This window comes from Pistacia vera, unplaced genomic scaffold (assembly GCF_008641045.1).
Source record: "Pistacia vera cultivar Batoury unplaced genomic scaffold, PisVer_v2 Contig174, whole genome shotgun sequence".
Classification (NCBI taxonomy): Eukaryota; Viridiplantae; Streptophyta; class Magnoliopsida; order Sapindales; family Anacardiaceae; genus Pistacia; species Pistacia vera.
Window position 1 is genome coordinate 1,488,530 of NW_022195833.1, and position 72,089 is coordinate 1,560,618.

Consider the following 72,089-nt stretch of genomic DNA (forward strand, 5'->3'; position numbering starts at 1 on the left):
TGAAATGAGAAAGCTTTTATTAACTCTTCTCTCAACTTGTGTTGTGTACGAATACAAGAAGAGGGGTTGTATTTATAGGTGAGTAATGCTAGATGTACAAACAAATCTTACGAAGATTTGTGTACAAACTAATGTAGCAGAAAATGAATGGAAAAGTGAAAATATGATGGGTTTAACTTTTTGTATTCACTCTTCCATTCACTTTTTGCCACATCAGTTTGTACACAAATCTTTGTAAGATTTGTTTGTACATCTAGCATTATTGATTTATAGGCACTCATGATCGACCAACCTCCCCAATATCCAATAAGAGGACGCGAAAGAATAAAGCATGTGTTAATCACTCATGTTGACACTATTAGGAAACGATCATACATGGCAGCGGAAAACAAAAAATTTATTTACATCATAGATCGTTCCTTAGAACCAAGATCAGAGCACAAATTTACAGTTTATACATAATTCTAGAATCTACAGAATTTCAGTTTAGAGTTTAAGAAATCATACGCACGTTTGGAGGCTCCTCCAACTTGTCTCTGAACGTATTTCGCTACCGACCCAAGAGTAGAATCGAACCAATGTAGTTCACACGAAGATAACCCCAAGGAACTAAGAAGGGATTTGCTAGATCCTCTTTAGTCTTCAAGAACCAAGAAGAAATCAAGCAAACTTTGATTTTAAGCAAAAATGCAAACTGGCTTGGGAGAGAAAAAGGGGGCTGGAATGTTTTACTAAATGATTGAAAAATATGTTCTCACTTTTTCAAAAAAAAATCTGCACTTATATAGTGCACATAATGCCCTATTCCCTCATGGAATAGGCTTCGACACCAACCCAAACAGGCCCCTATGTCCAAACGGCCCCATTTAGATATTTTAATAATTATTATTGTCATTTCAATTCAATTCAATTAATATATATATATATATATNCACACGAAGATAACCCTAAGGAACTAAAGAGGGATTTGCTAGATCCTCTTTAGCCTTAAGAACCAAGAACAAATCAAGAAAATTTTGTTTCAAGCAAAAAGGCAATCTGGCGTGGGAGAGAAAAGGGGGTTGGAGGTTTTTCTTTCTAATGAAATGAAATTAATTAAATAATTTCACAAAGTGTTGCACTTCTATAGTGCACATTATGTCCTATTCCATCATGGAATGGGCTTGGGCACCAAACCAAACCACCCCTATGTCTAAACAGCCCCGTTTAGATATTTTAATTATTATTATTATATCAATTAAATTCAATTAATATATATATCTTATATATATTAACATTTAATAATAACAATAATTCATTTAAATATATGCGAACACGTATTTAAATGTAATTTCACTTATTTAATTTTATTAACAAATTAAATAAAGGCTACGACCTCAGCAAATTTAATTGCACTGTGAAATTACCAAAATACCCTTTTGCCCAAAAAGACGAAAATGCCCTTCTTGTAAATTGGCTCTTAAATTATCTTCTATGTGTGTGACCCGAGACTCCTCATCATACCGGTAGTGTGTAGTATCACGATTAACACCAATTAATCGTCTCACAACACACGGACCAAGATTAGCCCCTAGTAAGGCATCATGGCTACCTGATAGATTCGGATTCAGCGAAGCAGCTACCTATCAACGATATGGTTAACGTACAATCCGATCCTTTCATCATCAGTTATCTCGACGAGACCGAGGCATAGAAATAGTGTCAACCTCGGTTACTCTTGATATGTATGTATTCAGTTACTGGACCAATGACCTGAATAATAATCTGGATAGAGCAACAACTCAATCTCACTGTGGCCACAGTTTTAGTGTCATTGTCATTTACTGAATTGCATCGTGAGATAACCTCTCCCGTACCTGGGAGTGATGAATCATTTGTCTATCTACCATAGTCTTGATATACTCCTTAATGCAGCCAATCACTACCGTATTGACAGCTCTGAATAGAACTGTGTTAGGCTAGTGTCAAACTACACCAATCAGTGCACAAGGCGCTCCGATGATCTCAAGTCTAAGGATCACATGCACCACCATTCGTTAGAGGATTTGTTCCATAGACACTGGGGTTACCATCCATATGGAATCCTCTGGTGGGTCAGTCCAGTGAACTTGCCTACAACAAGCACCCATGTGTTGCACCAGGTTGTCACCAAACAACATTGACAAGTGAGATCAGTCATTGCCTTTCGACAGGGTCGTTCAACATTATGATAGTTGTAATGACTCTCTTTCTAGCTAGTATACTCGTAAAATAACAGTAAAAACTCATTAAATATATATAAGGAAATACATAAACGAGTATCAAAGTATTGGCCCGTATTTAATTTTCTTTATAAACAAAACTTTACATAATACAAATAAATCTCAAAATATTAACTTGGCAGTTTTGCCCAACTCTTTTCGCTGCGTGATGATCCAAGTGACCGTATTTCACCTGTTACCTGCAAAAACATTGAAAACAATGGGGTGAGCACTAATTGCTCAATAAGTAAACTCGCTATGTTACCTTTCTCTTTCCTTTGCTTAACTTTTGAATTTATTTCCTTACTTCATATTTCCCTATTCTTCTCTATTCTTTCTCTACTCTTACTCTATTTTTATCTCTGTTCTTTCTCTGTTTTTCCCTTTGTACTTTCTCTGTTCTAATTTCTCACTACTCAGATAATGGGCATGATATTATGCATAAATAAAATGCAAATGCACAATTGTATAAAAGGTGCATTTTCTTTTCTGTTTTTCATTCTTCTCGGTTCTTATTCTATTTTTCTTTCTATTCTTTCTCAATCTTTTCTTTTCTTTTCTTTCTTATTCTTTTCTCTTCCCTCTTATTCTTTTCCCCTCTTTTCTTTTCTTATTATTTTCTTATTCTTTTGCTGATCGGACTCGGTTGAGGCATGGATTTGGAACCTTGGCCGTGTGAGTGTATTCTTCTTTCTTGGGTACAACCCTCATCCACATGCACTCTTACGGACTATACCAATTCTTCTTTCTTCTTCTTAGGCCGCTCACTAAAGGCAGCGTGCATGTGGGGAAAATTCTTGTCACTCACGGTTCTCCATTGCAACAACCTTTTCTTCTTTTTATCTTTTTACACTTCTTTAACTAAAATTCAGATTTGGAACTTTTTAATATTCTCATTTCTTTCTATTTAATCTTTAACATTCTTTAGTGCTTTTTTCATGCTCTTATGAATATGTATGCATGTAGATGGTTTCATGCTTATACTTTTTTCTAAATTCACATGTTTAAATGCAATTATGCAATATGGAATGCAAACATGTCATTCTCTACCATCTACAAACTCATCTCAATATAACACATAATCATACTCATATAAACACTTCTCTTTGACATTTCATCAAACAACTTATGTGCACAAAGTAACTCTAATTTGGCTAGATTTCTATCTCTTTTCTAAGCCACCAAAATTTGGGACTCAAACCTCCATATTCAACATCAAATCTGCCAAATAGGCACTCCAAAATTTCCACTCCAACTCTTCCAAATTTCATCCAACATTCATCAACACCAATATCCAAACAACAATACTCATGGATAAGTTATAATCATCATTCAACACCAAATCCATCAACAATTTCTACATATAAGACATATGTGTACATAAAGAAATTCTCTACACCATAACTTAAATCATACTTAGGGTAAGACTTACTTACCTATAAAAGAGCAATCCAACACTTTGAAAACCTTGTTTAATCCAACTCCCTTTTCTCTTAAATCCTATGAACATAAATCATCAAAATTCAACACTTTAAAAATTAAAACTCACTTCTTAGCAAGGATCTTACCTAAAGATGCTTGGAATTGAAAATCCCTCAAAAGTACTCCAAAAAAACCAAAATCTATGAATTTCTTTTGAAAAAGAAGTGAAGAAATTGAGAGGATTTGGAGGAGAAGGTGCGTGAAATGGGTTGAAGAGTGGCTAGGGTTTCACTCTTCACTCCTTGATATAACATAAAATTATATATAGTTTCCCATTTTGCCCTTGCACTTTTTTTAAAATTCCATCTATGTCCCTTAGTCAATTACTATAATGCCCTCATATTTATTGCATTCTCCATGAAATTCTATCTCTTTTCACTCCCCACTTTTTCAACTAATTTTGAGTGAAAAGACCACTTTACCCTTAATGCAAGTTTAAGGCATTTTCTTCACATTTTCTCAAAATAACTTTAACAAAAATCAACTAAGGGTATAAGAGCATAAATTAAATTACATGTCTCCATGTGAGCGTTACAATAGTCTTACCATATTATATGTGGCCTTACTTCAGAATAATACTAGGGCTATGGACGTTTCTAGAATGGCCACCATATGTGCTCATAGGGTTCTCACTATCAAGATTTGAAGCACTTGATACCTTCGTCACGGTTCTACCATTCTAAAGACATATATCAATATATACAATAATGATTTACGCGATATAGAATAAAATGCCTTTTTTATTTATCAATGAACATTATTACAAAGAGTCAATTCTATAATAATTGATTGGCTCTAGGGCATCTACTCTAACAGACACATATTCATAATAACATGTGAAATGTGGTGGATAAGCCACCGTTTATAACTCGCCTTAGATTTTCACCACTTTCAAATAATTACACTTAACCTTACTTAAGAAAAACTCAGTGGGATAAAAATCTAAGTAAGGAAACACATTTCTATGATGAATTGTAAAGTGGTGTTAGACGTGCTTAATACTGTCTTATTAACAACCTTGCTAGAAAAACCAAATGAGACAAAACCTGGTCAAGGGAAAAAGAGTAAAATGCAAATGTGTACATTACAATAATCCTTTCCAAACTCCCCCTAATCGATGCTTCCCCTAGTCAATGCTCCCCTTTTGTAATGACAAAATTAACTTAGTTGCTTACTGAGTCATCGCATACTAATGTCAAACACTAACTTCTCAAATGTTGATGTTGGTAAGGTCTTAGTGAATAAATCTACAAGATCATCACTAGAGTGTATTTGCTTGACATCAGTCTCTCGACTCTACTAGAGTTTGATTATAAAAAGACTTCGATGAAATATGCTTAGTTTTGTCTCCTTTGATATATCATCCTTTACTTGAGGAATACATAATGCATTGTCTTCATTTATAATTGCAGAAGTATCTGAGGTACATGGTAAATTGTATGTACTCTGGATATGATGGATGACAAATCTTATACACGGTCTCGATTGACTTCATGAAGTGCAAGAATCTCAGAATGATTGAAAGAAGTCGAAACCAATGTTTGTTTTGTAGAGCGCCATGATATTGTTGTGTCATTGTAAGTAAAAATATATCTCATCTACGAGTGGGTCTTATAGGGATTAGAAAGGTACCCGGCATCTGCATAGCCAACTAATTTAGGATCATGAGCAGATTTCTTTAGATACAATCATCCCAAGTCTTTTGTTCCACTTAGGTAATAAAAGATATGTTTGACCTCATTCCAATGTTGGCGAGTTGGTGCATAACTAAATCTTGCCAACAGATTTGCTGCAAATGATATATTCAGTCTCATACATTGTACCAACTATGGTAGTGCACCAATTGCGTTCAGATATGGTACTTCAAGACCAAGTATCTCTTCGTCATCTTAGGACGAAATGGATCCTTCTTGGGATCAAGAGACCTAACCATCATAAGGGTACTCAAGAGGTGAGCCTTATCTATATTAAAGCGTTTTATGATTTGTTTAGTATAATTTGAATGATGGATCAGTATTTTATTTGGCATCCCAGAGATATTGAATCAGTTTATAAATATTTTGTAAGTTTGGTCTTATTATACCACCACTACAGGAGAAGGTTTGATAAGTATATTATTACAACAAGAGCATATCTTGAGCTTTAGGGAGAATATATCCTTTTAATGGTCATTCCATTCTTTTATAGGATCAACAAATCCTATATCCTAAGAAATTCAGCTCCCATAATTCATTTAAGGTGGTAGAAATAAATTAAGGATTTTACTTATCCTACAAGGATAAGTAATTTTCTTTCCTAAATCCGCATCTTCTGGATGCATGTCATAGGATGCTTTTTGGCATCCAAAAACAATAATAAAATGGGATAATTATAAAGGATCGATAAATTCATAAAAAGTAAATAATAACGATAAATTGTGTACTAAAGAAAAATAAAAGAAAGCAATAATTGTGTATAAAAGAATAATAAATCAGTAAATAGAGTAAGAACTTTAGATTCTAATATAAAGCTTTGAAACTTAGAACTTCCAGTTCTAAATTTTAAGTACTTTTGACTTCAGGCATTTTATTATTATCATTTGTAAACTTCAGGTTTGCAATTATATAAGATCCGAACTTCAGGTTCTAAAGTTTGGAAAATTAATTCTTGTTAGTTAAACTTTAGTGTTTAGGACTCCAGGTTCTAAATCCATATATTGAAAATACAACACGGAACTTCAAGTTTTGACATTTAGAACTTCAGATTCTAAAGTAAAGTTATAAATTTAAATTTACAGCTTCAGGTTTATGATTGGGAACTTATTCTTAGAACTCTAGGTTCATTTACCATTTCTATATACAAGCTTCTGGTTGCCATAATGTTTTGGTATCTCCAATAATATAATGCAATAAAAAAAATATAAATACGTAACGCAATTAATACATTAGTGACAACATTACCAATATGTATAAAGAAATAAAGTCAATTGCTTAGTTAGGAAACAATTATTACAAATATAGTATTGTTAGGAACTAACAATATTTTCTTATATGAAAGATCCATTTTATGGAAACCATAGAACATATTCATAACGGTAGTTTTATCATATAATATATAATAAATGAAGTGGAGAAAATAATTATTGTCATGTGTTTGTAAGGATAATGAATCAAATGGAATCTAAATGTTATGCTCATGGTACAATGTAATTTATGCATTGTTGATGGGTGGCATGTTGTTTTTTGATGAAGCTGCTGCGCCTTGTTGGTCTTCTATTATATGTTTTAATCATATATGTTCTATAGTTGAATTACTAATTGCTTGATTATTAGAGCTCATCATTTGATGGTTTTGCTACTAGACTATAGTCAAATATTAGATATTAGATGGATTGTTTTGGTAGTTAGTACTACTTAAGTGTATCTAGTTGTTGCTAGTTTCTGTTTTGCTTTACTGGGGAGCTGAGATGAGTTCCGTTGTTGAGGGCTATCACTTTTACTCCTTTGTATGGAATTTTTATTGAGTTGAAGAGTAGTTGCGATGCATTATGTAGCTGAGATGTGTGCTCATGAAGAGTAGTTTGTTGGTCTATTTCATTCCATATGTTTTTATTTGCATGCATTTTCAGCAATTCATGTATATATACTGAATTTATCTACTTTTAATCTTTTATAGTTCATGGGGAAACAAATATACACAGATGCGAGATCGATGAACTTAGAGGAAAATAGGTGATGTAAGTATCAAACTTTTTTTAATTATTGATGTTTCAGTGATGTCAGAGGCCAATGAGGGCAAAAAATATGTATCAAACTTTTAATTATTGAATTTATCTACTTTTATCTTTTATAGTTGTTTTTGCAATATTTTAAAACTTATATTGTTGTTCAATTTTGTTTAATCAGAGCAATAGTTATATATGTACCATTCAATAAATTAATTGACATGTTGTTGAATGTCTAAATTTATTGTTGAATTGTGATAATTGTTGTTGGAAGGATAAATATTATGAATAATTTCGTTGCACTATTTCATAATTTAATTGGTAATAATTAGGAAAATAAACTAATTACAAAAAAATAAAATAATAATAAAATAAAATTAACAAAAAAATTCTTGACAGTTTAAGACTATCAAATTTGGTTAAAATTCGAAAAATAAAACCAAATCCTTGACAGCTCGAAAACTGTCAAGGATTTGGTTAAAGTTCAGCTAAATCCTTGACAGTTTTCAAACTATCAAGGATCTCTCAAGAGATCCTTGATAGTTTGAAAACTGTCAAGACCCTTTCTTGACAAGGGCTATAATGACAGTTCAAAAACTGTCAAGGAACCATCAAAGTTTTTCTTGTAGTGTGAGTGTGTCGTGCTGATGATGTATTATAATTTTAGTAGTGTGATTGCATAAAAAAAAAATGAAGGACTGACAAGTAAAAGAGCATAATAAAAGGGACTGACATGAGAAATCTTTTATAACTCTTCTCTCAAATTTTGTTGTGTACAAATACAAGGAGAAGGGCAGTATTTATGGCATTCATGACTGGCCAACCTCCCCAAGAGCAAGCCAAAGAGTAAAGCATGCGTTAATTACACATATTGACACATCAAATAACATGTGGAAAGCCACCATTTATAACGTATGTGGCATCAGAAATATTTAGTCAAGATTTTCATTATCGTAGAGTTTTACGAACTATTTACCATAGATCTTAAATTTAATTATTTAAAAAGTTTTTGTTAATTATAGAGATTTTAAAGTGGCTGAATGATATTTTCCCACCCAAAGTTTTACGAACGTACATTTTAACAACCATGAACTTTGAAGAAAACATCTTCCCACCCATTGTCAATCTTCATCAATGGAATGTGTTACCTAACAGAGATAAAACTACAATAAGACTATAATACTCTATACTATTTGACTTTATAATTTTTAACGAGGCTAAATAAAATTTTCCCACCAAAACTCTAGTTTGGTTTATAATAAATTTAGGATTAGTAAATTAAAAAAGAATAAAAATAAAGTCAATTATTCAAATAAAAAATTTGAAAAAAAAATTATAAAAATTTAATAAAAAACAAAGCAATTGGCCAAAATCGCACCCAATGATTCTAGCCAAATCACACTTGGTTGAATGCGGTTAAGGCCGAATCGCAATTGGCTGGATGCAATTTAGATTGAATCACACTTGGCCAAATGCGATTTAGGCTGAACCACACTTGCTCGAATGCGATTCAAGCCGAATCGCACAAAGCTAGTTGTGATTCAAGCCGAATCGCATCAAACCAATAGCGATTCAGGCTGAATTGCACCTAGGCGGGTGCGATTCAAGTCAAATTGAACCTGTCGGGTGCGATTCCAACTGATTTCTTTTTTCAAATTTTCATAATTTTTTTCTTTTTTTTTAACTTATTTTTTGGGGGGGAGGAGATTATAATTTCATGAAATATATACAATTTTAATGAAATATTATTTTATAGTTTTAGAAATATTTAATTGACATATATTATTGTAACTTTTAAAAATAATATATACAATTTTAAATTTATTTAGAAAACACACATACTTTAAAAGTGAAATCTCCATTGTAATTATAGAAAACTAAGATAGGGGTTTTAAAAAGCTAATTCCTAAGTTGGTGAAGGTAATTGTTATGTGTTTATAATTTAGGCGTGTAAGTGACATTAATCCTGTAATATATACTGTGCAAAATGACAAGAATGCCCTTTCACCGTTAAAACTAACGTCTGAATTTTAACGATGGGTGGGAAAATGTTTTATTTTTCAAAGTTTAGGGGTGAGAAAATGTATATTCGCCAAACTTTAGGTGGAAAAATGTCATTTCTAAAGATGATGAAGAAAAAATGGGTTACGCTCCTGGAGGAGAAATGGGGTAACAGAGTAGGCCATAAGTTTTTGTATAATTATATTGAATGCAGCCGAGTTTGAAAACAATTGCGTTTGTGATTATATTTTACTTATTCAAGCAAACAGAAACGTGCATTCATCTATTATTTCTGTAACTTGTGAATTCATTAATCATTATCGGAATAGATGACATCTTTGTTTGTTTATTTACATTCTACCAACATTACTTATATTTCACTGCTATGGTCCTACCTTTCAGCTCCACTAGTCCCCAATTTTTCAATTCTCTCCAGGTTAATTAGACTGCTGGCCATTGTTTTAAAACCCAATCCGTTGTTAGACCCAAAAAAGTGACTAGGTCACAAGTTGACCGGTCCAATCGGTTGGACCGGTGACGCTAACAACAAAAATATTTTTTAAAAAATTACAAATTAGTCTTATAAATTTTAGTATATTAAAAATACCCCTAAAAATTTACAAATTAGTCAATAAAATTATAATTTATTTCAAAAATTCCCAACAATAAATTAGTCCCTAAAGTTTTGAAATATTGCAAAAAAAAACCCCTAAAATTACAATTAATTCTTACAAATTTGATACATATCAATAACCCCCCTAAAACCTAGGGGTGTTCGGTTCCGAGTACCCTGCACTTGTTGAAGGAACCGGAACCGGAACTAGAACCGACGGTTCCTTGAAATTTGGAACCAGAACCGGAACCGACGGTTCCGGTTCCTAGGTACCCAGAACCAGAACCTGTAACAACGGTTCCGGTTCCGGTTCTGGTTCTGGGTACCTTGTAAAATTCATGACCCCCCAAAACTTTTTAAAATGATAAAAAAACCCTTAAAAACTTACAAATACCCCCCCACCTGGCACTTGTTAACAAAAATAAAAGTACAATTATAAATTCAAAATTACAAACTCTATTACTTTGTAAAGGTAGATTCTCGAAAGTCAAACTAACTTACTTTAAATGTTATTAAATATAAATATAAATGTAAATGTATTCACATTACTTTTTCTACAAAAGTTTTTATTAACCCCCCTAATCTTTAATTTTATTTTATATTAGTCTCGGTTCCTAGTTCCGGTTCCAGTTCCTAACTATAGAAACCAAAACCGGAACCGCACAGTAACGGTTCCAAATTTTTGGAACCGGAACCTACCCATTGACGACTGATTCTAGGTAGGAACCGAAACCAAACCCAAGGTACCCGTCGATTTCGGTTCCAACCGGTTCTTTTGAACACCCCTACTAAAACCTGAATCAGAGAGGATGTCAAGCCCCAATCAGGCCGGTTCAACAGGCCGATCCACTCCGGGTTTCAAAACAAAGCTGCTAGCCAATATTTCGTTATTAATTTAAATGAGGATAAATATAAAATTTTACGTTTTGTTTTTTTCTCTCTCTCTCTCTCTTGTATGAAATTTCTAATTTTCAAATAAAAGTTTTTGTTTGTCGGTAGTAATCCAAATTCCATCAAACAAGATAATTTTTATTTAATTTAATTTTTGAAAATAAAAGTCATTGTTCTTGTTAATTATCAAGATTTTATCGAGCAAAAAAATTGTTTTCAATTTAATATTGCCGTCATTTGCATTAATGTTCAACTCACATATAGACTTTTAAGAGAAAGAAAGCTTAGTGCAATGACCTCTTATCTGTGTCACCACCAATTGTTCGTTGCCACCGACTTCAAAATTCAAATTTCCATCCAAAACCGCTTTCCCTTCTTACATAATCGCATCATGAACTGCCAACTCAAAGAACTGGAACTCCAACACTACGCGAAGTTCTATGCTGCTTGTGTTTCAACGGGCATTAGGTCTCGTGCGGCCTAAAATAATTTATCCAAAGAGCTGCATTAGTCAAATCTACCGGTGGTGGTGATTGCAACTGTTGCTACTTGAACGGGTGGTGGTATCATAAACTTCCTATAGATCGAGGGAGCAAAATTTTCTACTTTTAACAATTGTCTACTCAGAAACAAAATTTGAAAAACTTCGTACACCCAAAATAGATATTAAGACTACCTAATTATTTTTCCAGATCTTGTTATGTACCAGTCCAACCAGGTATGTGTGCAGTGATGAAACTGGAGACACCCAAGTGTTTAAATGAAACCTTAATAACATAGACATCAGCATACAGCTAGATGCCCTCCACTCAAGCCTCAAGCCCCATGCATCAAGCCTGTCTTTCCTCGGCAAAACCATAATTGCCAGGACCAAGGCACCCCACCAAAAACAACAATGTCTCCAGAAGATTCTTCAGGGATCACAATGGAGAAATTAACAAACCAGGATTCTATTAGCACTAGAAAATCTCATCTTATCAGAGGTATTTCCTCTATGCTGGAGACCTAGCTTGATCACATGAGTGATTGCCATAGTCATAGTTTTTTTCCTAAATATGTTGGTTATGCAAGAAGGGAAAAGAAAATAAGGATAGTTGTGGATGAATTTATACTACTGAAATATCCAGCTCGTTCTATAACAGAAAGCATAGTTCCTTCCTCTTTTGGCACTCTGATTTCTCTGTTTTCAATAAGAGGTCAAGGGACAGACCCAGGATCATATTACATCTTTGTTAGGGGAGTTTTAATGGCCTTCGATACACTCAGAGGAACTAACAATCATCATAGCAACAAGCTTTGATAGCAAAATTATGGCCTAATTTCCCTCAAATATGGCCTGCTTCAACCAAGGNGATAAAAAAACCCTTAAAAACTTACAAATACCCCCCCACCTGGCACTTGTTAACAAAAATAAAAGTACAATTATAAATTCAAAATTACAAACTCTATTACTTTGTAAAGGTAGATTCTCGAAAGTCAAACTAACTTACTTTAAATGTTATTAAATATAAATATAAATGTAAATGTATTCACATTACTTTTTCTACAAAAGTTTTTATTAACCCCCCTAATCTTTAATTTTATTTTATATTAGTCTCGGTTCCTAGTTCCGGTTCCAGTTCCTAACTATAGAAACCAAAACCGGAACCGCACAGTAACGGTTCCAAATTTTTGGAACCGGAACCTACCCATTGACGACTGATTCTAGGTAGGAACCGAAACCAAACCCAAGGTACCCGTCGATTTCGGTTCCAACCGGTTCTTTTGAACACCCCTACTAAAACCTGAATCAGAGAGGATGTCAAGCCCCAATCAGGCCGGTTCAACAGGCCGATCCACTCCGGGTTTCAAAACAAAGCTGCTAGCCAATATTTCGTTATTAATTTAAATGAGGATAAATATAAAATTTTACGTTTTGTTTTTTTCTCTCTCTCTCTCTCTTGTATGAAATTTCTAATTTTCAAATAAAAGTTTTTGTTTGTCGGTAGTAATCCAAATTCCATCAAACAAGATAATTTTTATTTAATTTAATTTTTGAAAATAAAAGTCATTGTTCTTGTTAATTATCAAGATTTTATCGAGCAAAAAAATTGTTTTCAATTTAATATTGCCGTCATTTGCATTAATGTTCAACTCACATATAGACTTTTAAGAGAAAGAAAGCTTAGTGCAATGACCTCTTATCTGTGTCACCACCAATTGTTCGTTGCCACCGACTTCAAAATTCAAATTTCCATCCAAAACCGCTTTCCCTTCTTACATAATCGCATCATGAACTGCCAACTCAAAGAACTGGAACTCCAACACTACGCGAAGTTCTATGCTGCTTGTGTTTCAACGGGCATTAGGTCTCGTGCGGCCTAAAATAATTTATCCAAAGAGCTGCATTAGTCAAATCTACCGGTGGTGGTGATTGCAACTGTTGCTACTTGAACGGGTGGTGGTATCATAAACTTCCTATAGATCGAGGGAGCAAAATTTTCTACTTTTAACAATTGTCTACTCAGAAACAAAATTTGAAAAACTTCGTACACCCAAAATAGATATTAAGACTACCTAATTATTTTTCCAGATCTTGTTATGTACCAGTCCAACCAGGTATGTGTGCAGTGATGAAACTGGAGACACCCAAGTGTTTAAATGAAACCTTAATAACATAGACATCAGCATACAGCTAGATGCCCTCCACTCAAGCCTCAAGCCCCATGCATCAAGCCTGTCTTTCCTCGGCAAAACCATAATTGCCAGGACCAAGGCACCCCACCAAAAACAACAATGTCTCCAGAAGATTCTTCAGGGATCACAATGGAGAAATTAACAAACCAGGATTCTATTAGTACTAGAAAATCTCATCTTATCAGAGGCATTTCCTCTATGTTGGAGACCTAGCTTGATCACATGAGTGATTGCCATAATCATAGTTTTTTTCCTAAATATGTTGGTTATGCAAGAAGGGAAAAGAAAATAAGGATAGTTGTGGATGAATTTATACTACTGAAATATACAGCTCGTTCTATAACAGAAAGCATAGTTCCTTCCTCTTTTGGCACTCTGATTTCTCTGTTTTCAATAAGAGGTCAAGGGACAGACCCAGGATCATATTACATCTTTGTTAGGGGAGTTTTAATGGCCTTCGATACACTCAGAGGAACTAACAATCATGATAGCAACAAGCTTTGATAGCAAAATTATGGCCTAATTTCCCTCAAATATGGCCTGCTTCAACCAAGGATTTCACTGATACGGGTAAGAGCCTGGCAAATCAAAGTTCTTTGAATTTTAAGACCCTAGTGACAAAGAGAAAAACAACCTTTATTCAACTATTTAGACTTTTGTGGTAATTTGGTCCATCCAGTGTATCCTGATTATCATTCTCACCTCAAAGTTATGTACTGGTCTAGGAATGAAAATTCGAAATTCATGCTCATGTGATAACATAACGGATCAAACAACAGTGGTTTCCTAATTTAAAGACATAATTCCAAAATTAAGTTGCTTCTCATATAACAAAACTGGTAACACATGGACTAGATACATTCAAATTAAGATAACAAGTACAGACCCTACATGACTAATATATATATATATATATGGGTGGAATTTACCAGTCACACTTCATTCAATCTGGTTTCTTTAAATTCAAGCAATTATCCACTGCTTGGCTGAACAACTCTTGCACCTGTTTCAATTCCTTCTCTGTTACCAAGGAAATTATGGAGATTGTTAGTTCTTCCAATCGAAAATAATCCAGCACCTAGGAAATAAAAAATTAAGGGGGCACGGATAAACCAAGAAAAGAAAGATTAAAAAAGACATAGATACCACAGATCATCTATTATAGTCAGCCAGAGAATAGTTAAGAACATTAATATCCAAAGAAAAGGCATAGATATCACATATTATCTAGTACAGTCAGCAGCAGATTTGTTATGCAAACAATGTTCAATGGAAATTATATTATATTTATGAATAATTTTCCCAATTATACAACCAGGTCTTTTACAGTTCTCAAAAGCAACCCAGATACATAATTGACCACAACATCTTACGTCCTGAGATCTGACCCTCAATGCGTGGAGATATAGTGTAGAGTTCTACCATTCATAATTGTTAGTCCATTTTCATAATGCCTATTATATCTGAGTTTCACAGTCACAATTATGTTGTTGGCCTTTATATATAGAAGTAAGTTTGAAAAAAAAAAAAAAAATTGTCCTCAAAAGGAGGAAAAAACAGCCTAACATTCTAACAAATCATGGCATCAATTTGTAAAGCAAAAAGGTTTGAGAGTTCACCAGCAGCTTCTAGTTGCCTCTGCAACTCTTGACCCACAGCATCATTCTCGGACTGCAATTGAATTTACCAGAAAAAATAAAAAGTTACACCATCTGTGAAACATATAAATAATAAATTTGAGAAATCTGAATCCCTAAACTCCATAGCCTATACCTGGAGTTCTGCAATCCTTTTCAATTGAGCTTCTTCACCACCCTCAGCTAATGGAAGAGCTGCCACCAATGCATCAAACTGCAGTAGAAATACAATATGTTGAACTGCTCATCAATTAACTTTCTAGTAAGCAGAATACTTCTTAATCAATGAATCTTATATTGTGATCGACAGAAAAAATAGGGAGGTTGATGACCAAAAAACTAATATTTGAACGGGCCAATTATCAATGACAAACCAGAAAAGTTTCAACCATAACTCCAAGCCTAACAATAACAATTTCAATGCATTGCCAAAATTTTATTCTATAGGAAAGACAAGTCAGATGAAATTTTTATAATATTCTGCCTATTCTATATAAGTGAATGTTTGGTACTGCTCTTCAGACTTTAGTCAACAACAAACATTCATTGATCTAAAGAAAATAAATCCTAGACAATCTGCCTGTCCTGGTGGATCAACATATTATATGGGTTTGTCTCTGACAATCAGAACCTCCAACAGCCTATTAGTAAAATGGTGATTGCAAAAAAGTGCACACGCAATACTAGATGAGAAGAGAACTCAAGTTTTAGCAATAATTCAAATAAAGTACTCTATTCAAGTCAACACGAACCTGCTTAGCTGCTTTTACAAGAGCAGCACTCATGAGCTTGGGTTGCTCCAGAAAACTTGCCGCGTCCTCTGGAGGATTCGTAGCTGGTGGTTCTGGGTAGTTTGGAGAGAGCCTAACAGGAGGAGCATCCCTTTGCAGGGTCCCAAAGGTATTAAAGGCAATGCCCGCAATTTGATTCACTTGTTCTTGTAACTGTGAAATGATGTCCATCCTGCAAAAGTTAACACTTAAATTGTCAAGGTTCATACTCTCACAGATAACCTATTAAGAAAACAACTTTCACCTAAAAAGGAAAACGCCTCATTCTCCACCAATTAAACCAAAATATAACTTCTTAGCTGATATTGATTCATAAATAAGCCAAAAACAATTGCCGGCTAATCTATTACAAATTAGAAATATCAATCAGAAAAATAGACTGACTTAATTGAGCTGAATTTCACAATGCGATTTCTCAAAAACAATAACCGAAAAGCCACAAGAAAACTTATGAAGATTTACACTTTTAATTTTCTTATTATTTAATCAGGAAACAAACAAAAATAAAGAGAACTTGAAGAAATATTAAAATGGGTAAGAGTACCTAAAATGGGTCGAGAAAATTCTGGAAAGCAGAAAGGTGAGCACTCTACTTTGCAATTGATTGTGAGCTAAACCAAGAAAAAAGTACGGGTAAGGATTTGGATTCTCGGTTGTGGATTAGAGATGTACTGGGCGGTTCTTAACTGGAATCCTGTAATTAAACATAAAATATTTCCAATAAAGAAACAAATACACTCACCAATTATAATTGATATTAAAAAATATAATACAAAAATTAAAACAAAACTCCAGAGAAGAAAAAAAAAAAACTGAATATTCAAAACAACAAACCCAAAACTCAAACCGAAATAAAATTTTTGCACTCTAAGCAATAAAATCAAAATACACAGAGACAATCACAAAATACAATTGAAATTGAAATTAAAAAATAAAAAAGCACAAAGGGACTTCCATAATTAATCAAAACACGGTCTCATCTATTTCAGATTCAGCTTGCTTTTTAGAAGAAAAATATGGTCTTGAGGTTGTGAACCGAAAATGAAGACAAACCAAACACAAGATAACCCATAGGTAACAAAAAATACAATGTGAAACGAGATTTCTGAACTTAAAATAAACACAAGTAACCCATAATTAAAAAAAAAAAAAGTACAATGTTAATTGAAATTTTCAATTATTTATATACTTTCCCATTACCACATGCAAAATCCAAATTCATCTCTTCCCCGCACCTCCAAATGCAAGGCTTTTAATGAACAACACACAATTCCAATATACAATCCAGAAGCTTTATAAAAGAAAATAAAGAAAATAAACAGCACCTACCACTTCGCTTGGATCAGAAAGTTTATAAGTCATCGGAAAAAGAGATTGAGGAGTGACTGGGTCTTTTCGACGACGAAGATCGGAAAGGAGTTGAGGGCTTTCGGCTAGTCGACAATAGGGATCGGAGAGGAGTGACAAGTTCGGAAAAGAAGTAAAGGACTTCACTCCTAAACAAGGACTTTAAATTAATATTTATTTTTTTTTTTTTATATTTATATACCTAATGACAAACATACCCTCGACCTCGATTATGATTAAAGATGAATGCCGAAATTTTTTCGAAAATTCAAACCCTTGGCCAAATAAACATTATTTGAGCCTTCCAGGATGATACAGTTTAGATTAATAATTTAGAAGTACATATAACATATCTCACCTCAAGATACACAAGAGTTAAACTTTAAAAGAAATTAAGCAACCATTTTATTCGTAGATGTTTGATTTTGATACCAACCACTCGCACATATAAATTGTTAAATTGTTCTTAAGAATTATACGTAAATGATTGAGATAATCAAATGCAAAAACTAAATAATAAATGAGAGATGGTTTTTAAAGTGGTTCGGATGTTTAAAACGAATCATACGTCTACTTTTCTATTATATATGAGAGATTACAAAATATTACGTATAGCGAGCAGAGGTACAATAACTTAATAGTTAGAGAGAATATCAAGTCAATCTCTTTTTCATAAATTGTCTTTGCTCTAAAAATAAATATTACAATCAAAATAAGGTTTTTAGATCAGAATCCCAGAAATGAAAAGGGGAGTCCTCTATTTATAGTAGAGGAATTTAAGGTAATGATTACAAATCTACAAGTGAGAGGTGTTGTGTAAGTCCTTCCTTACCTCCCATTGACTGATAACTTAGGAAATATCATCAAATTATCTAGGGCTTGGCAAGTGTGCAGTCCTCTATCACTTATAGACAAAACATGAATCTGCCAAATTGATGACAGTTATATTCTTCCTATCATGGATCGACATGGTAGCTTCTAGACGGTGCAAAACTTTCATGAACTTTGATTGGTGCTTGTTGATGTAGACCAACGTCAGCCTTGATTTTTTTGGCATAACATTATTGAATTAAAATATTCACACACACACACACACACACACACACACATATATATATATATATATGAACAAATTTTAATATAATTTTTAATTATTATTTGTCTTTTGTCTTTTGTCTTCTGTTAAAAGCTAATCTATTGATTTTATTTGAAAATTATTTAGGAGTAGTTTTTTGAGATAAAATAGCAACCTGGTTGTTCCTATTGAACTAGCTAGATAATTTATGGATTTTAATTGCACCAAAAAAATAAAAAATAAAACAAACTCATACAAAAACATGAAACAGGTCATGGTTTCTTTCACCCTTTACCATTAATAATAACATTATACAATATAAAATTAAAATATATATACAACACAACAAAATTGTATTATTTTAGATCATGAACTAGGAACCTCAATGACATAGAAATCAAATAAATAACTATAAGCCCACCTCCCAATACCCCGTCAAGCCTCATCCCTCTCCATGGCAAAACCATAAGTGCCCACACCAATGCCCCCACCAAAAACCCCAATGTCTCCAAGAGAAATGGGTCTTCCAGGATCACCATTGATGATGGATAATCTCTCCAACAAGACCCAACAAGAGACAAGCCCAGCCCAAACACAATGTTGAAGATTGGCCCTGCATAACACCCTGAAATTGCAACCTGTGCCCCTTGGGATTCTCCATTCAAAGACATTGTTAAATTTGTGATCAAATCTCCAAGTGAATTGCCCCAAGCGAGGACTGTGAGCCCCAGAAGTGAAGGTTTTATGCCCAAAATGTACCCAACTGAAACCAACAAGGCCACCAATTCTTGAGCTGTGATGTAACTCCAAACCATACTCATTAAGAATCCTCCTGCCAGCCAGGGGAATAGGCAGTATTTTGGAGGGCTTGATTTCTCTGTTGTTAAAAATGCAAGAACCCCTAAAGCAAATCCTGTTAATAAACCAATTCCACACACCATCAGGCTTTCAGGATTCCAAAGGGCTGCCACGAGAATTGGTGACAATGTCACTGAAGTAACCGCAATTGGCTTTGACCATTTCTTTTCACAAACTACAGGAATTGTCAGTCTTCTAGGTAAATAAAGGGGCATCTCAAGAATATAAAGTATCATATTACAAAAGAAACAATTACTGGTCTCTGCAGAAGTTACATCTTCTAAATTTCCTTCCTCTAAAGAATTAGACTCTCTTTTTTCAATTAGAATAGGTACACTTAGATCACCACCATAGCTTGCAGATTCTTCTGTTTCACTTTCTTCGCCACTTATATGATAACAAATGACTGAGAGATATACAATAACCACATAAACAACATACATCGAGGAAAAACCAATTGCCCCCCACAGGTTGATTTTGCCGCGAATCAAGATCACAACTAAGGATGCAAGAACAAGAAGGAAGAAGCAAACGTCTCTGATAAAGGCATATTTGTTCACTCGAACACTTCTTTTATGCAAGCAAATGCATATAGTTCCAACCACAACACAAGTCACAAAAGAAGCCGCACCTAGCACTGTATTAAGGCCAATGTCACTTGTCCCACTGCCCATAAAGGACACCAAACTGGCAAAAACATCAGGGGCGCCATTACCGAGAGACAGGAGAGTCACTCCGGCAATCGTGGGGGACAAATCTAGCAGCCTCGATAGGCTTTCAAGCGAAGAACAGAAGTATTCAGAGGCTGTATTTCCCAAGAGATAGAAGAGAACCAAAAGCCAAAGAAAGATGAGAAAATATCCCAGAAAGGGAAATCTTCCAAAACTGCAATAAAATAGGTAAAGATAGTCAATATAGCCTTGAGAGACACATCGGTTACCGGATTTCAGGTAAAGGCATTTGGCTTTGTAGCCATCTAACTTCTCTAGAACCTTGCAGTCTTGTTGATTATTATCAAAACTGCTTGAAACAAGAAATTCTGAAGAGGTGAAATATATAACCAAGAGAATGACACTACCTACTAAGAGAAATGAAACGTTCAAGAAGAATATCAAGTATTTCTTGTGCTGTGATACAAAACCTAAGGTGCCCATAAGAGATTGAAGAAACAAAAAGGAATGGATAATAATAACTAACCTTTAACTAAATGCATTTGACATAAAAGTAGAGGGTAAGAATGGAATCCTGGAACAGTAAAAGCAAATTTGGAGGCATGTACCAAGTGGGACATCGATATTAGATGGTGGGAATTCGATTGAGACTTGCTTACGAATTAAGCATACACTTGTCTCGTGGTTGAGTAGGCCATTTTATTGAGAAGCACATGAAACCAATACAACTGCAAGTGTCGGCCGTTACAGGTCTCAGTTCTTGATCTTGTTAAAGAGAGAAGACGAGAAGGAGGAGCATTGAATGTTTAGCATATGTGGCGATTCCTTAATGGCAACACAAATTAATTAACAACTAGCTGGACCTAACTGGTTGTATGATTTGATGTATATAATTAGACATGGGTTATCCAATGTTCTTAAAAGCAAATCTACTCCAACAAAATAAACTAATTACGTTAAAACATAATAAATATTAAATTATATAAATTTTAAAATAAAAATAAATTATATACATATACAAAATTATAATAAATGTTATATTATACAAATTTTAAAGTAAATATAAATTATATATATACAAAATTATATTAAGATAAAATTAATAATTATACATATATAATTATAAATATTAATTATAGGTAGATGTTATTAAATCATTCATCCAACTTGAGAAGATCACCTAAATATTATATACTCTAATTATATTTTCAGGATCATCATCTTGTACAATTGATATTATTTTTACAGACATGTCTTTGATATCAGATGTCAGTAGTTTGGAGTGAATCGTGTATGATATTTAATATCACCTGAATATTATCAAGATCAACTATTTAAACTCAAAATTTATATTGACCTTTCACAATTTCTGTAACTTATATTCATTTTCAAGTTGTGTTGCACGGGTATGTTTATTATATTTTTTTACATTATTATTGGGTTTTTTTTTTTGTGTGTTTTAAATATATATTTTATAAATTGAAGTTCATTTTATATTGAATTGATAATTAAAAAATCAATAAATAAAATATCCACAAATTTAACTCAAAATTTATTTCATCATGGTTCTTCTCAAATATGTTACCATTTGACATTTGCTACCAAAGTTTAAAACTTTGTCAAGAAAAGCAAAAAATTTGCAAGATAACCCACTGGGTATTATTGATAAGTCTATAAATTAATCAAAGAAAGAGAAACATTGTTAAAAAAATGTGAACTTTTAAGCAAGAGACTTGCAGAGCCAAAGGAAAAAATTGATTTTGATTGTTGAGAAGAGAAAATGAATTATTTTTATTATTATTATTTTAGAAATAAAAAAATTAAGAATGTTGAGAAGATAACTCACATAGAAAGCAACAACAACTCCAACAGTACAATCTGAAGGCAACTTAATTAAAGCATTGAAGAAGTCATGAAGATAAAGGTCCTGTAACACAAATTCATTTGCTGCAATTAGAATTGACCACCACCTATAGCAAAAAAAAAAAAAAAAAAAAGAAAGACATTTGATGATAGCATCCTAAAGAAAGACGATAATTGTAAAACCCACAAATCAAACAACAAAATCAATCCAAAAATCAACAAAAAGAGATAGAACAAATATAATTAAAACTACATATCAATATTTGTTTTCTTTTGTCATCACTAAAATTGAATTTGTTTTATGTGTGCGATGATAAAATGAATGGTTTGGCAGCAGGTCTATAGTTATCCTAATTTACCATATAACATATCAAATTAAAGCCCTATATTTCTAGTTTTCAAAGATTCAAACCGTTCATCAATTGGATTTTTATTGAGCAAGATATGGCTAATTTACTACTGACTCTTCAATGAAAATCAAGAAACATGAGAAACCAAAATGTGTGTGATGATAAAATGAATGGTCCGACAGTGGGGCTACAGTGATCCAAATTGAGCGTATAATATATAAAATTAAAGCTCTGTCTATCTAGTTTCTAAAGGTTCAAACCTCTCATAAATTAGATTTTTATTGAACAAGTTATGGTCAATTTACTACTGACTGTTTAGTGGAAATCAAAATGTGTGTGATGATAAAATGAATGGTTCGGAAGTGGAGCTATAAGCGTATAATATATAAAATTAAATCTCTATCTGTCTAGTTTCTAAATATTCAAAATTCTCATTAATTGGAATTTTATTGAGAACGTTATGGTCAATTTACTACTGACTATTCAGTGGAAACTGAAATATATGTGATGATAAAAGGAATTGTTTGACAATGGGGCTACAGTTATCCAAATTAAGCGTATAATATATCAAATTTAAGCCTTGTATGTCTAGTTTCTAAAGATTCAAACCTCTCATCAATTGAAGTTTTATTGAGCAAGTTATGATCAATTTACTACTAATTGTTCAGTGGAAACCTAAATATGTATGATGATAAAATGAATGGTTTACTAAAGCTACAAGGTTTAGCCTCAAACATCAGTTGATATTTGTTAAATAAATGAAATAAGTTATATTTAGCAACAAACTCTTTTCATAATATATGTATATAACATAAAAGATATCATCAAAAAGAGATAAAACAATTATAATTAAAACTATATATCAATATTTGTTTTCATTTAAGGATAATAATAATTGTTCGGTATATTATTAATGGTTTACTAAAGCTACATGGTTCGGCAACAAACATCAGACGATATTTGTGATGCAACTAAAATTTGTTATATTCAGCAACAATATGTTTTTTATATATGTATGTAACATAAAACAATATCAACAAAAAGAGATAGAACAAATATAATTAACACTACATATCAATATTTGTTTTCCTTTATCATCGCTAAAATTCAATTGGTTTTATGTGTGTGATGATAAAATGAATGGTTCAGCCGCAAGTCTATAGTTATCCAAATTCTTCGTATAATATATCAAATTAAATCTCTATATTTCTAGTTTCTAAATATTCAAACAGCTCATCAATTGGATTTTTATTGAGTAACTTATGGCTAATTTACTACTGATTGTTCAGTGGAAATCAAGAAACAGGGGAAACCGAAATGTGTATGATGATAAAATAAATGGTTTGAAAGTGGGGCTACATTTATCCAAATTAAGTATATAATATATAAAATTAAAGCCCTGTTGACTAGTTTCTAAATATTCAAACCTCTCATCAATTTGAGTTTTATTGAGCAAGTTGTGGTCAACTTACTACTTATTGTTCAGTGGAAACCGAAATGTGTGACGATAAAAGACATGGTTTGGTAGTGGGGCTACAGTTATCCAAATTAAGCGTGTAATACACCAAATTGAAGGCATGTATGTCTAGTTTCTAAATATTTAAACCTCTCATCCATTGGAGTTTTGCTGAGTAAGTTATAGTCAATTTACTACTGATTGTTCAGTGGAAACTAAAATGTGTGTGATGATAAAAGAAATGGTTTGGAAGTAGAGCTACAGTTATCAAAATTAAACGTATAATATATCAAATTAAAGTCCTATCTATCTAGTTTTCAAAGAGTTAAACCAATTATTAATTGGATTTTTATTGAGTAAGTTATGGCTAATTGACTACTAACTATTCAATAGAAATCGAGAAACAGGAGAAACCAAAATGTGTGTGATGATAAAAGGAATTGTTTGGCAGTGGGGTTACAGTTATCTAAATTAAGCGTATAATATATCAAATTAAATTCTTTTTTATCTAGTTTTTAAAGATTCAAACCTTTCATCAATTAGATTTTTATTGAGCAAGTTATGATCAATTTACTACTGACTGTTCAATGGAAGCAGAAATATGTGTGATGATGAAAGGAAAGGTTCGGAAGTAGGGACTACAGTTATCCAAATTAAGTGTATAATATATCAAATTAAAGTCTTGTCTATCTAGGTTCTAAAGATTCAATCTTCTCATCAATTAGATTTTTATTGAGCAAGTTATGGTTAATTTATTATTGATTGTTCAGTGGAAACTGAAATGCATACGATGATAAAATGAATGGTTTACTTAACCCAAATTTAAGGGATTATCGTATTAAGACTGATAAGAAATATTTCAAATAACACCTATTAATTGGAAAACAGAATCAACCAAAATTAATTAATTTAACATATATACTCGCACATCAACAAGACATAAACAATTAATCATTCATATAATAAATTAAAATATACAAATGTTTTTACAGAAAACATATTCAACACAATTGAACTGTTTCTACTAATATAGATATGACACATACTCACAGTTCGGCTAATAATAGGATCATCCTCGATTTGATCTTAGTAAAGTACAAAAACATTTCCTTGAAAAAAAAACATAACAAAATCTAATCGATCTTCATGTTAAGATTTGTTAAGGAACAATTATTCATTCGTATAACAACTGTTACCTGAAAACGAAATCAACAAAAGTTAATTAATCTTCATATTAAAATTGTTAAAGAATACACTTACCGTTCGGTAGGACTAACACAATTAATCATTCAAATAGATTGATCAAACAAAAACAATCATTCAATCAAATAATAACCGTTAAAATAGTTAGGAGATATACTTACAATTTTGTATTAAAATAGTTAGAAGATATGCGTACAGTTCAGAAGAACGAATCAAAATAACAACTCATTTGACAATATTAATCGGACATCATGTCGTTATTCCATGCCGATTCATGAATCTTTGACCTATAAACAACAACAAAAGCATAAATAAATAAAAAATCATTGATTAATAAAATCATGAAGAATAGACGTATTATTGACACAAACTAACATGACCTATAAACAATTAACAAAAGACCAGACGTATTGTTGACACCAACTAACATATTGCAATAATACACAACTTAACATACACCCCTTTTATAACCCCTTATTTAGACATTTCGAATGCCAACACAATTAAATACGAATTGAATACGAAGAAATGTTTGTAATGTAAATGCAATGCACCCATATAATTATTAATAAACAGATATGTTTTTAATACCAATGCAATGCACCTATGTAATCCAATCTTTATGTCTATTTATTTAGACTTTGGAATACCAATGCAACGATTAATATTGTCTACATCATCACCAATAAAATTCAACCACATGGCAATCACAAATCCAAGGTGTCCTTATGGTTAGACCTTTAAAATATCAATGCAATGCACCTATATAATTAGTATTATTATTAATTATTAATACAACAATGTAGTGCACTTATTTAATCCAATCTTTATGTCTATTTATTTAGACTTTGGAATATCAATGCAGCAATTAATATTGTCTACATCATCACCAATAAAATTCAACCACATGACAATCACAAATATAAGGTGTCATTATGGTTAGACATTTAGAATGTCAATGCAATGCACCTATATAATTAGAATTATTCCAATTTTTTTAATTAATTAATAATTATAGATAGAGCAATAAATACCAATCCAATGTGTCAGGATAGATCAATTTGACTGGCTTGTCAATCCAATGTATCAAAATGGAGAAATTCTAAAGCTTCCAAAATATGCCACATGGCAAACAACCCGCATGGGTATTCAGCTTTATATATATTGATTTTATATGTGTGATGATAAAATAAAGGTTCGGTCGCAAGTCTATAGTTATCCAAATTCATCGTGTAATATATCAAATTAAAGCTCTATCTTTATAGTTTTCAAAGATTCAAACCGCTCATCAATTTGATTTTTATTGAGTATGCTATAGTCAATTTACTACTAATTGTTCAATGGAAATCGAGAAAGAGGGGAAACCGAAATGTGTGTGATGATAAAAGGAATGATTCGGAAGTGGGGCTATATTTATCCAAATTAAGCATGTAATATACCAAATTAAATACCTGTATGTCTAGTTTCTAAATATTCAAATCTCTCATCAATTGGAGTTTTATTGAGCAAGTTATAATCAATTTACTACTGACTGTTCAATGGAAGCTAAAATGTGTGTGATGATAAAATAAATGGTTTGGCAGTGATGCTAAAATTATCCAAATTAAGCGTATAATATATCCAATTAAAGTCCTATCTATCTAGTTTTCAAATATTTAAACCGTTCATCAATTGGATATTTATTGAGCAAGTTATAGTCAATTCACTACTGACTGTTCAGTGAAAATCGAGAAACAGGGAAAACCAAAATGTGTGATGATAAAAGGAATGGTTTGGCAGTGGGGCTACAGCTATCTAAATTAAGCGTATAATATATCAAATTAAATCATTTTTTATCTAGTTTTTAAATATTCAAACCTCTCATCAATTATATTTTTATTGAGCAAGTTATGATCAATTTATAACTGACTGTTCAGTGGAAGCCAAAATATGTGTGATGATGAAAGGAATGGTTTGGCTGTGGGGGCTACAGTTATCCAAATTAAGTGTATAATATATCAAATTAAAGCTTTGTCTGTCTAGTTTCTAAAGATTCAATCTTCCCATCAATTAGATTTTTATTGAGCAAGTTATGGTTAATTTACTATTGATTGTTCAGTGGAAACCGAAATGCATGTGATGATAAAATGAATGGTTTACTTAACCCAAATTTAAGGGATTATCATATTAGAACTAATAAGAAATATTTCAAATAAAACCTATAAATTGGAAAACGGAATCAACTAAAATTAATTCATTTAACATATATACTCACACATCAACAAGACAAACAATTAATCATTCATATAACAAATTAAAATACACGAATATTTTTACAGAAAACATATTCAACACAATTGATCTGTTTCTACAAATATAGATATGACACATACTCATAATTCGGCTGACAATATGATCATCCTCGATTTGATTTTAGTAAAGTATATGAACATTTCCTTGAAAACAAACATAACAGAATTTAATCGATCTTCATGTTAAGATTTGTTAAGGAACAATTATTCATTCGAATAATAACTGTTACCTGAAAACGAAATCAACAAAAGTTAATTAATTTTCATATTAAAATTGTTAAGGAATACACTTACCGTTCAACAGGATTAACACAATTAATCATTCAAATAGATTGACCGAAAAAAACAATCATTCAATCAAATAATAACTGTTAAAATAGTTAGGAGATATACTTACAATTTTGTATTAAAATAGTTAGAAGATATGCGTACAGTTTAGAAGAACAAACAAAATAACAACTCATTTGACAATATCAATTGGACATCCTGCCTTTATTCCATGTCAATTCATGAATCTTTGACCTGTAAAAAACAACAAAAACATAAATAAATAAAAAATCATCGATTAATAAAATCATGAAGGACAGACGTATTATTGACACGACCTATAAACAATTAACAAAAGACCAGACGTATTGTTGACACCAACTAACATATTGTGATAATACACAACTGAACATACGCCCCTTTTATAACTCCTTATTTAGACTTTCGAATGCCAATATAATTAAATACGAATTGAATACGAATAAAAGTTTGTAATGTCAATGCAATGTACTTATATAATTATTAATAAACATGTATGCTTTTAATACCAATGCAATGCACCTATGTAATCCAATATTTATATCTATTTATTTAGACTTTGGAATACCAATACAATAATTAATATTGTCTGCATCATCACCAATAAAATTCAACCACATGACAATCACAAATATAAGGTGTCATTATGGTTAGACTTTTAGAATGCCAATACAATGCACCTATATAATTAGATTTGTTCCTATTTTTTTAATTAATAATTATAAATGGAGTAATAAATATCAATCCAATGTGTCACAAATAGAACAATTTGATTGGCTTGTTAATCCAATTTGTCAAAATTGAGCAATTATAGAGCTTCCAAAATGTGTCACATGGCGAACAACCCGTATAGGTATTCATGGCAAACAACTAGCCTAGGTATTCATGAATCTTAAAACTAAAAATATCTTATTAAACCACACATCCAACGTGGCAAGAGAGAGCAATTCTAGAGCTCCAAAATAAAACAATTTTAGAGATAAAAAAAAAAAGTGTCCTATGTGTCACTCAAATAGGTATCTTTTTACCTTTGGATTTAAAATATCAATTCAGCAATTAATATCTCTCTACAACATCACCAATCAAATTTAATCACATAACAACCACAAATCCTATCTGTCAAAATAGAACAATTCTATGAGTCCCAAAATGTGTCACATGACGAACAACTTGCATGAGTATTCAGCTTTATATATATATATATATATATATGAATACTCATGAGAGTTGTTCGTCATGTGACACATTTTGGAACTCATAGAATTGTTCTATTTGTACATATAGGTATTCATGGCCAACAACTAGTATGGGTATTCATGAATCTTAGAGCTAAAAATATCTCATTAAACCACACATTCAACGTGGCAAGAGAGAGCAATTCTAGAGCTCCAAAATAAAATAATTTTAGAGATAAAAAAAAAAATAAGTGTCCTACGTGTCACTCAAATAGGTATATTTTTTTCTTTGGATTTGGAATATCAATTCAGCAATTAATATCTCTCTACAATATCAACAATAAAATTCAACTACATAACAACCACAAATCTTATGTGTATGTGTCACATGACGAATAATTCGCGTGAGTGTATATATATATATATATAGAGAGAGAGAGAGAGAGAGAGAGAGAGAGAGAGAGAGAGAGAGAGAGAGAGAGATTTGCTATATTTATTGAAACGTGCAGGAAACGAGGAAAATATTCGCTCAAGTTTTCTCGCACTGGATAAAATTTCAGTTAATTTTTTTTTTCATAATAAGAATTATAAAATTTTATCTTCTAGTCTTTATTAGTTCATAGCGGAAAATTCTTGAAACATGCATCTATTATTAAGTTAATATAAATTTCGATTAGAGTTTAAATATTATTATTTTATTAGACTTTTATTGACTTATATTTTTGAATAGGAACTTTAACCTAACATCTACAATTAGAATATTTTTTTTTTATTGGAAAAGAATTAGATTGATTAACATTGACAAAAGGTCAATGTGAACTACTAAAGAGTAGTGTGAAGAAGGTATAAGCTAATTAAAGAAGAATTTTATCTTTCACTCAATCAATAATGTGAATAGAATTCAGTCATAATCAATAATATCTTAAAAGATAAACAAATAAATTATAGAATACTGAATTAATAGTGAAAGGCTATAAACAATTATGATTTTTTATTCTTTAATTCTTTACGGTAGAAGTGATAGGTTTTCACAAGCCATAAAAAACGTAAGTCTTCCTCTCTAATAACATATGTTAAGTTGTTCGATTTAGCGCTTGTTAATGGGACTTAGCCAATTTAATATTGGTTTATTGAGCATTTTCATTAAAGGCCTAATATACTCAAAGCCTATTACATGCTCAAACCCACACTTTCTCGTTCTAAAATAATCAAATGAAGTGTAATATTGCAAACTTTAATATGATCACATTAAGCCCATTAGGATATATAAGTGGACTATACAATTACTCGTTTTAATTAAAACAACATATAATTAATGTAAGCCCACAATTAGGAATTTTTTCTAACATAGGACTCTATCGTAACACTCCTAAGGTTTAGTGAAACTACGTAAAACACCCACAGGTTTAGGAATGAGACACTTATACCCTTATAATTGGTGTATGTTTGTGAAAAGTAATTATCACAATGTTAAGATAGTATGGCACATCAAAAATCAATATTATTACAATAAATTTAATATTTCAACCTGTGACAAGTGCCATATATCAGGTTTATTTTTTTTTTATTTTTTTTTTTTTTTTTGGTCATAGGATAGTCATTGTACCCAAGATTCTATGTCAGAATTAATTCTTCACAAACATTTGTCAATTATAAGGTTGTAAATGTTATATTCCTAAACCTGTGGGACTTCTCATATACCCACAACATTAGGGGTGTCCACGGAAGAAGCTCGTAGTGTGAAGGCAGATAAGTGTGTAATTAATAAAAAGACAAGAATGAAAGGGAGGGATTATTGATTGAATAGACGAGAGAACTTAGTGAAGAAGAAAAGGCCAACCCATCTCTGCTTTTATTTGGTTGGATTGTTGAAAGATATCAAATCCTTTCACATATTTTCATAGTTTTTATGTAATTAGAGAGAAATTGAATTTTTAGATAAATATGAGTTGGAGATATTTTTAGATCACCAGACAATGAAATATCTAAAGAAAAAGAAGAGAAAAACAACTTTCCTTATCTTACTTATTTCAATTTCTAATAGGACTTACTTGGAACAAAGAAATGAGAGACCCAAATTTGAATAACATTAAAGGAGACTAAAGAGCTAACAAAATGAGATAGTTCTAACCATTATTGGGTGGTCAAGTAGTCAACTAAGACCCTTAGATGTATTACGGTCCTAAGTTCGATTCACCTTAACTCTTATTAAGGGATGACCACTGAAACTCTTATCTGGTCAAGTAGTTTCAGGGTCTCAATTCAATTCACCTTAGCCCCTAATAGGGGTGACCATTGGATATTAGGTGTAATTTCATTTATTTAAAGTATTTTAATAAGAAAGTAATTTACAACCTCTTAGCATCATTTATATTTGGACAGTTAGTGTGATGTTGAAGGGTTTGAAAATCTTTGTAAATATGCCGACATGCCTTTTATAATGGATATGTCTTAGTCAAATTTTTCTACTACAAATACTTAGATGAAATAAATAAAAATAAAATAAAAAGAAGTAGTGCTAATGCCCAACGTTTTATTTAGGGATGACAACAAAATCCATCATTTGGGGTGGGGTGAATACTGAATAGGTTAAATTTGGGTAAATCCATCATTTTATTGTCGGACGTACTTGGTCTTGGTCGACAGTGGCTGCTGGGGATAAACGATGGTTAGCGGTTGTTGACTTAACGGTTGCTGAGGACTTTTATATTTTTCAAATTTTTTTATTCAATTATAAATCTAAATGTATTTATAAAGTGATTCTACTAGGATTAATATTTCAGTCCATCGTATTTATGGGAAGTTTAATGAGAAACCGAAATGCCAAATCTGTAAAAGGCTCAAGCCCAAAAGGGTTCACGACTTGATCATGGGCTTAATTCTTGAGTAAAGCCTAACCCAGAGTTCTCCTAATCAAATGTAGAAGGATCTGCACATACAATACTTTTAAATATTATTAAATTCAAAAAAATTTATATAAAAATATTTTTGTGGCTAAGACCTAAGATGTGGATAGCAACTTATACAAAACATATTTACATATTTATTTTTAAAGGTTTAAAATATTTCTTATTTATTTCTACAAATATAAATGTATATTTAATTTCATGAGAATATTTCAAGTTTTAGAAAATATTTATCATTCATTAGTTTTTATTTGTTGTTACTCATTTTAATCGATTCCATTTGCAATGCTGTAAAGTCTTTTCTATAAGTGTAGAATTAAAATTTATAAGTTTTGATTGTAAAAATATATGATTGTTTTCACGTGAATTATTACTATCATTAATAGATAAAATATTTACTTATTTCAATATAGTTTTTATTATTTATATATATTTAATATATTGATAATCTAAATAATTTGTTTGTTTGTATTTCAATAGAGACTCTTGAATATTATTTAAGATGTTTTAAGTTTGAGTCTATCTTCGAGTGCTAATAAGAGTAGTCACTGGAGTTCTTATCCAGTCGGTTATTCGAAGTCCCAAGGAATTAGTTGAGGTGTATATAAACTGGTTTAGATACCCTGATCATACCAAAAAAAAAAAAAAAAAAAAAATTAATTAAATAATTTGTATGGTAACAATCTTAACAAAGATAACTTCAAAAATATATTACAGCAAGAAAAGCTATGTAAATCTCGGTTACATAATTGCTGCCACTTTGTAAAATTTATTAAAGAGTAAGCGACAGCCGACATGTACCCACCCAAGGTTTGGCAAATCCATAAGTTCCCACCCATGGTTCTCACCTTAAATTAGCACTGTTAATGAATTTTGACTTATGACACAATTGCAAACAGTGCTATTACCATACTATCCTTGACTTTTGATTACACCGCCACCTAGCCACCATCACCATCCAGCCACCACCATTACCACCACCACCACCACCACCACCACCACCATCACCATCCAACCACCACCACCATCCAGCCACCACCATTCATCACCATCATGACCGAAACCCTAAAGTCACCACCACCCACCACTATTCCACCTATCCACCACCGTCACAATCCCTCTAAACCCCAAAGTCAGCCCCGCCACCACTAAACAATCACCACAAACCACCAGCAAATCACTTATAAATTCAACCACCAAATCACCCAAACCACCACCCACTCACAAATTCGAAAAATGAACGATGATCATGAGTAGGAAACGGCAACCGGTGCGGCCTGAGATGGTAATCAGTTTGTCAAGGAAGAAGAGAGAGCTTGATGTTGGCAGTGGACAACAGATTCAGTGCAAATGCAACAAAGTCATGCTCACGTTGCAATGGAGAGATATAGTCAAGAAAGGTGGAAACGATAATGCATGTCGTGATGGAGAGATATACTCGGGAAAGGTGGAAATGATAGTTGTTGGTGGCAATGCTGGTGAGGGTTTTGAAGAGGATGGCGAGAGGAAGATGATGATAGAGTTAGGTGGTTTAATCGACGTAGGAAACCGTCTAGATTGGGCCTAAGAATAGTCGGTCGAGCAAGGCTAGGGGTTGCACATACAATGCGAAAACGGTGCAAGATCAGTCCGACAACGAACCAATTAGGCTTGGGAAAGGTGCAATAGGTGATAAGGAGATGATTTCTGTCAATTTTGGTGCAAAATCCTATTGAAATCCGTCTAAAATCTGGGAGAGAAAGGAAGGAGTGAAAGGAGAGAGAGAAAAGGGTGGGACAGCTGTGTACTGACCATTTTACCCTTTAAGCATTGAATTAAATAATTTTTGGTTAATTTAAGGGTGTGAATCTGAAATTTATGAAACCATGAGTGGGAGCTAGTAGCTTCGCCAAACTTGGAGTGGGTAAATATTGTTTGCTCTTTATCAAATAAAATTTAGATAATCCCCACCCACAGACAAAAATAAAAACTCAGAAACAACCGGCGATTTCTCCAAAGCTATCTTCTGTTTCGGCCCATATTTATGCAGCTTTCTTCAATTCTCTAATTACTTGTTCATCCTCTAATTTTCCGCTTCACAGTTTTGTGCATGTGTTTTTAACTTCTAATGGATTCTACTCTGAGATTAGCTTCATCCGTTGGCTCCTCCGTCTCCTCCTCAAGATTGGTTCATAACAATAAACAAAATGATTTCAGTTTTGGGTTTCAATTCAGTACATGCCACTCCACTAGAAGAATCTGCGCCATCTCTTACGGTTCTCTTTCTCCCTCTTTTTCAAATGGGGTAAGTTGTATTTTTCTTAAACTTAAATTGCATTAGTTGGGTTTTCATTTCTTTTAATTATTTTAATTAATCGATTTATTGGGTTCTTTTAATTGTTTAGATACATTTCTTTAACACGTGTGATTCAAAAGGTAGTGATTTTCTTTGATTTAATATGTTGTAGATTGTAATATGTCCAATAATCAACCAAGCAATTTGTTCATAATTTCTGTGATGCTTTAACTTGTAAAAGTCTTTTAGCTGGAACGTTGATTGTTCTTGATAAATTATTGTTTAAAGATTACTTGTTTCTTCAAGAAGGGATTGAGGGTATTTAAAGATTGCCAATTTAGAGATGGGCCTCCTAATTGAGTCGATATCGAGTTTTTCGTGTAGATTGTTACTCATAAATACCAAATTATTTGAGAGATGGGGAGCTGTATGCAACTGGTTTGAGAAATAAAGTTCCATTTGTGCTTATGTGTATACTTTGGGATGATGAAAATTGATTGAAGGTTTTCGCATTGTGTTGCTCTGTGTAATATCTAAAGGATACATCTTTGATGTTGCAGGCTGAGTCAAGTTCGGTTGGAGATATGCAGAGGCAAAGAAGCAGTCTTGAATCTCTGTTTTGTTATGATAAGCCTATTCCGGAGGAAAGAATTGAGAAGCCGATTGGGCTATCACTCGCTGAAAAAGTAATTGGAAATAATCTCCGGTGCACTGATTGCCAAGCTAAAGGTGCAGTCCTTTGCACCACTTGCTCTGGTTCAGGCCTATATGTGGACTCGATACTAGAGAGCCAGGGTATCATTGTCAAAGTGCGCTGCCTAGGTAAACTTCTTCTCTCTCCAGTTCAACTTTTGACTTCAAAGTGCATGTAAATTTTCATGGATAGATATGCCCTTGACAATTTTCTCCATATTCCTAAATTGACTTTCATGAGTATTTTTTGGGTTAGCATTACATGATATCATTTTTGTTTGAACTTTAGTCTGTAGCAAATGGCCATTTTTTATCGTCAAGGTTTTTCCCTTTTATGGATGATTCAGTTAAAGATCTAGACAAGATTGTTTTTTGCTGGCTTTATATTTCTAGGCATTTCTTAATTCCTACTGTCTTCCTTAATGTAACATTTATACATTTAAATGTGGTATCTCTTTCTAAAACTATTGGATTCAAAGGCCCCTTCAGTAATCAGTTTATTTTCACCTTCAAAATTGCTTTGTGATCTCCCTAATTACTTTGATATGCCTTCCCACCCAGTTTAGGTCTGTTTGAGCCTGTTACTAGGAAAATACTTAGTTAGCTTGATGTTTCTTGATCCAATCAAGTTTCGTAGTGATATATGTATATCTTTGGAAGTTATAATATAAGAAAGTAGTATGAAGTTCAGAATGTTTGGGAATTTTTGAATTCTGTGGTAAGTTTTCCTGTAATGTCAGTGTAAGTCAATCTGAGATTACTGATACCCCATAATTAACAATTTCCACTCTTGAAGAAAAATGAGACAGTTAGGCATACTGTTAATTATCTAGTTTCTGTTTCTGTTTATGCTTGGAAAACACAAAGCTTTAATTTGATAATTTTTCTGTGCAGGTTGTGGGGGAACTGGTAACATTATGTGCGCTGAATGTGGTGGGCGAGGTCATCGTGGACCCAAATGACTTATCTATTTTGCTTGTCTTCTTTTATCAGAATTTATTATAGCCTTGTAGCTCAACATCGACATGGTGAATTTACATTCCATACTTGTCACGGTTTTTAACAGCATTTGTTTCACTGCCATATTTGTTGAATCTATAGTGAAAAGGGAAAATTTCTAGTGTTGTATCATACTTGAATGATCTCTGTAAGGTTATTTCTCCGCTATATATCATATTTTCTTTATTTACAAATGCACTTAGTACTGTAGAAAAAAATAAGGTGAACGGACTGAACCAAAAATCAAGGTGATTACTTGAGTTTTTGACCTTTAGTTCACTGATATATGATCTTTGTTTCTAGTAATCTGTTATTATTTTGTTGTATAATGGAAGAAAAATGCACACGTTCTCTTGAAATTCTCGATTCTGGTATGGAACTTACAAGAACACTCATATGGTTTCAGTTTTGTCTGAGTTGGCATCGGTATTGGAACCCTATCAAATGTCATCGCATAGTTAATTGATATGTAAAATATTTGGTATTATATGGTTATATAATTGTATTCAAATATGCACCATGAAATAGGTGCATCCGTTATTTGCCAAATAGAAAGAAAAAGTTTCAAAATCTTTGAAATTATTTCATCTTTCTCTCCGTGTATCATCCTATCAAGCCTTTACATTGCCTATATGCTCCTCAACATCACTGATCTTTTGCTAGATGGTGAATATCTTCAACATCATCGGGTATTTATATATAAATGCTTGGATTTGCTCTAATGTTTGTTAAGTTTGATATCTCTGAAGCTCTTGCATGCGAGCAGGGATTGTTGAATCGAATCGAGGGTTCTGTTGGTTCTCAGAGTAAGCAACATAATAAGCTGAAACACATGCTTGTGGCCATGCCAAAGCTATCCGACACTGAAACATAGCCAACAAACCACAGGAGTTAGTTTGTTTACAGGTTTGAAGTTAAGATATGTTTATGATTCCAGAATCTTTTACCATGAAATAGCCGATGAAGAAAGCATATATAGACACTTCAGCGGCGTAGCTCTTCTGAACAAGAAGTGTCCATGTTCCTGCAACAAGAGTGCATACTGCGCCCCCTGCTACACCGCTGAAAAAACAGAACGCCCCTGTGAGATCAGAGTCGATGAGTGTTTCCAACCCAACTTGCCTGAACGTTTCCCAGGTATCAACAGACGCCTGGACGAATCCCTTATTGTAAACTCCTACATGCACAAAACCCCACCGGTTTCCATGTGTTCCAAGAGTTGCAGCTACATTTGAGTAACAATTAGCACAGGAGAACAAGAACTCATCTGTACCCCCAGCGATCAAACTGATGCCTCGTCCTGAAGCACGAATGACCCCAAAAATTGGAACGAATATTGAACCAATGCATACACTCCCAACCAAATGATTCATCGTATCACGAAAAGCAATTTGTGTATCCATATCCGCCCCGTATGCGAAGTGAATGTATTTGATTCTTGATACAGTAACTTGCAATATATTCTTGATCACTTGCATACTCCAGGCCAGGCTGAGCAGGATCACCACTATGAACAAGGTGTCTAATTTAGTTCCAACTGCAGTGGCTCCTCCAATGCCAGACATCAATAAAGAGGTATATACAACACTTGTGATTATTGATAGAGTGACCAAAACTGTAGTTTTAGCAGGAGGAAAAGCTGCGGAGACTGATAAAATCTTGGCAGCATATTCAAATCTGGGATTGACCCAACAAGTGTAGAGGGTTTGAATGAATGCAGAAATGATAAAAATGGCACCTACTGCTGAACAAGCTGCAGAACTAATTAATAAAAATACTATACCAACTGCACACGTCGACAACGGGCCAAGCCAGAAGCATATTTTGATGGCTTTTGAAGGATTGGAGTAAGTTATCCATTGCCAAGCGAAAGAGAAAACTCCAACGCTAGCAACTGAAGTAAGCAAGGGAGGGTACCATCTCCTGGGGTAGAAATGGTGCTTGTCAGCTGAAACAACGCCGCGTATTGTTAAGAAAATTGTCAAGATCGTGATTAGGAGTAAGTGAAAGTAGAAAAGAATTTGAAGCAGCTTCCTCGCGAATTGCCCCGCCACCGTTGCTTCAGTTTGTAGAGCACTTGGCTCCTGAACCTGGAAGAACAATGAAGCAATATTTGGTATATAGCTCTAAAGATAAGTGCGGAAACAAAGAAAATAACACAAAGTGGGTTGGTGCTGAGAAGAAATTAATTAAAAACCTTTTGTGTGTTTGTGGATGAAAATCTTGATTCTTGAATTGTCACATGTAAGCTCTGCATAACTTGAATGTTTCAAATTAAAGTGAATTTCTTTCGCTTTCTTGGAAAGTCTAATTGAGAGAGTCTAATTTAAATCTGAACTGAAAATTCAAACAGTATTATATCACACAAAGACTTAACTTGTCCCAGTCTTCATAACCTAATTCTACTTATTCACATTTCTTCCAAGTTTCAATCTTCTACATCATCAACCAAAGAAAGTTCAAGCTACAACGACATCGTTTCTTCAAAACCATCAAACAAAATTAATGATTTCAATTTCATGCATGCATTTCATCTAGTAACCCTATAATATTATATTATATTAGCAATTAATGGTGGAGGTGAGTTTGGTTATGGTGACGTGGGAGAGACAGGTCAGCGGTTTTGACGTGAAGAACAGGTTGATTTGTCCCCTTTCCTCGTGATGCATGCAGCTGGAAATACGTTTTGGGTTGAATCTTCTTTATTGGTTAAAGTATGAAAAAGAAATTAGAATAAAACATAATCCATCCGGCTCTTTTTATTTGTTTGGTTCAACTGCTTTTCTTTCATATTAAATAACAAAAGACTATAAATTGATTTATTTTAATTTGGTCAATTAATTAGAAAACTTAAGTACTCTTCTCTTCCATTCTATTTTTCTGAAGATCCTTCTTCTTATGTACATCTTCAATAGACCTAACTGTTGAATTAGCTAAACAAACTAACAGGGAGATCTAAGAAGAACCTAAGTGTTGTTAAGAAAAATCACAACAATCAGAGATATCCAATCGATCAAGGCAAGATTGAATATGATGTGTGTGTGATTAAGATTAATTAGCCAAGAATAGATTGGAGAATCCACAATATGAAAACAAAAGAGGTTTTTAAAGTGGTTCGACGGGTTGGAACCAAACATATGTCCATTGTTATATTATTATTTTGTATTTGCTTTACACACAAGATGATTATGGGATAAAATATGTAATAGAGAACTAAAACTTTCTCTAAGTGATTTCCTATGCTTGTGTCAATAGTCGGTCTCCCAAAATGGAGGTGATGTCTCCCTTTTATACATACTATCTGACAATCCTCCTTAATTTAGATTTGAGTCATCCCCATCCATGCTTAATAGTTAATACTGATGAGTTAGCTAGTGAAGTCATCTGTTATAAGAGCGACACGTGGGATGATTCTGATCATCAGATCTCAATATGATGTATGGATAGGTGGCACAAATTAGGCCGTAGAAAACATGCACAACACTAAGAAAATATTATTTTATACAATTTTCATGGAAGAATTGATGTAGACTTTTTCACAAGATAATGTGGAATATTAAAAGAGATTAAAGGGACAATTGAATTGTGGGCATCATTCCTTCCTTTAATCAAAACTTAAGTGATGTAGCGTCTAAATCAAAACAACCTAAAAATAAAGTCATGGATAATAATCTTTATCTTATATATTGTGAGGTATGACCAATAGGCATAAAATTGTGAGTTGAGTTTTTTCTAGGGAGCGGAACAACAAGTCTAATGAATATATGATTTGTGGGGTTATTCTAAAATGAAACCAGTATTCTTTCACTCCAAGTAAGATATTATACTTTAAAGCTTTTATAGTAAAATATAAGAATATTTGATGTCAATTTTTTTTTTTTAATGTACTATAATTAGAGTAAACGACTATTTCCCACCCAAAATGTTTCAAAAATACTACTTTCTCACCCAAAGTTTATATTCTATTAATACCCACAATACATTTCACTTTCTCAACCAGTGTCTGACAAGTTACTAAGAACCAAGGTCGGAGGGGTTTTGTAGAGTGAAGGTTGATGGATTAAATGGTGGTAATCGATTGAATATTTGCCGCTGAAAATCAGCTAAAAACAAAAAACCTTAGCTTTGCGGTGACCGACAATCAACGATAAATCAAGTGTCAAAGTGAAAGGGGTTTTACAGAAAAGATATCAGAGGTTTAAATGATAATGACAAAGAGAATTTTTGTTGTCAGAATCAACTGAAATCGGCTTTAGGTATTAACAGAATATAAACTTTGGGTAAAAAGGTGGTATTTTAAAACTTTTTGGTTGGAAAAGTGTCATCCGTTTACTCATTATAAGTATATATCTAACTTGGGTCAAAATTGGTATGCGATAAACATGACTCTGTTAGCTTCCCATATACAATAAGTATGGGATTAGCAGATGGCTTATTAACAACTCTCCTCTTACAAGTCATATTTTAGAGCGAGTTTTACCTAATAACAATTGCTCTGTCCAGGAAAGGGGTCTACACAAATAATTTTCTTAGAATATTAAATCAGGCGGCTGTAGAATTGTGGTTTAGTGGCTCAAAAGTTTTAGGTGAAGCAGCCAATTCAAATTTGAAATTTGGAATATATGATGAGCTATTAAAGCTATCAACTTCTGTGATGTTGCAACTTGTCTGGTACTGGGTGAAGTGTGCTTTAGGATTAGAGTGGTTCAAGGTTTAGTCACATTTGGCTTAATTTAAACTAAGATAATTAATTAGTATATATAATTAGGTGACTACTCTAGATTATTTAGTTGAGCGCAGGGTCAACTTAATTATCCAAGTTTTCTTTAATTTCTGCATATATTTGAACTTTATAGGCAGGGCTTGTGAAGGCTGAAGAAGACATGAATCATGTGCCTCATCAAAGACGATAGTAATTAAATTTCTCAATAAATGAACAAAAACTTTAAAGCTTCAAGATTAGTAGTTTACTTCAATAGATTTTTGCCAATTTTATTTCTTATTAAATGCACCGCATGTTATGGTTGAACTTGAAGTGCAAATTTTAATTTATTTTGCCAAGAAATTACATGTTGGTTTGGTCCAATACGAGAGAAAGAAGTGGATTAGGTCCAATAGTGAAGAAGAGAATCCATGTGGGTCTGATCCAATAGAAGAAAATAGAAAATAATGGGTCTGGTCTAGTCCAAGAGAGGAGAAATGGGTCTACTGAAAGACAAGGGAGTCGAAATGAGTCTAGTCCAACCAACCCATTCCACTCACAATACTCTCATTGTATTGTATCTAACTGTTTACAATTATATATATTCTCTAATCAGAGACGTCCTAATATTAATTTATTAGGATAATGCATGCATGTGCACGATTAGATCTGAGTTATAAAATATACTTTCAGTCCAATGAGATTAAACTAACGGTGTATAAGACATAATTAATATCAAGATGTGCTGATCATGCATAAGTTTAAATAATATGAGCAAGACTTTTGAATAGATAGTACAAGTTCAATACTAATTGAAATTGGATAAATCATAAATTTTAATTTGTCTCCCACAAGATTTGATTAAGATATAGGTAAACTCTAATTTTCCCAAAATTTATCAAAAATCTCTTACCATGCAAAGTAATGGGCATAAATATCTATATTCATCAAAATCATTTTATAAAAATATATAAATAAATTTAGGTTTTCAGATAGAGCATTCCTGTTCTATTAAAAATAAATTTAATAAATTTGGGGATTGATATAAATAATAATGTTATTATACATAACTTTCAAAACATAAAAAACACGTAGAAGATGATTATATTAATTAAAAACATTATCAATATTAAAATTAAATACTCATCATTATTTTAAAATTTGTATTATTTTTTAAATTTCGCCTCTCACATCGATTCTTGGTTCTACAGAGTTGAAGTAAAATTGTGATATTTTGTCCCCAACTCTGGATGAAATATTTAATGAAAAGGACTTAAGGAGGTAACACGTTACCAGTATTAGATCATGTGATGTTTTCAGTGATCTAGGCCTAGGGAATTCCTTCTGATCCTAGTTGATTTCCAGAAATGCCCCTTGTCTCTCCGGACTCCAATCTTTTACTTTCCAAACTACACATATTATTAGTAACTCTCAAGACTCCATTGAGAGTTATAAATTTGCATAAGATGATACACTAATATTTTGCATTGGATCAATACACTAAAAGTAGAAGGAAGGGCTGAAGACTTAAATAGGAAGTTTGTAGCGTTTAACAAACAATATCAGATTATGTTGTGGGAAAGAGCTAAAGGCTTAAATAGGAGAATTGTGGCGTTTAAGAAACAATATCAGGATTATGTAATGGGAAAGAAGAGGTTTTAATATGACAGAGAATGAGGAAGTGTCATCTATGAGAGTAAGGTAAAAGAGCATATTAGATGTGTTTATATATTTTTGCAAAAGGAATATATGGTTGAAATTGTGGTATTTGAAAAACAATATAAGGTAATTTATTGTGGGAGAAGAAGAGGTTTTAGTATGAGAGGATATAGAGTAAGGATAAGTATTATGTAGACGGTAAAATCTACCTTGAATGTCGTAAGGATGAGGTCAGTAACAATCTCGTAGACCTGCAGGGACAAAAAGAGTGAACATGAAAGCTCGAGAGACACCAATGAGGTGTTGACCGTAGGCACTCTAACATTCAAGTTAGCACGATTGAAAGGAATTTAGTAAGGCTGAGAACGGGTAAGGGTTTACCTGGAATGGTTGGCTAGGGTGCGACTGATCAACTTAGAGTTGCCAAGGCATGACTCTATGACGATTATCGAGGGTAGAGTTAGTCGGAACTAGGCTCTACAATTGGGAAAGGCGATGGTTCTTGGGAGCAAAAACTTAGTGATATAGTCAGAGGAGATGTGACTGAATGAATAATGAGAGAGCTGACATCTGTTTATATAGTGAGCCAAAGAAGCTTGAGTCCTTGTAGAACTAGATGTTCTCACAATAAGAGTTTGAGTAAACAGGAAACTCGTAGTGCTGATCTATGTATGAGTAGGAGTACTAGTTCATGTAAGACTAGGTGACTTGGATGAACTAGGATATGTGTGGGATTTAGAGTCCTATTGTGGGATGAGTGTAGACTGATTGACTAAAACCTGAGGTAACTTATAATGTTGAAAGGCCTAACTCGTGGAGTGGCCCAAAATGTAGGTTGACCCAATTCATAGGGTGACCTTGATCATAGGGTGATCCACCTCGTTGAGTAACCCAACTCATAGAGTAGGCTAACTTGTGGTATGGACCAACTCGTATAATCGGCCAGCTCATATAACGGTCCTTCTTACAGAATGTGTTATCTTGCTGGATGGTCCTTTCACAGGATGAGTTTTGATATAGGCCTAACTGGAGTTGGGCTGTGACATTGAGCCTTAAGCTTTCGGGTCAATTGGAGTTGGGCTTTTGCTTGAGTGCAATTGGAGTTGGGCCGTGGCATAAAGCCATCTACTATTGGGCCAACTAGAGTTGGGCCTTAGCGCGGAGCCTTTTGCAATTGGGCTAGTTGGGAGCCTAATACGGATTTTTGCATCAACATATTATAACTAAGGTTTTTACTACATTAGTGCATGAGGAAACTTTTTAACCGACTTTAATAGATTTCAATGGTAATGAATGTGTTTGTTGTCCACTAGTGAAAAGTGATAATAACAAAATAAATGCAAAATGAGTTGTATCAATTGATTTGATATGAAGTTGTATAATTCATAATTGGATATAATATTTTGTGCACAATATTATTAAATGTATGAAGAGATATATATTTTCAAGTCATGCACAAGATTGATCCCTTTTTTTTTTTTATCATTATCAGGAGTATTTGAGAAAGTTTTTAATTGCTACAGACCACATTATGGAGGCAAGTAAGGTAAAATATCCCTATACAACAACATTAGATGATCAACATGTCATATGGCATGCAATATCATGTCATAATTTAGATCACCCCAATAACAGAGTATTAATATCAAATATGACATTTATATTATCAATATAACTAATAGAACCAACCATTTGAAATTGTGAGACCTGCTTTTCCTCCTTCGTTTAAATCAGTGTTTACAAAACAAGTAATGGGCTAAATTGTTTATTTTTATTTGATTTTAGTTTTAGGTAGATATGATATCATTAGGGTGTTCACACTAGTTTGCGTATATTTTAACTACCGGTTGGATAAGAATTCCAGTAGCCACCTCTATTAGTGCTTAGATGACTTAAACTCAAGAGTTCATAGAATTTCTTTTTGCTCTATTACCATGAGTAGGGGTGTTCAAAACTGATTTTTCGGTTCATGAATTTTCCAACCGGTTAAGGGGAAAACCGGTTAGTAAAATCCGGTTAACTGGTTTTAATTTAATATTTTTATAATAAATCGGATTTTTTTATTTTTTATTTTTATAATAAACCAATTAGTAAAACTAGTTTCGGTTAACCGGTTTCTATATTCTCCCAAACTAGTAACAGAATTGAAAATTTGGTTTTTTATTTTTTTTTGAACCAAAATCGAACTGGTTTTTCGGATAACCAAAAATTTGATTCGATTCGATTTTCTGCATTTTTTTGAACACTCTTAACCATGAGATCTTCCTGTGGTGGTTAAAATATGATATATTTGTCTTATTAAAACTAGAGCACTCAAGTAAAATTATGAAATTTTGCACAACTTTCCCGCTTTGGATCAAATATTAACGAAAAGGAGTAAACACCTTAATAGATCCTTGGCTGTTTTCAATGATATAGGGAATTCCTTCCTTCCAATCCTAGTTGATTTCCACAAAAGCCCCCTACTCTCCAACCTCTCACTTTCTCAAATGCACATATTATTAGTAACTCTCAAGACTCCACGGAGTCACTTTATTAAATAATCCACCCACCAACACTTGATCATACTCTTGACATTTGGATGCCTTCCCTTCAAAGGAAGGAACTCTCTCTGCGGGGATGCTTCTTTCATCCCTGAAGTTTAGGGTTTCTTTGTACCCCAATACTATGAAATACAAACACTCCAGTCCTGTGAGATTAATAAAGTTAGTGTTTTTGATCCACTGTCGTAAAAACGTAAGGAGTTTCTAAAGTGTATATTCCATTAATATGTCATATTTACTCATATAGTATTAAGAAAGTAGGTCAATAATACTAACATCAATCATCTAACAAGACTAAAGTGTTTATATCTCGTTGGACCGGGGCAAGGTTATATACTTCAAAATTAAAGGATGAAAGTAAAATATGCCCTCTTAAGATCTAAATCTAATCCACACACTTCCTTCTCCTTTTTATTATTCCCTCCATCTTTAACTGACCTCTCCACTTCACAACTGCCTCTCTTTCTCTTCTCTTTTCCCTTAAATCTTTCATTTCTTCACCATTTTCGCAACATTCCCACCAAGATGGGCATCAAAACTTCCATGATCTTCTTCATCTTCACTGCAATTTTCTTCTGCCTTGTCTATCTTTACATCCCAATCACAAAACCATCCATTGCCGTATCCTCCAACAACATTCTACTCAAATCTCAGAACCCATATCCAGTAACCTTTGCATACTTAATTTCTGCATCAAAAGGCGACACTGTCAAGTTGAAAAGAGCCCTGTTGGCTATGTACCATCCAGGAAATTACTATCTCATTCACATGGACAAGGGAGCTCCAGAGAATGAGCAAAACGAAATTGCAGAATTTATCTCAAATGAACCAGTTTTCAGCCTGGTGAATAATGTTTACATGGTCGGAAAACCAAACTTGGTGACCTACAGAGGTCCAACAATGCTGGCCACAACTCTTCATGCAATGGCCATGCTTTTGAGATGCTGCAAATGGGATTGGTTTATTAATCTTAGTGCTTCTGATTATCCTTTGGTGACTCAAGATGGTATGGTGAGTGTTTCCTTTTTTCTTTTAAATATTTTTTAGGATTATTTTTTTTTCCTTCTCTGTGTTTCACTGACAGAAAATGTAAACCATTTTTGGGTTTTCAGATCTGATTGATGCATTTTCTGACTTGCCGAGAGATCTCAATTTTGTACAGCACAGTAGTCAGTTGGGTTGGAAATTGTAAGAGATTTTATCATTCTCTTTAAAGGATATTTTGTTATATTTATGAATGTTTATAAAAAGAAAATATTAATGGATAATGAATTTTCAGGAATAAGAGAGCGAAACCAATGATAATAGACCCAGGGCTTTACAGCATCAACAAATCAGAGATCTGGTGGGTTATCAAGCAGAGGACGATTCCAAATGCTTTCAAGCTCTATACAGGTTTTTATTAAATTAATCTCTCTTTTTCTTTTTTCTTTTTTAATCCCAAGTAGAAAATTAATATTGGCATTCTCCATAAGTTTTCACACTGCAACTTGGTTTTTGGTTGAAACAAAAAAGACTGAAAACTTAGCACTAGCATGTGAAGTTCTGAGGAAGTGAGTAACAACACGGATTCAAAGGCACATTGTACATACTTGTAAAGTTTTAAAAGTGTAATAAATAAATTAATTTTGGTGGGGTTTTTGGACATGGGACCAGGTGTTTTAGGTATTTAAAACAAAACAAAAAAAAAAAAATTATTACATTGTTAATTAACAACCAAATTGTCTTCTTCTTAAGTTACTTTCATCAAGAAGTGCTTCTCACACGTTACTTTCATGAAGAAGTGCTTCTCACCCAACTTTATTGTACCAAAAAGAAAAGAAAATTCTTTATTTTGGTAAGCTTGTGTCATTTGGAATAAATGATGTCTTTTCTTCAATTTTCCTCTTGTAGGTAGTCTTAATCATTAACTTGCTTCAACTCATAACTAAACCTAAATAATACTAACAAGAAAAAAGCTCTTCTTTGTTGTGTAATTTAATAAGGAAAAAAAAAATCGGTTCCTTAAAAATGAAATTAAATCAGAGATAAATGAAAATGCAGGCTCTTGAGTTTTAGTGTACCATTCAAATAGGTTACGTATAATGTGGAGTGTGCCTTTCATTTATTCCATATTTTATTTTTGATTTTGTAATATTTGTGTGGCAATTAGTCTTATTCGGTGGTAGGTCAGTGGTGGTTGAAAGCTGGCATTGATGGGTATATTTGCAAATCAACAACTCTAGAATATTTTAAATTCGGCATTCCATCACTTTACCTGGCTTAGCTAAAACGTCGGCATCACCACACTTATTTTTTCCTCAACTAATCCCCTAGCCTTTGGAACCACCGGCCACGGCCCTTAGAAACTGTCAATAAGACTCTCAATAGTCACTTTTATTAGTGTATAAAGAGACTCAAACTCGAGAGCTTATAAAATTTTCTGCTTCTCTTTTATCATCAGAGCACCCAGTAGTAGTTATCAGTTATCACCGCACTTAATTGATTGTTCAATCTCTTATCCAAAACGTGCACAAGTTCATTTATTTTTTTTATCTTATGCTGGGTTTCTTGATAAATAAATAATTAAGCAGTTGGTAGCTATATAAAATAAGAATTTTATTTATTTATTTTTATCTTACTTAAGTTTTTCTTTTGTTGATTCTACTATTCTAGATCAAGTTACAAAAGTTACATGCACTGCAAATCTCATACTCTTAGCATGGCATGTGCTTTCCTAATCTAACGGCCCTTTTTAGATTTTACATAAATCGATGTCTAAAAATATATAAATATTTTAGGATCCAACATATCAGTAACTTTAGAAATTAGAATTATTTAGAAAGGCAAGATCTAGAGTCTCAAAGACAACTATTTTCATTTTCTCTTTTCCGGGGTTTGTTGGGGACCTAATGTTAAACTTTTTTTTTTTTTTTTGGGTGATCGGGGGTGTTTGGACAAGCTTGCGCATACCTTAACTAATCCTTCGGGGCCCTGAGGTTAACGACCAGGTATATCCTCTAGTGGCCTCCCCTGTTATAACAACCAAAAGGAATTGAACTCAAGACTTCTTAAGTAATACAACCAGAAGTCGCTATCGCCCCATCCAACCACCTAGGGGTGGTTCTTAATGTTAAACATTTCTTCATATAGTTAAATGAGTGTTGACATATATTGGAGACATGCCAAAATTACTTCATTAATTGATAAAAATGAAAATTTTGTTGACTAATGTTGGAAGCATGATTAAACACATAAACAAAAACTGTCATAGAATGTGATTTTTATTTGGATGGTTGTCTTCTAGACTAAAGGGGCAAAGAAATTTCTTTACATCATTTCATCTGTGTTCATTTTATCTCTGCCGAGGATAATAATTTTGGAACTACAATGCATCATCAGGTTCAGCATGGACAATATTATCAAGATCTTTCGCAGAGTATTGCATAGTGGGATGGGACAATTTGCCGAGGAATCTCCTTCTTTACTACACCAACTTTGTGTCTTCTCCAGAGGGATATTTCCAGACAGTTATATGCAACTCTGAAGACTACAAGAACACCACTGTGAACCACGATCTCCATTACATTACTTGGGATAATCCTCCCAAGCAGCATCCGCGGTCCCTAGGCCTCAAAGATTTCAGAAGAATGCTTCTAAGCAACCGCCCGTTTGCCAGAAAATTTAAGCAGAATAACAAAGTTCTCGATAAAATCGATCAAGAGATCCTCAAAAGGCAGCGCCGTCGGGGATACACTTACGGAGGTTGGTGTTCAAAGAGTGGAAAGAACTCATGTTCAGGTTTTCAAAGTGAAAATTATGGAGTTTTGAGGCCTGGACCAGGGTCTAGGAGGTTGAAAACTTTACTAACAAGACTCCTTTCAACTAAGAGTTTTTCAAAGAGGCAGTGTAGATAGATTTCATATTCCAAATCAATCTCACGTATGTATTGATCATTGGTTTGATATAAATATATTTGATTTACACTCTTTCATTGCTAGAAATATTGATATTATGGATATCTTAATTTGTTTAATAAAATGCCCTTGCACGGTAAAAGAAATAAGATAAGTAAAAACTTCAATAATATGTAAACATAATGTTCAATCAACTTGTAACAATAATCTTGATGATGATTTTCTTCATCAAGATACTACGAGTAAACTTCATTTGATCAGTGTTAAAAGATATGTATACCTGTATCAAGATAAGCCGCTTGGTCAAGATATACATCATTCAAATCCATGTAGTATGCATTAATTCATCATTAGTTCATATCTAAATGCATTCTTTCTTTAAAGATAAAATTAATTGGACTCTGTGTAGCACTAGAGTCCAATTAACTATACTCATGAAAGGTTCCTTGACTGGACTACTGGGCTAGCTGTCAGCTGTTGACTAAACTCTAGCTGGACCCTTATGTAGGAGTCTAGTTAATTGGACTTTAGAAAAGCCCTTGACTGGACTCTAACAGAAACTAAATCTCATGTTGAAATCTTATAAATCAACTGATAATTTGAGTTCATGTTTATGTTATTTTAAATTACTGTTTTTTATATTCCTACAATATATGAAAATAAGATCTTACAGATTAAGATTAAATATTATGTTGAAAAAGAAAAAGTGGAGAAGATGATTTGAAAGAAATGCTATAGCACATTGGAACATTATTTACAATTTTGTATTATAATAAGAAGTTAAATTTTTTAAAACCAAAATGGGGAAGGGGAATATCGCTATAGCTCAAAATAAAAATTTAAACACTTAAAAAAATAAAAAGATAAACATCCCAACATGTTGCATGCATGAATATGAATTGCTGTGGAAAATTCATGAAAGACATGAAAGACATGTATGTTTCTCTATCCCCACTGTGTTCATCGAATTTATGTTTTCTTTTCATAAATCTAGATTATGTAAATGTATTACTTGTTAAAATGTAAAGGAGAAGATTATTAAGACTAAAATGGTAAAGAAATTGGAGATGCATATCATGCATCTTAATCTATATGGTTATGTTTTTAAAAGCAATCAACAAATACTATAAATTAACCAACTTATTTTTTTTTTTTTTTTTTTTTTTTTTTTGGCTTATAAGTTCAAAAAAGTTAAACAAACATATTAGTTTAATTTTAGAGCTTATAAACTAGTTTGACTAACTATAAGTTTAGACAAACACCCCTAAAACAGTACATTTTAGAGAAAGAAATTGAATGAATACGTGGAGTCAAAGACTATTGTACATAAAACTTTTCAGTCTTTCTTTTTAAAATTCTATCAAGGGACCAAACTTTTGTCAAAATTTGTTTAAAAAGAGGGTTGCGGAACCCTTCCCTGTAGGGGTAGCTTAGGATCGAGTCCCGATTTTTTACGTAACTTTTGACAACATATTTTAGTCATTAGATCAAGTATTTAAATGGTAGGATTAAATCTAATTTATATTTTTTTCAAGTGAATTGAATCTCATCATAAAAAGCTAAACCAATGGCTTTAAACTTGTGTAATTTTTTCAGTCATTGGATCAAAATTATAGAAGTTTTTCATATCATATTTTTTTATTGGTTATTTTTAACAACCACCCCTAGGTTTTGAGAAATTGTAGCTAAATGGATAATTGTACTGTATAACTCAAAAACTACGCTTGACATTTCATAAATTGTTCAAAAACCACCCTTATTCACGAAGTTCGTTAATTCTCTGTTACAAAAATTGTAAAATCGCTCTTTTATCCTTAGTTTTACATTTAATTAAAAATAAATTATAAAATTATAAATAAAATCACTAAAATATCCTGTAACAATTAACTAAGCACACTTTTTTATAGTTTTACCAGTAAAACTAAAAATGGCTCTGTTAATCTATAATGACACGATATAGACAGAAGGAAAGGGGCATATTACTTTTGTTACTATAATATATGAAATTAGAATTATAGCAGCAAAATCCCTGCGCTCCTCTAACGGTCACCTTGCCCCAAGGCCCCCAACATTTAAAATTCGTTCACCAACTTTTTTCCCATAAAGAAAAAAAGGTTAATGAAAGTTGGCCCACACACCACAACGGTCACATTTCCCACCTTGATTTTAATTTGATGCATTCTAAGAACATCTTCTTTTAGCCTCATTAATAAACCCCGTTAATTAAATAATAAAACAATAATTAATTATATTAAACGACAAACAGAAACATCCACCAAAACAGTTCACAAAGCAACCGTGAATCTACAGGATTTGATCGGAAAGCGACGGTAGTCGCCGGACAAAATTCATCGGAACAGACGGCATGTCGTCTCGGAACCTTGGGTGGCGCAGGTAATAGAACTCACATCCTAAAACAAACACCTTAAACGGCACCACATAAAAAACCAATGACGCGATTAAGCAAAATACCACAAATATCCCTGTGGCTCTTGGATCCCTCCAGTTAAACAACGCCTCCAAACGTTCTCCCTGTGCTGCCACGTCACCTAACAGTGTCTGTGCTCGACCCGCTAAGGCCCGTAACCGGTCGTATCGGATACGGACCACATCTGGTGATCGTGCGGTGGGGAATCCATCAAATTCCTCATCAAGTTCATCAGGGCCAACCACGTCTACGTAAGAGAGCCTTGGGTCCATGTTGAGTGGGCCCCGTTGGCGAAAACGGAATCGCAACGCTAAGATTAAAAAGGCGTACATGAATACAGTGGGGAGCACTAGATGTGGACATAACACAATTGCTATAAGTAGCACGTGCACTAAAATTGTGGTGGGAGGGTGCACCCAAGTACGGATTCCATCTAACCAACGTGCCAGAGTTGCCGCACGTGTCAAACAGCCTACTACCCGGAACCAATTAGCTTTGCTTCTCCTCATACTCCACACGTGTGTGTCTGAATCTATCATGTACTGAACAACTTCTTGTCCCAATGGCGGCTCGGACCTGGCTAGCCGAGCCGTCACTATGCGCATAGCCGTGTGGCGCAGAATGTCTTGTTGGGGTGGACTCAGTGGACGCAGATAGTGCATTCTTGGTAGCATTGGACTAGTGTACGCTTGTATCACACTTATCCATGATGAGCAAGAAAATCTAACGGCTATCTCGATCTCTCCCATTTTCTTGGCCCCACCAGGTAACAGTACAGTGAGAGAATACGAATTTAAGTACACACGATTTGTATCAAGCGTTGAGAGCCGTACACGTATTTTTCCAACTCTAATATCCTGACCTGGTTTCCCTGATTCATCACACTTGTACCTTCCATTATCAAACACACCGATCGTGAGTACTGTACATGGATCATAGACATCCCACGTGTATTGCTCATTCCACCGTGGATTAAATCGGTCAAGGATCGTACGAGTACGGACCCACTTGGGCCCATATTTAGCCACAACATAAGCATCAATAGTGCCACGTGTACCGTCCTTAGTCTTGACTGGAAGCAAATTGGTGGCACCACGAATCCCCACCTCAAGTAAACCGATTGGAGACTTGGCTAGTTGTTTAGCGGCAGCTCGAACATCACTAGTCACGTGAGCTGCTTCATCTAGCACGTGGTAGCCACCTTCCAGACATACCTTCACGTGTATTCTTCCTGCATATGGTTTGTTCTCATCACAAACCAAATTGAACCATCTTGATTTTGGTTCTGCCCGATCATCAATCCGCCGCTCGATGCTTGACATTTGTATTTTTGCATGGCCCACCGCACACCAATTTGTAACATCCTCCACTGTCACCACTAGAAACGGCTCAAACGGTTCAGCAGCTACAAAAACCAAATCCTCATTCCAAGTCGGGTTTGCTGAACTGGATGGTGACAACCCAACCGACGTTCGACCCGTTTTGAAAACTTGAGCTCCGAGTTGACCTTTGACATAAAGCTCAGGACTCCTAACCTTAGGCTCGGATCCCGAACCAAGCTGCAAATCCTGGGTTTGGATAACCGTTAGTCTCAAATACCAAAGTTTGGGAGACAAGTATACCTTGGCTCGGGTCTCCGGTATCAACCCACCGGAATCCGACTGCCAAGCCTCTTGGAAGGCTTCATCAGCCTGCGTTCCGATCCAAACAGCGAGCATGACGTCATTTCCAGGTGACTTTTCCGATTCTAAGCTATACCACTGTGGAGCTAAAGAACTATCTGGTGGGACTCTTTTTGGCACCTCTTGCAAATCAAACGCCACCGTTCCCAAACAATTCTCAACAGCCTCTTCGTTTTCTTTCTTCTCTTCGGTCCAGACTGAAACCTCCAACGAACTGGAATTCAAACCTTCTTTATCAAAAGCAAAAACTTGGTCCCAATCTTTATCAGTCTGGTTCTTGGTTTTAATACTGTGAGTACCGATCACGAGCTTAGCGTACGACGGACCGTTAGATTCAGCGCTGGCTCGCTTAGCCTTCACGACACGTACGTATAAAAACGGCATACGATCAACAAGATCGTAAGCGCTGCGGCTCCGATCGCTAGCAAGAGACCGAAGCTCACGATCATTAAGGCGAAGATCTTGTGTTTTTGCTACCGTCTCTACTATCGTTTTATCTTTTGTGTTGCTCGGTTTATCATTATGAGCCAACGGCGGATTCTCTACCTCCACCGGTGGAGCCTCCGGCGGAGGAACCTCCGCAGGTTTAGGAGTCTCCTCCGCTGGCTTCTCTTCTTTAGGTTTCTCTTCTTCTTTCTTCTCCTCGGCTTTCTCTTCCTTTTTCTCCTCAGCTTTCTCTTCTTTTTTTTCCTCCGGCGGTTTCTCTTCCGCCGTCTGAGGTGCCGCCGCTTCTACAGATGCATCCGCCGCCTGCGCCGGAGGATCTTCATCTATGTAGAAAACTTTAAGCCCGATCTGTCCCTTAATCTGCGAAAACACGCTTCGCTTTTCCAACGGATAGTATACAAGAGTCTCGGATCCAGTTTTTACAAAAGAAGAACCAGCAATCTTTACTTTCCCAAGAAACGTACTTCTTTTGCCAGTCTTCTTATCGTTATATAGATTTATCTCCAACATTTCTGCAGCCATAGACTCTGTATCGTGGACAAGAAACTCAAGTCTCTCATCCCACAGCGGATTCAGATCTCTGAACTTAGTCTTCGTTCTTCGTCTCTGCCCATCGAAGTCCACAATCACGTAAGCACTTGCAGTCCCTTGACCGTCTTTTGGCATCAAATTCTTGGCGTTGCAGACCTCAACGATCAGCTTTCTACTAGAAGTTTCCGCCATCTTTACAAAGAGAGAGTTAAAGATACAAAAGATTAACAAAGATTTTTCAAACTGGTTTTATTGAGAGTTGAAAGTGAGAGAGTTTAAGAATTGAGAGAGGATAGGGGAGGGGAGAGTGAGTGTATGAATTGGAGAAGAGGGGCCAGGTTAAAAAGGAAGAGTGGGGAGCGGGGACACGTCGGAGAGACACGTAGACCAAGGAGGACAAGTGGCATGATTCGTTTTTGGATGGATAGTGGGAGCAGATAAGCAATAGTAGCGTGGGTGATCTGAGGCCTGAGCAGCGTGCCTGGTGCTGAAAGTTTGAGTTAGGTACAGATTTTAGAGCAGTATTTGCCGATTTTGAGCTGCAAATTAAGACTTGGTTTTGCAGATATTTACCATACCTTAACCTATAGGGTCATGTTTGGAACGTCGATTAGAAATTAATAAAATAAAATTACGAGGAATGAAAACCAATGAAATGAAAGTATTATGAGCGAATAAAATGATATTACTTACTTTGGTTGTAATATAGAGTGTTGATGGTATGAAACATTATTTGTTGCTTTTGGACCAAAATATCCTTAATTTATTTTATTTATATTTAAAAAAAATTTAAATAGTTTAAAATAAATAAAATTTCAAATATTTGAAAATAAATAAATTTCTATTTCCTTGTCCATTCATTCCAACCATGACCTAATTACTTTATTATTATTATTTTTTTTATAATATGATTATAATTGAATGAAAAATATTTATCAACCAAACCACACGTGTGATTTGTGTATAAAATTTTCATGATTTCATATTGTAACTTTGAATTCTTTATAATTGGTTATATGTAACGTTAAAATATAGTAATCGCATAAAATATTGGTTCATTGGGTCATGATAACATTATGCAAAGGGGCAACAACAAAAGCAGTAGAAGCATGAACAGTTTGTCACTTATCATTCATTTCTTGTGGCCATTTATTTTGATTGATTGATTGATTGATTCTTCTATCAGTACCAGATATTTATCTTCGAAGTACAAAATGATAAAAATATGTTTAGAACCAATTATTTTCTTGCGTTTGATACCTTGAAGAATAATAAACCAACACACAAAAAGATGCATTTTCAAAGCCATTACATGTGAATATATAATTTGGAAAAGTAATGAAAGATGGTTAAAGAAATGATTGTCCCTATACAAATTAACAAGAGGAAAAAAAAAAAAAAATTACTAAACTCATGTCACTGATTTAAACTAAATCTCAAAATAAAAATTTGATTTACAGGAACTAATTAAACTTTCATATTGGACCATAATTTTTTCAGATCATTTTTTTTTTATGACTAGTAACAAGAAAAACAAGCATAAAGGTGGAATTTAACTCATTTATAAGGTGCACAAAAAATAAAATAAAATAAATAAATAAGAAATTATTATTTCAAACGTCTTCATTATTAAAAGAAATCCATCTGAAGTTGAATCACGTTGGATTATTTGTATGGGATTAATATAATGGATCAAATCATATTACACGTTAATTCATTAATCTATTCTACAAAAATAGATTACTATGTCAAGAAAGAAAATCTGTAAATTACCTTAAAATACTAAGCAATGAACTCCAAGAGGTTGATCCGGTGGTAAAGAATATTTGCTCTTTTTATTGAGTTTTTTAGTTTAAACCATCTTATGGAAACTTATCACATTTGTGGTTTACTTGAAACATTGAACTTAATTAACTCTGAGAATTAGTTAAGGTACGTGCAAATTGACCAAACATCCCAGGGTCCATTTGTTTTATTATTTTGGATAGGATTTTGGGGATAATATTGGATAGTTGAATAGAGGAGTATTACGAGGTAAAATTTAAAAATTTCTAAAAAACCCCTAAGTTTACTAATTTAATAAACACCCCAATATATAATTTTTTTTTTAAATGACAAAAACACCCCCACCACCTACAGTGCCAGATTCTAGCCACCATCGTCGGAATCTGGTCGAAAAATTGCGTTACACCATAGATCGGCCGGATTTTACGGGTAGGGCGTTGATATGGCCTTTTCCAGAAAAGGCCAGATCTACGGCCAGATCTGGCCATTGACGGCCGCAAATGTCCATCTTTGGTCGTCAGCGACGGCCAAAGATATGGCCGTCGTTGTCTGTCAATAATGGCCAAGATTTGGCCGTCGCTGACAGCTAGATCTGACCTTTTCCAGCCAGATCCACTTTGGATCTGGTCGGAAAAGGCTAGATTAGTAAATTATCGACCATTTTCGGTGGTGGTATAGACCGTTGTGATAGATTCCGGCTACCACCGGTGGTGGTTGCTGGAATCTGGTTAGTATTGGTGGGTGGGGGTGTTTTTGTTAATTTTTAAACTTTTTTTTGAGGGTATTTATGAAATTAATAAACTTAAGGGGTCTAAAAATAATTAAAAAAATAGACAAATATTTCTCAAATAATGTGTCAAACAATATTTTGGGAATATGAGTAGAAATAATAAACGCCCCAGTCATCCAAAAAAAAAAAAAAAAAAAAAACCCTAAGTAATGCATATATATACCCATAATGGAAATTACGTGGACCGAAGAGGGTAATTGATTAACAAATGTTTTGATAAAATCAAAGATTATATAGATCAAGATTCTCATAAAATTCAGTTCACTTTTGGCTTGTAGCTGAGACAAGTCACAACCCTTCATAAAAGAGGCACTGAACGCGAGTGCAACTTGCTATTCTCTGCAAAAATGAACGTTTCTTTGTTCCTGTTCTTCTTTTAACAACTCAACCACTCGAGATTTTTCCTAAATTAAAAACCCACGTACGCCATTGAATTTCTGACAAAATTGGTGTCGATTCATAATATAATAATGTGGTCGTCTTGGTGGATTACTAAATAATTGGTAAAGCTGAATTCTATGTTCAAAATTTGTAAGAGAAGGAAAGGAATCTTGATTCATGAAAAGTACTTGCATGAGTTTCAAGTGTTGTGTAATTTTATTATCTTAATTAAGGGTTTCTAATGCAATTTCTGACAGATTTTGGTACTGAAAACTTGCATTTAAGGGTGGCAATTTTCGACATATAACGGTAATATTGAATTAGTAACATTAATAATAATATAACAGATTGGTAACATATAATATAAAATAATTAATAAGATGGGCTGATAATTCAGACAAGAATCCATCATATTTATCTCACATTCTACATTATATATTTCCAATCAAATAAACTCATTTATAGATGTAGCTGATAATCTCTTCATTCTTATGTTACAATATTTGATAATAAAATAAACACATTTATAAAAGAATTTGAAAAGTTAGAAAGATTCGAAAACTTTTAATTTAATAAAAAGTTTAACTAAAGTGAATGTAAAATAACAAACATGCCTGTAATTCTTCACATTCCTTAATAGGGTCCTAACCGATGTTTTAAAACCCAACCCGGGGTGAAACCCAGCAAAGTTTCCGGGTCCCGGGTGGACCAGTTTAACCGGTTTGACTAGTTGACAAACTTTTAAAATTCAGCAAATATACCCCTAAAAATTTTGTAAGTCCCAACAGGTTTGAACTTTATCAAAAACACCCCAAATGCAAATTGACCAGCTACTGATTGGCAGCGACAACACCCAGATGCAACCCCAATCGTCCCTTAAGCCCATTTTCGTTAAAATCTACTCAAGATCTGGCTGAAATAGGTTCGATTTCAGTCAGATCTCACCGACGCCGGCGTCGGCATTCCAGGCCATATCTCATTGACGCCGGTGTCGAAAACCCTCCCCATCACCCATGAATCACTCCCCTCTTCCTCCTGACCAACCCACCTCACCCCACCCCCGTTAGCCTCGCCAATCGCCGTCAAAATCCCATTGTTGCCGCTATCAGGTTTGTTCGATTTTCGGTCGATTTACTCACCGGAAATCAACGCTGTCACCACCATTCCATTCACCGGCACTTACTCTTCAAAAGCCCCAACCTTTCGGTCGTCAATTGTTCGCCGATCATCCTCCTAAATCTTAGGGTTTTGGGGTGAATCAGAAAAGTTAAACCCGGCCTGTTGAAGCTTCCGGGTCCCGATTAAACCTGTTAAACCGGCCGGGCCAGGTCGGGTTTTAAAACACTGGTCCTAACAATCCATGTTTTTGGCTGTTTTTTTAGTGAGCACCCTTTGACTTAAAAAATGCGACCCTACATAACCCCTAATTTTTAATGAACTTTTAGGTTATTCTATTTAAGTTTGTGGGAAAATGATGATTTTGCTATTCACCTAAATTCAATCAATCCAACGTCTAAAATCTATCAACAATATTGATGAAACGTTTTATAAATTTGAAGGTTGAATTAAGAAAACTTTCGAAACCAACAGATACTCATTACAAAAAGACCAAACACATAGAGGTTGAGGTTGCAGCTTTGAAATTAGTAAGTGCCCACAAAAAAGGTCAATCACACAAGGGCTAAGTTGTATTTCTGAAACTTACTTATGCTCACTACAGAAATACCAAACACATAAGATTTACTATAATTAACCCTTAAAAAAATATATAATAATTTTTAAAAAGAATTAGACTGATATGCTGCTTCAAGCCGCCAGAGACTATGGTAGAGATGGTTAATTTTTTACTCACTTCAATTTTATTTTACAAGGTTAGATGGTTGGGTTATGTGAATTAACTCACCTTCACCGTATTATCTATGTTTCTCTTCTGTGTGTAAAGCGGTTTGTCAGGGAGTTTTTAATTTGTTTCCTTTCACATATTTATTTAAAAGGTTTCTATAAACGTTGGAAGCACTTTATGTTGGTTTGATTATCACATGATCGGTCCAACATTTATATATAATGTTAAAATAAGCACAACGTTAATAAAGGAAACGTTATAGTTTAATGATTTAAACGACATGCTCCTATCCAAGGTTTAGCGAAATGGTAAGTTCCTAGCCCTGGTTTCATAATTCTAGAATTCCACCCTTAAAGTAACACTGTTACGATTGGATTTTGACACATGTAGAGAGTGTTATTGCCAAACTATCCTTGAACCATCCAATTCCAAACTACCACCATAGCCGGCCAAACCACTACTACAGTCTACCAAATCACTGTTAGAGTAGGTGCCTTAAAGCCGATCAATTATTGTAAAATTAACTCTGTAATAAATGTTTATTCATCAATAAAAAGAGATATCATTTTATATCGTGTAAATCATAGTTATATGTAATGATATATGTCATTGGGATGGTAGAACCGTGACGAGGATATCAATTGTTTCAAATCTTGATAGTGAGAACCCTATGATCACATATGGTGACCATTCTAGAAATGTCCATAGCCCCAATATTATTCTGATCAAGGACACAGATAATATGGTAATGTTATCATAACGTTGAATGACCCTGTCGAAAGGCAGTGACTGATCCCACTTGTCAAAGTTGTTTGTCGACAACCTATGCAACGCATGGGTGCTTGCTAGAGGCAAGTTCACTGGACAAACCCACCAGAGGATTCTATATGGATGGTAATCCCAATATCTATAGAATAAATCCTCCAACGAATGGTGGTGCATGTGATCCTTAGACTTGAAATTACCGGAGCACCTTGTGCACCAATTGGTGTAGTTTGACACTAGCCCAACGTAGTTCTATTCAGAGCTATCACTACGGTAGTGATTGTCTACATTGAAAAGTGTATCGAGACTATGGTTGATCGACAAAAGATTTATCACTCCTAGGTACGGGAGAAGTTATCTCACTGGGTAATTCAGTAAATGACAATGACACTAAATCTGTGACCATAGTGGGATTGAGTTATGCTCAATCCAATTTAATATTCTTGTCATTGGTCTAGTAACTGAATACAAACATGTCGAGAATATCTGAGGTTGACACTATTTCTGTACTTCAGTTTCGATGAGATAACAGTGAGAAAAGATTTGATTGCACGGTAACCTACCATTGATAGGTTGCGGTTTCGCTGAATCCGAATCTATGGGTGGCTATGATGCCTTGCTAGGGGCCAATCTGGGTTTGTGTGTAGTGAGATGATTAATTAGTGTTAATTGCAATATACACACTGTCGATATGTAAGGAGCCTACGGGTCACACAGTTATAGAAGATATTTAAGAATCAATTTGTGAGAAGGGTATTTTCATCTTTTGGATAAAAGAGTATTTTGGTAATCTTGCAGGGCAATTAAATTTGCTGAGGTTGTTGCCTGTATTTAATTTGATATTAAAATTAAATACGTGAGATTATATTTAAATATATGTAGCATATATTTAAATGAATTGTTATTATTAATTAAATGTTAATATATTATTATATATTAATTGATTTTAAATAATAATATTAATAATTTCAAATACCATTACATGGTAAGCTTGGGTTGGTGCCCATGAGTATTCCTTATTGGGATAGAGTTTTAATTAGTTGCACTATATAAGTGCAACTAATTAAAACACAATTAATGCTTTTAAAAACAAAAAACCCTAGCCACCCTCTCTCTCTCTCTCTCTCTCTCACCACGTTTTCACTCTTAGAGTGGAAAGAAAATTTCTTTTCTTTGATTGTTCTTGATTCTTGAAGCCGACAATTGTTCTAGTAAAACAATTGTCGATTCTTCGAATTATCTTTGTGTAGATTTTTGTGAGTGTGATCCTATATTTGATCGATTAGCGAAGAATACGGTGAACAGTGTCGATGAAAATAGTCGGTAAACAGTGTTGATGAATAGTACTTGATGAAGCTGTGAACAGTGTTGTGTGACGAAGTCAGAGATATTCAAAGGAGCCTCCAAGTGGGTATGAACTAAATCCTTGTATGAATTTGTTTCACATATTTTATTTTACGTTTTAAGTTTATGCATGTGAACAATACAATCTGTGCCTGGATTTGGGATATGTAAGTGATCTTCTCATTTTAGAATATCGTTTTTTTCGTGCACGAACCTGATCACTTACTACAACCACCTCATTCCAATCATCACCACAACCAGTCTGCCCCACCCACAAAGTAGCACCCATAGACCTCCACCCACCTCTCCAAAACAACACCCACCATGGAACAAATCAACCTAACACAACACATGCAAATAACCCAAATCCTCACCATCAACACATGCGTGACACTACGACCTATACTATCGCGAACACGAGCCCTCGAAGCAGTCAGCGTGACCAATCCAATCATGAACACAAACCCCGAACACAACTGAACCTATCGCGAACACAAACCACAAATGGCAGTGAGTAGTAGAGAGGTGCAAGTCGCATGATGATTGGACATGGATCGCACGTTCAAAGAACCCAATCGCGAGATGACGCGCGTGAACATGCGCGATCAAGCAGGGGATGGCAACAACGAGGTCGGTAATAGCGAGTCACATGATCGATGGGGCACTCAATCAAGATCTCAATCCTTTGTTAGTGGGCGGTGCAACTGTTCACACGAGGAAACATGCCAATCGCACCAAATTTGGGGTAGATCACTGGTGCAATTGGGATAGATGATTTAGTGTGATTTGGTTGGAATCACACTTGGCCGGTGTGATTCAGGTTGAATCCACTAGTTGGTGCAATTCCAACTAAATTGCATCCAACAAACGATCTCGCTTCCATCTTGCCATTATTGTATACAAATAATGGTAAAGGTAGAGGCAAGGAGGAGGTGGAGAGAAATCGAGATGTGGGGTTATTTTAACGTTTTAATTTTAAATTATAATAAATAACTATTTTAATTTAACTGTTAAAACTAAAAGAAATAAAATGTGGTACTTTAAGGATAAAGATTTGGAATTTATGAGACCAGGGGTGAGAGCTACCATTCTGCAATTTATTATAATTTAGGGTGGAAAATGTTTATCTAGTTTAATTAAAATCATGATTTGAAGCATCGGGTTTGAGAAGTTTAAGTGCAGCGCGCAGGCCCTGAAAAGGATAGGCTTTCATGAACTTCAAAGTTCCCACAAACCATATGAGTTTATCAACAATATAAAACTCATGAGTTAATCTATTGTTATTAAAATACGATTAATTCAGAAATTTAATATAAAACTTGAAATGTGTGATAGTATTGATATTTATAATCATTTAATCGTTAAAAATAATACAGTTATATTATTACGTAAGTAGTGCACATTAGTATTAAGTTGTCTAACAAATTCTGTGTATTTAATTTAAAGATTGAGAAGTAAAATTACAGTAATAATGAATTGAAAAAACAATAAACTTCCTTTGTTTTCACTTTCAATGGGACAGCATGAATTGAATAATTTTTGTTACTTTAATTTATCCAATCGAATTTGTTGTTTTGAACAATATTATAACTTTCTTTTAAACTAAAGTTCTATATAATTGAATACATTCACTTTTAATTCTCAGTCCACTAAAGCCACTAACTACCCATTTTTACAAAAACAAGGATGTTGCTTCTAAATTAATGAGCACCCTCCTATTCTTAGCGACTCATTTAATAAGAATAAAGTCCTACTTTGATGTACATATTCAAAAGAAAGCAAGCAATACAGAAGGGAAAAAAAGTAAAACGACCCAGAACAGAAACCCCAACCTGCATAAAGAGACATTGAAGGCAATACCCAAAAGTCTATGAGTGAAACAGGAAGATGGTAACTTCAAAAGCTAGTATCCTGGATCTTACATATTTAAGGGATTGATAAAATAATATTTGAACCTACATCAGAGTCCAGTATGACTTCTCCCCTTTCTTGCTACTTACAAGAGCCAGAACAACTGGAGTATGAAGCTGTTCAATCCAAGGGAGACAAAAAAAAGTTCATTCAGCATCAAAATACATAAAGCAGATTTAAAAGTCTCTATACAAGGTTGAAAGACTTTGAATGTCATGTTCATAGGTCGAACTTGATCCAGAAGTGCATCAATCAAATGCAAAATATCGATAGCGGCAATCTGATTGTATGGACAAAAAAGATGCATCTCTTGATAGCATAAGTGCACAAACAACTATAAAAAAAATAAAAAAAAAATGATACTCAATAGTTGTCCTAGTATATATAGCTTTTCCAGGAAAAATTCCAAGGTATGTGCTGCAGAGCTTGGAAAAATTTGACTGGCATGCTAATAAACAATAAATCACCGCATGGGACATACATTGTACATAGATATAACTAATACAGAAGGGAAATAATAGAGGTAAGGACACACCTATATCAGCAATGAAATGTGAGTCTTGAATAATTATCCAGGTTAATATCTTTCCTTCTCAGAACCATATGCATCATCCAGATAAGGGAGTAAACATCAAATAATGTATAACTATGACTAGATGTTATATAATATGATTTCTGTGAAAACCAAACCCTATTATTTAGATAACCTGATAGAAGAGAGTCGCAGCTTGGCAAGTGTCCACCATTATCAACAAATCGAATCTAGTTATCTGGTATGATGAACAACATATAGGCACATTATTGATCAGGAATCATATATTTCAGTAGTCACCAAAAATTATAACAAATATTATGCAAATTCCTATTTAGGATTGTCATAGAAATTTAAAATGCATACAATATTATATTAGTCATATACCATTTCATAGTTTCAACTTATGCAAGCAGCTATCTAGTTCCAACAGAAATGACATTACTAGATACCATTACGGCCTCTATATATCCAATTAATTTAACTTTTTATAATTGAAATGTTAATGTTATAGGTGAAAGGCAAAGAAGCAGAATATTCACACCACTTTCTTCATCAGCTAGATCATTGACTCTGAAGCTCTTCTGAGTCCAGAAAATTTAAAACTCATCTCCCCCATGCCCAGTCATGTATAGAAAACGCTTTGATCCAGGAAAAACAGTCTTGTGAGCCCAGTCAAAACTCTCAAGAAGTTCTCTATTATTATTTCATAACCCCGGTAGTCTACCCAAGTGATTGAAGTTTGGCCAAATCAAGGTCAGACAATTATCAAAATCCCTCATCTTATTATTCTTTGGAAGCAGAACATGTGTTTCTACAATACTTGAGCAGGATTAAGAAAATTGGGGGCAGGAAGGGGACTGCAGTCTTCTTTTGGAGGCATTGCATGGATATTTTTTTAATCTTTTATTTTTCCATAAGAAATAAAGAGAACTTTGCACCCAAATTTACTCCATCTTTCAATCATATTTCGATTACCTATTTTGAAATTTTAAGGTCCAACCGCTGACCAAGATTTTCCAAATTGTAATTCTGATTTGGAGCATCAACAGAGTACATGACATTCTTCATTGACCACCTCTTTAACATGCACAATGAGAACACACAAATTATTCAAAACAATTTCTTTCTTCTTTAGGGAAGTCTTTGACCTATGCAAGGAGTCAAAAGGGACAAAACTCACCTCAACATTATCACCATACAAGTTAGTTCCGTGGTTTTCATTGTTGAACACTTGGGCAAGATCCTTGTTTCTAGCATTACAAACCATGTAATTTATGAATCCAAACTAAAACAAAGAGGGAAAGGTAATAAATTTGCGCAATGGCATTATTAAAGACAAGAAAAGGAAAGAAAAAAAAATCTTACCTACACAGGGACAATGTGTTAGCCATATGCTAGTAATTAAACCTGAACAACAAGACACCACATTCAATACAACTGGCAATATCTCCAATGGCCCAAGTTTTTTAAAAATCATCACAACTTAGCATAACAGTAGCACAAAACAGTAATTTATGAATCCAACTAAAACAAGCATCAGGTAAATCAGTGGAAAGGCTACTGTAACGGGATACCAGAATCAATGATTCTGCTACCCTAAAAACTTATCAACAATACTCAAAGAAGTTGTGATTGAAGAAACTACAAGAACAAGAACAAGAACTTAAGTTTTATACATCCAGAACAGAAATGAAAACATGGGTATTGTTATAATCAAAGTAATGAAGTGGATATGCTTTATTTTCTGTAAATTTGAATCTATAATAAACAAATTCAAATAAAATAAAAACAAATAAAAGATGAAAATGACTGAGTTACCAAAAATGAGAAGTGCAAACCAAGACAGCCCAATTGTTGGTGTGCAAAGTGATCTCAGCTGAAGCAATGTATGCAGTGGAACTACAGAGAAGCAAGAGCACCACTACCACCAGAATTTTTGAACCGACCAAACAGTACATCTCGAACTGTATTGAAACTAAAATACTTGACTTTTATTTTGTGGACTCTCTACTAGGTTTGGGATTAATGCGACTGGATTCATGACAAGTATCAGTATTTGTCGCAATTGAGAATCATTTTGTTCAAGTTTACTAAAAACATCAAAATCTTTATCAGCTTCGAATCGGTGCCAGCCTGGGGATGTCTCATAATAGTAGTCTTACCTCTAATGGTTCAATCACAACCAGTGATCCCTTACTCATAATATAAACTAACCCCTTTATTAGTAGGGATGGCAAAACGCGGGGGCCGCCGCGACCAGAGAATTCAATTAGGGGGCTGGGGAGTCCCTGGCCCCGGGTTTTTACCCAAAGGTTTATAAAATTTATAGGGGCCAAAACAGTATGTGTTCAATTCTACTTGCCTACAGAGTCCATGGCACAACTTCAGCAAGTTTCAATAAAGATTGAACTTTGAAGGAAGCAAACACCATACATTTGACAATCACTAAGCTAAAACTATAAGTTACGCATAGGTTTTGGCTTGAACCATTACAAGTAATTGGTCCATCTTCAAGATAAACAAATGGAAGAGTTTAGTGATTTGTCAGTAGCATCTATTCTTATTTTCTCTTCAGTGGCACACAGATTTTATCAATAGGAGATTTAATATTAAACTAAAAAACTGATATGTTTATCACAATCTATAAGGAGATATTTCTAAACATCGCTCACGGCACCGTACGTTTAACACATAGGAATCAAACAGACACTTTGACAATTTCTCATTCTGAGAACTAACAGACACTTTGACAATTTCTCATTCTGAGAACTTACATTTGGAAACTCTTGGCTAGCTGCTGGGCTAAAGTGGCGGACCTGCAGCGGCGAAGGGCGGCTCGCATCAGGGCTACAACGACTTCGGCGGCTTCAAACGAAATCCCAGGTGGCTGGTCTGCGCCTTTGCGGCAGTGAACATACGGCGGCTTGAAACGAGAGTGAGCTCTGGGGGAGTCTCTGGCCGGCGTCAGGGAATGGCCCCCGAGAGTTACAAGTGATTCTTCATTCCAGAGATTTTACTTCGTTAAACGGTGATTTAGTCTTCCCATACAATTATTTTGGTTGGTTTAAGGCTTTCGATTATTTGTGGTCATTTTACTTTAGATGACATCGGATCAATTGCGTTATTTTTGGGAATAACTTTTACCTCATTCACTGACTCCTCTCTCGACTTTCATCAAGCATTTGCAGGTTCTCATATAATGTAATTGTTTTTTTATTTTTTTCATTTAAAGATTCAAATATGTTTTTACCTAGCTAAGCATGAAAGACTACCTGGAATTTTAAAAGGGGCAAAGTTTGCTATTTTGTTTCTGGGTTTTGGCAGAAGTTGCAAACAAATGTTTCTGGGGTCATGGATAGTCACCTTTAAATCACCATGGCACAAGCTTCCTATTTTGTTTGCATAGAAATATAGAACTGATAACGAAAGCAAACATAAAGTATTTTCAAATGTACTGATCAAACTGTGTAATCTTCTTTTTTTGTCAACATTAGCTGAAAATTAGCAATATTGATCTTTTATTGTAACGGGCATCATTTTGGTCTACCCTTGTAATATGTGGATAATGGAATTTTTGCTTGTCAGTATGGTTATTTCAGATGAGCTAGTTTGATTTGACTGTGTTTTACATTTTAATGGGATCTCTGTGCATCATTTTTTATTTTTATTGTTGTGAACAATCCTAAACGACTAAACACACATACACACAAACAGATCACAAAACACAATACCAGAATTTACCGTGGTTCACTTATCCTTTTAGATAAGTTACATCCACGTTGAGCTCTGGAAATGGAGGAGCTCGCTGCACTACTATTATTTCAAGAAATTTTCAATTACAAACCCACAATGATAAGATCACAATAGTACCCTTGATTCAAGATCAACCCGTAAATAAAACCTTTAGAGAACCTCACCCTGGACCCTCTAAACAAGAGAATAAACTCCCTTAAAGAATGATTATATCCTAACCACTCAACGCTCTTAATTACAAAGATCTATCAAGAAGAAGCCGTAAAACCTATAGAGAAAGTTTTCAATCGAAGACTCTCACTCTCTCTCATTGATTCTACAAAAAAAAAAAAAAAAAATTGTGTTTAAATACTGTTGATCACCAAGCAGCAAGTTTTCAACCATTGGATTTGAGTGTTTTCGACAATCAGGATCTTATCTAAGCCATGCTCCAAAACGACACTGCATAAGTAAAACAAAAAATAACACCGTTTTCAAGCTTCCACTTCAACATCTCCACCTTGGAAGCATTGAAAACACCTTATTAGTGCAGCTTGCTCAGTCCAATTCCCTTATAGCTTTAGGCTCTCCAGATTACTTTACCGATAACAAATTCAAGCAGTGCTTGAACTTGGCTGGAGTTATGATTTTTGTGCCCATGTCAGTTGGATTGTCTTCCGTGGCAATCTTCTTTAAGTCAATCACCCCTTATGTAACCAGCTCTCTCACGAAGTGAAAATGGACATCCACATGCTTTGTTCTCTCGTGGTATACCAGATTTTTACTCAAATGAATAGCACTCTAACTATTTGAGTGAATTGTAACCTTCCCATCTGCTAGATGTGCCTCAGTCATCAACCCTTGAAGCCAAACAACCTCTTTAAACACATCAGCTATTGCCATGTACTTTGCTTCTGTCGAAGAGAGTGCTATAATAGGATGTAATTGTGATTTCCTGCTGATGTAGTTTCCACCAAGAGTAAAATAGTATGACGTTGTAGATTTTCTGGTGTCTCTATCACCTATAAAATCCGAATCTACAAAACCAACAAGATCAAGTGAAGCATTCCTTTTATAGTATTCTAAGCCAACACATAAAGAACTATTAATATATCTTAGAACCCATTTCAAGGCAGTCCAATGCTCACTACCAAGGTTGGACATAAATCTACTTAGCATAGAGATTGCAAATGACAGATCATGCCTGGTGCTTATCATAGCATACATTATAGCACCAATTACATTCGGATATAGGACATAACTCATCTTTATCATTTCACCCTCAATTTTAGGACATTGAGATTTGCTTAGTACAAAATGACTAGAAAAGGGTATAGAGACCACTTTAGACTCAGCCATTCCCTATTTGGTTACTAATTTATTAAGATAAGATTGTTGATTAATTTTAGCCCACTGTTTCCCCTATCTCTAGTGATAACCATCCCTAGGATCTTCTTTAGCATTTCCTAGATCCTTCATGTCAAACTCAGAATTGAATTTTTGCTTTAAATCATGTATTTTGGCCTTAGATCTACTAATCAACAGCATATCATCAATATAAAGCAATAGATATATAGGCAAATCATTATTAGAAGCAAAGTAGAAACAACTATCATATCTACTTCTTTTAAATCCTAAGCTCACAATAAAGGTATCAAATCTCTTGTACCATTGCCTAGGGGACTGTTTAAGTCCATATAATGATTTGTGTAACATGCATACATGATTAGGCACTCTATAATCTACAAACCCAACAGGCTGGCACATATAAATTTCCTCCTCTAGGTTGCCATGAGGCAATGCAGTGGTTACATCCAACTACTCCATTTCTAAGTCATGTGGGCAACAATGGAAAGCATTTGCCTAATGGTTTTATATTTCACTTCAAGAGAAAAGACTTCATTGAAGTCTATTCCTTCCCTTTGGATAAAGCCTTTGGCTACTAGCTTGGATTTATACCTAGGGGGATCAGAGGTTGTAATGCCATCTATTAGTTTGAATAACCATTTACATTAATGTACAACAAAAAGACCAGGTTTGGGAACCAAAGACCAGGTTTTGTTCACCTCAAGGGAGTGCATTTCCTCTTCCATTGCAGCTTTCCACTTGGCTCTATCCTTGCACTTCATGGCTTCTTCATATGTGTCAGGTTCTGATCTTTGAACTTCTGTACCTTCAAGTAATACAGTGTAAATTAGATCTGCATATGAAAATCTGGCTGGAGGCCTTACCTCTCTCCTGGTCTTATCTCTTGCAAGTTGGTAATGTTGAAAATTTTCATGTTGAGATCCTGTGATTTCCTTTGCAGCTCTTTCTCCATGTTGTTTAGAGTCAGAAAGGTCCATTTCTACTTCTAGCTGGTGGTGGTTTCGAGTCTAGTTATGGAGGTTCTAGCTGCTGCTCTATTTGCTCCACCTCAGTTTGGGTATTATCCATTGGATCAGAGTTAATTTTAGAATTATTGGTGGGGCCAGCATCATTAGAGGTAGCTTTGCAGGGGAATACCCCTTCATTAAACACAACATCTCTGCTTATAATAATTTTCACACCTGGAGACTCCCTATCCCATAATCTGTAGACTTTGGTATCTTCTTGGTAGCCAAGAAATATGCATTTGGTGGACCTAAGGTCTAGCTTCCCTCCTATAGTGTGTGCATAAGTAACACAATCAAACACTCTTAGATGACTCAGGTCTGGTTTCCTACATGACCATACTTCTTCAGGACATTTAAAATCAATGGCACTTGATGGGCTTCTATTTACTAAATAGGTTGCTGTTACTAAGGCTTCTCCCTAAAAGGTGTTAGGCAAGCCTGATGTGAATAATAAACATCTAACCTTTTCCAATAAGGTCATATTCATACGCTCAGCAACCCTTTTTTGTTGAGGGGTCTTAGTAACTGTCTTGTGCCTTAGGATACCGTTCAATGCAGAATTTTTCAAATTCAGCATTACAACATTCTAACCCATTGTCTGTTCTTAAGGCCTTAACCCTTTTGTCTAGTTGGTTCTCCACTAACAGTTTCCATTCTTTAAATTTGGCTAATGCTTGGTCCTTAGTTTTTAGGGGATAAACCCAAACTTTTCTACTATGGTTATCAACTATGGACATAAAATAGCTATTTCCCCAATGGGACCTAACTCTTTTAGGTCCTTATAGGTTTGAATGCAAGTATTCTAGGCAGTTTGTGGCAAGATGGGTTCCCTTTGTGAAACTCACCCTGTGTTGTTTTCCTAAGATACAATTTTCACAAAATTTTAAGGTAGAGACATTATCTTTACCAAACATCCCCTGGTTCTTCAGAATATCCATATCCTTCTAACTCATATGACCTATCCTAAGATGCAATTTTTCTGTCACAATAAGATTAGTAGAAACCAATGTAGTATTAAAACAATCAGGGTAAAAATTTCCACACAAGATATAAAGACCATTTCTCCTTTCTCCTTTGAGGACTAAATTCTGGTTTCTATACACATGCAAGCAACCATTTTCAGCCCTATAGGAACATCCAGCCTCATCTAGGGTCCCTAAAGAGATAAGGTTCCTCTTTAAGTCTGGGATATACCTAACCTTGGTCAATTTTATCAATTTCCCATCATTCAGTCTTAGGTTTATACTACTAGTGCCCTTTACTCTACAAGCCTAATTGTTCCCCATGTGTACAATCTCATTTTCATGTGGTTGAAACTCTTGGAACCAGTTCCTATTTGGGCTCATATGGAATGAACAACCTGAGTCTAAGACCCACTCCTTAGCACTGTCTAATGTAGACATTGTAAGGACTTCAGGATCTTCAATTTGGTTATTACTAAAGGCTTGCTTTCTATATTTCCATGTTCTTGTTTCTTGATCAATTCAAAGCAATTTTTCTTCAAGTGTCCTGTTTTGTTACAGAAAAAATTGGTACAGTACTAGAATATTGCAATGCATTCTTTACAACTAGATATTCATCAGTTAGGGAATTCAATAAGATTATTGCTAAACTAGTGTCACCTAGTTCTTGGTTTGTCCCTTTCATGATTAATGTCATCTTTAAAAATTCATCTAGGTTATCCTCAATAGATCTAGTACTATCCATTTTATAAGAAAATAAAGCACCCTTCAAGAACACAAGATTTGGTGCTGATTGTAATGCATACAAGGTTTTGAGTTTTCCCTATGGGGCTAGAGGAGTTTCTAGCCCATCCACCTTCCTTAGTACGCTGCCTGATAGGTTCATTACGATGAGGTTGTATGCCTCTTCATCGATCTCCTCCTTCTTCTTTAATTTTTCTTCTAGCCACTTCTTCGCATCTTTTTCCAGTGCGATGGCCACCTTGTTGTGAGAGAGAAGAGCTCTCATCTTCTTCCAACTGCCAAAATCTATCTTTCCATCATATTGAACGATTTCCATTCGAGTGGTGGTCATGTTGTTTGCAAGTGATGTTTAAGGATTGTCTTAATCTAAGCCCCGAACTTAACCCCAAAAATTCGCCCCTAAATCTCCAAGATCTCTCTCAAATTGATGATTTCACACCTTGAATCGTCAATCTGAGAACCAGAATGCCAAGGAACGACCCAATTTAGGAAAGCCCCAAAATTCTTGACGAACCCTAAATTCCAGAATTCCCTCAAATTGATCGGTGACAAACCAAATCACTCAATCTTGATGCCTCTTGACTTTTATACCACTGTTGTGAACAATCCTATATGACTAAACACACACACAAACATATCACAAAACACAACACCTGAATTTACCATGGTTCAATTATCCTTTTGGATAAATTACATCCACGTTGAGCTCCAGCTATGGAGGAGCTCGCTGCATTATTATTATTTCAAGAAATTTTCAATTACAAACCCACAATGATAAGATCACAACAGTACCCTTGATTCAAGATCAGCCTGTAACTAAAACCCTTAGAGAACCTCACCCTGAACCCTCTAAACAAGAGAATAAACTCCCTTAAAGAATGATTATATCCTAACCACTCAGCCTTCTTAGTTACAAAGATCTATCAAGAAGAAGCCGCAAAACCCACAAAGAAAGTTTTCAATCGAAGACTCTCACACTCTCTCATTGATTCTACAAAAAAAAAATTGTGTTTAAATACCATTGACCAAGCAGCCAATTTTCAACCATTGGATTTGAGTGCTTTCGACGATCAGGATCTTATCTACGCCATGCTCCAAAATGACACCGCATGAATAAAACAAAAAATAACACCGTTTTCAAGCTTCCACTTCAACATTTATTTTTTTAGGAAATGATAAAACTATATATTAAAAAAGATTGAGGTAGGTACATCTGGGATTAGAGATTTACAAAAATATTAAAAAACCAATGAGGGAGACAAATCTATACAAGTGAATGACTAATGTTTCCTTCCCTATGTAAAAGCAAGCAAACTATACAAAATTGGCCTAAAACCCCCTCCCAATCAAGATGAATAAAGGAAAAAGAAAAATCCTTGCATTCTTTTGAGATCGAAGCCCAAATAGAAGCAAAAAGTCTAATCCTATTTTATAACACCTTATTGTTATCATCACATTTCTGCCAAAAAATATGATTATCTCTTTCTTGCCATATAAGAGTTGAAACGACACATTTCCAAAGTGATTTTGCT

The 72,089-nt window shown here is 34.1% G+C and overlaps 7 protein-coding genes across 8 annotated transcripts; 2 read left to right on the top strand and 5 right to left on the bottom strand.

Moving 5' to 3' along the window:
* Positions 1-14,334: 14,334 nt before the first annotated feature.
* Positions 14,335-17,545, bottom strand: LOC116126078 (mediator of RNA polymerase II transcription subunit 21). Its single transcript, XM_031411789.1, has 6 exons — positions 17,364-17,545; positions 16,579-16,728; positions 15,996-16,206; positions 15,380-15,457; positions 15,226-15,277; positions 14,335-14,626 (listed from the first exon to the last, which is right to left on the bottom strand). Exons 3-6 carry the CDS (start codon positions 16,203-16,205, stop codon positions 14,550-14,552), a joined length of 417 nt encoding a protein of 138 aa, XP_031267649.1. The 5' UTR covers position 16,206; positions 16,579-16,728; positions 17,364-17,545; the 3' UTR covers positions 14,335-14,549.
* A 1,204-nt stretch (positions 17,546-18,749) lies between these two features.
* Positions 18,750-20,699, bottom strand: LOC116126058 (cation/calcium exchanger 2). Its single transcript, XM_031411763.1, has one exon. The coding sequence runs from the start codon at positions 20,466-20,468 to the stop codon at positions 18,813-18,815; it is 1,656 nt and encodes a 551-aa protein (XP_031267623.1). The 5' UTR covers positions 20,469-20,699; the 3' UTR covers positions 18,750-18,812.
* Positions 20,700-33,442: 12,743 nt separating this feature from the next.
* Positions 33,443-35,859, top strand: LOC116126064. 2 transcript variants are annotated; one of them, XM_031411773.1, is made up of 3 exons: positions 33,443-33,819; positions 34,350-34,632; positions 35,398-35,859. In XM_031411773.1, the coding sequence occupies exons 1-3, from the start codon at positions 33,643-33,645 to the stop codon at positions 35,463-35,465; spliced, it is 528 nt and encodes a 175-aa protein (XP_031267633.1). In that variant the 5' UTR covers positions 33,443-33,642; the 3' UTR covers positions 35,466-35,859. The 2 variants fall into 2 exon arrangements, with proteins under 2 accessions (XP_031267633.1, XP_031267635.1); XM_031411775.1 differs by having other exon boundaries at positions 33,452-33,819; positions 34,371-34,632; positions 35,398-35,852.
* Positions 35,835-38,012, bottom strand: LOC116126063 (protein pns1-like). The gene is made up of 3 exons (XM_031411772.1): positions 37,700-38,012; positions 36,450-37,592; positions 35,835-36,365 (listed from the first exon to the last, which is right to left on the bottom strand). Exons 1-3 carry the CDS (start codon positions 37,757-37,759, stop codon positions 36,231-36,233), a joined length of 1,338 nt encoding a protein of 445 aa, XP_031267632.1. The 5' UTR covers positions 37,760-38,012; the 3' UTR covers positions 35,835-36,230.
* Positions 38,013-44,844: 6,832 nt separating this feature from the next.
* On the top strand, positions 44,845-48,350 carry LOC116126059 (beta-glucuronosyltransferase GlcAT14A). The gene is made up of 4 exons (XM_031411764.1): positions 44,845-45,412; positions 45,519-45,594; positions 45,686-45,801; positions 47,788-48,350. The coding sequence occupies exons 1-4, from the start codon at positions 44,932-44,934 to the stop codon at positions 48,300-48,302; spliced, it is 1,188 nt and encodes a 395-aa protein (XP_031267624.1). The 5' UTR covers positions 44,845-44,931; the 3' UTR covers positions 48,303-48,350.
* A 2,175-nt stretch (positions 48,351-50,525) lies between these two features.
* LOC116126065 (FT-interacting protein 7) lies at positions 50,526-53,673 on the bottom strand. The gene has a single exon (XM_031411776.1). The coding sequence runs from the start codon at positions 53,580-53,582 to the stop codon at positions 50,607-50,609; it is 2,976 nt and encodes a 991-aa protein (XP_031267636.1). The 5' UTR covers positions 53,583-53,673; the 3' UTR covers positions 50,526-50,606.
* A 13,604-nt stretch (positions 53,674-67,277) lies between these two features.
* LOC116126032 (secreted RxLR effector protein 161-like) lies at positions 67,278-67,835 on the bottom strand. Its single transcript, XM_031411724.1, has one exon. The coding sequence runs from the start codon at positions 67,833-67,835 to the stop codon at positions 67,278-67,280; it is 558 nt and encodes a 185-aa protein (XP_031267584.1).
* Between the last annotated feature and the right edge of the window lie 4,254 nt (positions 67,836-72,089).

Excerpts from the sequence above, each read along its gene's own strand:
- LOC116126078 (XM_031411789.1), bottom strand. The coding sequence starts at position 16,205 with ATGGACATCATTTCACAGTTACAAGAACAAGTGAATCAAATTGCGGGC. Across the intron at positions 15,458-15,995 it reads TTGTAAAAGCAGCTAAGCAG|TTTGATGCATTGGTGGCAGC; the intron begins GTTCGTGTTGAC and ends TTTCTACTGCAG. Across the intron at positions 15,278-15,379 it reads AAAGGATTGCAGAACTCCAG|TCCGAGAATGATGCTGTGGG; the intron begins GTATAGGCTATG and ends ATTCAATTGCAG.
- LOC116126058 (XM_031411763.1), bottom strand. The coding sequence starts at position 20,468 with ATGGGCACCTTAGGTTTTGTATCACAGCACAAGAAATACTTGATATTC.
- LOC116126064 (XM_031411773.1), top strand. The coding sequence starts at position 33,643 with ATGGATTCTACTCTGAGATTAGCTTCATCCGTTGGCTCCTCCGTCTCC. Across the intron at positions 33,820-34,349 it reads CTCCCTCTTTTTCAAATGGG|GATACATCTTTGATGTTGCA; the intron begins GTAAGTTGTATT and ends TAATATCTAAAG. Across the intron at positions 34,633-35,397 it reads TGTCAAAGTGCGCTGCCTAG|GTTGTGGGGGAACTGGTAAC; the intron begins GTAAACTTCTTC and ends TTTTCTGTGCAG.
- LOC116126063 (XM_031411772.1), bottom strand. The coding sequence starts at position 37,759 with ATGCAGAGCTTACATGTGACAATTCAAGAATCAAGATTTTCATCCACA. Across the intron at positions 37,593-37,699 it reads CATCCACAAACACACAAAAG|GTTCAGGAGCCAAGTGCTCT; the intron begins GTTTTTAATTAA and ends TTGTTCTTCCAG. Across the intron at positions 36,366-36,449 it reads TCTTCATCGGCTATTTCATG|TGTCGGATAGCTTTGGCATG; the intron begins GTAAAAGATTCT and ends GCTATGTTTCAG.
- LOC116126059 (XM_031411764.1), top strand. The coding sequence starts at position 44,932 with ATGGGCATCAAAACTTCCATGATCTTCTTCATCTTCACTGCAATTTTC. Across the intron at positions 45,413-45,518 it reads TCCTTTGGTGACTCAAGATG|ATCTGATTGATGCATTTTCT; the intron begins GTATGGTGAGTG and ends TTGGGTTTTCAG. Across the intron at positions 45,802-47,787 it reads TGCTTTCAAGCTCTATACAG|GTTCAGCATGGACAATATTA; the intron begins GTTTTTATTAAA and ends ATGCATCATCAG.
- LOC116126065 (XM_031411776.1), bottom strand. The coding sequence starts at position 53,582 with ATGGCGGAAACTTCTAGTAGAAAGCTGATCGTTGAGGTCTGCAACGCC.
- LOC116126032 (XM_031411724.1), bottom strand. The coding sequence starts at position 67,835 with ATGGCTGAGTCTAAAGTGGTCTCTATACCCTTTTCTAGTCATTTTGTA.